Source organism: Jaculus jaculus, chromosome 2 (assembly GCF_020740685.1).
Source record: "Jaculus jaculus isolate mJacJac1 chromosome 2, mJacJac1.mat.Y.cur, whole genome shotgun sequence".
Lineage (NCBI taxonomy): Eukaryota > Metazoa > Chordata > Mammalia > Rodentia > Dipodidae > Jaculus > Jaculus jaculus.
Window position 1 is genome coordinate 105,211,027 of NC_059103.1, and position 54,843 is coordinate 105,265,869.

Sequence of the window (54,843 nt, forward strand, 5' to 3'; positions counted from 1 at the left end):
TATTGAAAGCAGTTAGAGAGAAAAATCAAGTTACCTACAAAAGCAAGCCCATCAGGATTACAGCAGATTATTCAACACAAACTTTTAAAGCCAGAAGGGCTTGGAGTGATATATTCCAAGTTCTGAAAGATAACAACTGTCAACCAAGGTTACTTTATCCTGCAAAGTTATCCATCCAAATAGATGGAGAAATAAAGACATTCCATGACAAAAGCAGGTTAAAGGAGTATCTGAAGACAAAACCAGCTCTACAGAAAATACTTGATAGAATCCTCCAGGCTGAACAAAAGGAAAAGCACACATATAAGGAACCTAGAAAAAACCAGCTATACTCAAATACCAGTTAACAGAAGAGAGCACAGGTAGAACAAGTAACACACACACACACAAATGGCAAACATAAATACACATCTTTCAATAATATCTCTTAATATCAACGGTCTCAATGCCCCAACGAAAAGACATAGATTTGCAGACTGGGTTAAAAAGCAGGATCCTACAATTTGTTGTCTCCAAGAAACTCACCTTTCTACAAAGGATAGACATTATCTTAGGGTGAAAGGTTGGAAGACGGTGTTTCAAGCAAATGGGCCTAGAAAATAAGCAGGGGTTGCTATCCTAATATCAGACAGGGTAGACTTTAGTCCGACTTTAGTCAAAAAAGATAAGGAAGGTCACTTTATATTGATTAAGGGCACACTCCAACAGGAGGACATTACCATCCTAAACATATATGCACCTAACATGGGGGCTCCCAAATTCGTCAAACAAACACTATTAGAACTAAGGTCACAGATAACACCAAACACAGTGGTGGTGGGTGACTTTAACACCCCACTCTCATCAATTGACAGGTCATCCAGGGAAAGAATAAACAGAGAGGCATCTGGACTAAATGAGGTCATAGAAGGAATGGACCTAACAGATATATACAGGACATTTCATCCAAAGGCTGCAGAATATACATTCTTTTCAGCAGCACATGGAACATTCTCTAAAATAGACCATATATTAGGACACAAAGCAAATCTTAACAAATTCAAGAAAATTGAAATAATTCCTTGCATTCTATCTGACCACAATAGAATTAAACTACAAATCAGTAGCAAGAAAGGCTATAGAGCATACACAAAATCATGGAAACTAAACAATACACTACTAAATGATGAGTGGGTCAATGAAGAAATCAAAAAGGAAATCAAAAAATTTATAGAGTCAAATGATAATGAGAACACAACATACCAAAATCTCTAGGACACAATGAAGGCAGTTCTAAGAGGTAAATTTATAGCCTTAAGTGCCTATATTAAGAAATTAGAAAGGTCGCAAGTAAACGACCTAATGCTTCGCCTTAAAGCCTTGGAAAAAGAAGAACAAGGCAAACCAAAAAGTAGTAGACAGGAAGAAACAATAAAGATTAGGGCAGAAATTAATGAAATAGAAACAAAAAGAACAATCCAAAGAATTAATGAAACAAAGAGTTGGTTCTTTGAAAGGATAAACAAGATTGATAAACCCTTAGCAAATCTGACCAAAAGAAAGAGAGAAGAGACACAAATTAATAAAATCAGAGATGAACAAGGTAACATCACAACAGATTCCAGAGAAATTCAAAAAATTATAGGGACATACTATAAAAGCATATACTCCACAAAGTATGAAAATCTGAGAGAAATGGATGATTTCCTTGAACTATATGACCTACCTAAATTAAATCAAAATGAGATTAATCACTTAAATAGACCTATAACAAACATGGAGATCCGAGCAGTTATCAATAATCTCCCAACTAAAAAAAGCCCAGGCCCGGATGGATTCACTGCTGAATTTTACCAGACTTTTAAGGAAGAGCTAACACCATTGCTTCTCAAGCTTTTCCAGGAAATAGAAAAAGAAGGAATTCTACCAAACTCCTTCTATGAGGCTAGCATCACCCTGATACCAAAACCAGGCAAAGATAGAACAAAAAAAGAAAATTACAGACCAATCTCCCTCATGAACATAGATGCAAAAATTCTCAACAAAATATTGGCAAACAGAATACAAGAGTATATCAAAAAGATGATTCACCCGGACCAAGTAGGCTTTATCCCAGAGATGCAGGGATGGTTCAACATACGCAAATCTATAAATGTAATACATTACATAAATGGGTTGAAGGACAAAAATCACATGATCATCTCATTAGATGCAGAGAAAGCATTTGACAAAATCCAACATCCCTTCATGATAAAAGTCCTACAGAGACTGGGAATAGAAGAACATATCTCAATATAATAAAGGCTATTTATGACAAGCCTACAGCCAACATATTACTAAATGGGGAAAAACTGGAAGCTTTTCCACTAAAATCAGGAACAAGACAAGGGTGTCCACTGTCTCCACTTCTATTTAATATAGTTTTGGAAGTCTTAGCCATAGCAATAAGGCAAGAGACACACATAAAAGGGATACAAATTGGAAAGGAAGAAATCAAGTTATCATTATTTGCAGATGACATGATTCTATACATAAAGGACCCTAAAGACTCTACTAGCAAGCTGTTAGAGCTGATCAAAACCTACAGCAATGTAGCAGGATACAAAATAAATACACAGAAATCAGTAGCCTTCGTATATGCTAACAACAAACACACAGAGGATGAAATCAGAGAATCACTCCCATTCACAATTGCATCAAAAAAAATAAAATACCTTGGAATAAACCTAACCAAGGAAGTAAAGAATCTATACAAAGAGAACTTTAAAACACTCAAGCGAGAAATTGCAGAAGACACTAGAAAGTGGAGAAACATCCCTTGTTCCTGGCTTGGAAGAATCAATATCGTGAAAATGGCAATCTTACCAAAAGCAATCTACACATTTAATGCAATCCCTATCAAAATTCCAAAGGCTTTCTTCATGGAAATAGAAAAAACAATCCAAAAATTCATTTGGAATCACAAAAAACCTCGAATATCTAAAATAATACTGAGCAACAAAAAAGAGGTTGGTGGTATCACCATACCTGATTTTAACCTATACTACAGAGCCATAGTAACAAAAACAGCATGGTACTGGCACAAAAACAGACATGTAGATCAGTGGAACAGAATAGAGGACCCAGATGTAAGCCCAAGTAGCTATAGCCACCTGATATTCGATAAAAATGCCAAAAATACTCATTGGAGAAGAGACAGCCTCTTCAGCAAATGGTGTTTTGAAAACTGGATAAATATCTGCAGAAGGATGAAAATAGATTCTTCTCTCTCGCCATGCACAAGAATTAAGTCCAAATGGATTAAAGACCTTAACATCAGACCGGAAACTTTGAAACTGCTAGAGGAAAAAGTAGGGGAAACCCTTCAACATATTGGTCTTGGCAAAGACTTTCTGAATACAACCCCAATTGCTCAGGCAATAAAACCACAGATTAACCACTGGGACCTAATGAAATTACAAAGATTTTGCACCGCAAAGGACACAGTGAAAAAAGCAAAGAGACAACCTACAGAATGGGAAAAAATCTTCGCCAGCTATATATCTGATAGAGGATTAATATCTAGGATATACAAAGAACTCAAAAAGTTAAATAATAAGGAATCAAACAAGCCAATCAAAAAATGGGCTAAGGAGCTAAATAGAGAGTTCTCAAAGGAAGAAAAACCAATGGTATATAAGCACCTAAAAAAATGTTCTACGTCACTAGTCATCAGGGAAATGCAGATTAAAACTACATTGAGATTCCATCTCACTCCTGTCAGATTGGCCACCATCATGAAAACAAATGATCATAAATGTTGGCGGGGATGTGGAAAAAAAGGAACCCTTCTGCACTGCTGGTGGGAATGCAATCTGGTCCAGCCATTGTGGAAAACAGTGTGGAGGTTCCTAAAGCAGCTAGAGATTGATCTACCATATGACCCAGCTATAGCACTCCTAGGCATATATCCAAAGGACTCATCTCATTTCCTTAGAAGTACATGCTCAACCATGTTTATTGCTGCTCAATTTATAATAGCTGGGAAATGGAACCAGCCTAGATGTCCCTCAACAGATGAGTGGATAATGAAGATGTGGTACATTTATACAATGGAGTTCTACTCAGCGGTAAAGAAAAATGAAGTTATGAAATTTGCAGAAAAATGGATGGACCTGGAAAGTATTATACTAAGTCAGGTAACCCAGGCCCAGAAAGCCAAGCGCCACATGTTCTCTCTCATATGGGGATCCTAGCTGCAGATGACTGGGCTTCTGCGTGAGAATGAAAATACTTAGTAGCAGAGGCCAGTAAGTTGAAAAGGAGACATAAAGGGTGGAGAAAGGAAGGGAGGAGGATACTTAATAGGTTGATATTGTATATATGTAATTACAATGTTTGTAATGGGGAGGTAATATGATTGAGAATGGAATTTCAAACGGGAAAGTGTGGGGGTGGGGAGGGAGGGAATTACCATGGGATATATTTTATAATCATGGAAAATGTTAATAAAAATTTAAAAAAAAAAAAAAAGTTTGCTTAAAGAACTTGATGTAATCCCAATTCCTTGTGCTTTTAAAATATCTTTTAGGGCTGGAGAGATGGCTTAGCGGTTAAGCGCTTGCCTGTGAAGCCTAAGGACCCCGGTTCGAGGCTTGGTTCCCCAGGTCCCACGTTAGCCAGATGCACAAGGGGGGGCGCACGCGTCTGGAGTTCGTTTGCAGAGGCTGGAAGCCCTGGCGCGCCCATTCTCTCTCTCTCCCTCTATCTGTCTTTCTCTCTGTGTCTGTAGCTCTCAAATAAATAAATAAATAATGAACAAAAAAAAAATTAAAAAAAAAATCTTTTACTACAGCAATTAGCTCCTTTTTACTCTTTGCTTGTCCCATAACTGTGCCAACTTACCTTATTCCAGAAGACTGAATGGGTGACCACAGTCCTCTTTTAAATTTCACTTTCTTCCGTGGTTCCTGAGTTGATGTTGGTGTTCCTCACTGAAGTCCCTCATATTCAGGTCCCTGTTCAGGTACCACGATGTGCCAGCCTGCAGCACGAGAGTTGAACAGACCCCGAAGGAGGGAGTGGGAATGAATCTGAGACAAGAACACAAGGAATGGAGCCAAGACAAGTTCTGATCAAGGCTCAGGTTTATTCAGGCAGACACAAGCTTATATACAGAAGATAGAACTTTCTCGACAGTGCCTAAGTGCCTAAGGTCAGCTTCACCAGGGCCATGTGGTAACACCCCTCTATCAGGCACCTATGCCTTATGTTAAATAATGCCTTTGTAACTGGTGTATTCTCACCTGGGCTGCTTTCTCACCTAGGCTGTAGGATAAGGCCTTTGAGTTAAAGAGATTAAAGATCACCTGTAGCTCCCAAAGTCAAAGAGCAGCTGCAGCTCCCCTGCAGCTCCCAACATCTGTTAATCTCTCCTAGTATTATTTTAGAATCCTCTACTCTAAGTAATAGAGTACAGAATCCTATGAAGATATATGACAGCCAGGTGTGGTGGGCCCTGCCTTTAATCCCAGCAGTCAGGAGGCATCAGTAGTAGGATCACTGTGAGTTCAAGGCCAGCCTGAGACTACATAGTAAGTTCCAGGTCAGCCCAATCTAGAGCAAGAGCAAGACCCTACCTCAAAAACCAAGCCAAACAAATATATAGAGAGAGAGAGTTAGGTCTGGATGGGCTCCGAAGATGGAGCCCAAGGACAGAAGAATGGTGACAGAGGCAAGGAAGTGGATTATCCACATTCCTCAAGAAACCACCCAGCCATTACATCTTCCTTGCCTAACAATGCTCCCAGGTCATGGCTTCCTGGTCTCTATTTTCATAACTCACCTGGTCACTATTTTTGTCTCACACCCCAACTATCTTAGATCTCCCCTAAAGGAACCTGTTTTATTGAACTTAACAAACAAATTATTTTCCCTTGCTCACCTTTTCCCAACTAAAAAAGCCCTATAAATCCCACTACCTGAAAACTCAGGTTGGCTGTGCTCCACTCTTGTGAGTCAGTCCTGGCAGCTTGTGTTTTCCCTGAATAAAAGCTTTCATCTTTGCCTCAGAGTGGTTTGCGTGGTCTTGGTCACTCCCAAACCTTACATCTGGTGCCCTGACTCAGATAGGAGGCTTTTGATTGCTCTCTTGGGAGGTCAGGCCTCCTTTCCCCTAACCAGACCACCAAGCTGCCACTGACCCTTTTAAGGCTTCAGACCATCTCTGCCTGATACTGGCTTTCACACCCACCATAATTTGGCCTCACTCTTCTTCCCCTCTTCATCTCCTCCCTCCTCAGTAAGTATCCCTGTGGGGTTGGCCTGCTCTTGGGTTTAATCCCTCCTCATGGAAGCCATACCAGCATGCCAGACTACACCCCTCACCCACTTTTGGGCCCCAATCCCAAGTCTCAAGAAAGACGCACTCTCAACACCTTGGGTCTCTTCATCTGGTATACTGTACCTAAGGGGTGCCTTCTGGTTCAGTTGTACCATCTCGAGACACTCTCCCCATTCCTCCTCTCTCCTGAGTTATCATCTTTCACTGCCAGCCATTTATGCCATTGGGAACACAGTTGCCTGCTTTGCCCACTAACAGGCTACAAAGCCAACAGTTGCAAACTAGATAGCCTTTGCCCAAGTGGGAGGTGCAGGCCCCATTCATCCTAATGGGCCAGGGGGTCATATTGGTAAACCCAGCTTAAACCCTGGTTTCTTTCTCCCACCCTTGTCTTGCTCTTTCTCTGTCTCCTCTCACTAGCCCTTTTATTATACTCTCATACTCCCATGGGAAATAAAACCTCCAAACCGATTTCTACTCCCCCACACACACACCCACCAGGTAGTAGAGAAAGACCTCATCAGGCCCCTGCTGATGAGGCCTCTATGACTCTTGGACGACATCAAACCTCATCATCTGATTTTTCTCTTCAACTCTGCCTGGCCACAATATAAGCTGGGCAATGGGTCCAAATGGCCTGAACATGGTACTTTTGATTTCTAAATTCTCACTGATTTAGAAAATTCTGCTAACATATAGGCAAGTGGTCTCTCTGCATGTATGGCCTGATCTACCTGCTCTTTTCACTGGGTCCTTCTAGCCAAGGTCTCAGGAATGTACTCTAATTCAACCCCTCCCCCACACTCATCCTCACCCTCTGCTTTTGACCTGGACGCCATAGATGCCCTGGCCCCAACAGCTCGTCCAGCTCTCAACTTTACCTGATGCCCACAGCCCTCCTCCCTCCCTTCATCTGCCTCTTATTCCATCCCCATGCCCCCACCACCATCACCATCTACCATCTCCTCTCCTCCTCTTTCCCCTCATACCCAGTGTGCTCTTTCCACAGAGATGAGATGTACCCTTTACATGCAGGTGCTGAAGGAATCATTCATGTTCATGTGCCTTCATCCATGTCTGATTTATCCCAGACTGAAAAACGTCTAGGGTCTTTCTCCACTGATCCAACACACTATACCAAAGAATTTCGCTACCTCACCCAGGCCTATGACCTAATCTGACATGACCTCTTTGTAGTTCTTTCCTTCACTGTCACTCCTGATGAATGAGAACATGTCTGGGTGGCTGCTCAGGCCATGCTGATGAGGCTCACTTAACTGATAACACTTTCCCAGTGGGTCGCTTACTGCCCCCAGAGAGGACCCTGACTGAAAATGCCATGCTCCTGCTAACTCCCCCAGAAGGGTGGCCCATGATAGAATAATTCTTTGCCTCCTGTCTGGCCTCCAAAAGGCATCCCATAAATTTGTCAGTTTTGACAAACCCTAGACACTTATCCAGAGACCTAATGAAAATCCAGCTGAGTTTATGGGATGCCTAACTGAGGCACTCACCCAATACACTTGCCTCGGCCCCTCTTCCCAAGAGGACATGATAGCTCTCAATACCCATTTCCTGTCCCAATCTTCCCCTGACATCAGGAAAAAACTTAAATGCTTAGAAAAGGGCCCTCAAATCCCTCAGGGAGATCTGCTTGACCTGACATTTAAAGGTTGGGTTTTTTGGTTTTTTTGTTTGTTTGTTTGTTTTTTGTTTGAGTCTGTCTTTATTAATTCCTTTTTTTTCTTAATTTTTATAAACATTTTCCATGATTATAAAAAATATCCCATGGTAATACCCTCCCTCCCCCCCCACTTTCCCCTTTGAAATTCTATTCTCCATCATATCCCCTCCCCATCTCAATCATTCTACTTACATATATATAATACCAACCTATTAAGTACCCTCCTCCCTTCCTTTCTCTCCCCTTTATATCTCCTTTTTAACTTACTGGCCTCTGCTACTGAGTTTTTTCCTTCTCACGCAGAAGCCCAATCATCTGCAGCTAGGATCCACATCTGACATTTAAAGTTTTTAATAACAGAGAGAACAAAGAACAGACTGGGAGAGTGGCCAGAAACAGACAGCAGTTCCAGTTCCTAGCTGCAGCCTGAGTACCCCTCCAAAGAAAACAATGGGGCCTCAACGCTCACCACCAGAACCCTGCTTTAAGTGTGGCCACACTGGCCACTGGTAAAAAGCCTGCCGCAACCCACGCCCACTGCCAGGACCCTGTCCTTACTGCAGACTTGCTGGATACTGGAAGGTCGACTGTCCTTCTTTGCCTGGACAAGGTAGACCAGCCCCTTCCCCTCTTCCCCCATGAGAGCCAATTGCTGATCTTCTGGTCCAGGTGGTCAAAGATTGATGGTGCCCTGGGACCTCGGCCCCCACTAACACTCTCCATATCACAACGGAGGAGCCCAGGGTCACAGTCTAGCTGGCAGGAAGGCTTGTCTCATTTGCATTCAAATGGGAGCCAGTTGGTCAGTCCTGCCATCCTACTCTGGTAAGACTTCTCCTTCGCAGATCTCTGTGTTCATGGCTTATCCCACTCCCCATGCATCACCCTCCCCCCACCTTACCCTGTGTAGTCTGGGATACTCCCCTCTCCCATTCATTTCTTATAATATCCTCTTGTTTTGTTTCTCTCCTGGCTTGAGATCTGATTTACTGCTCACACCCTGTCTTCCTCCTCACACCAGCCCCCTCCCTTACAAAGAATCCAGGTTTCCCCCTCCCTGTCTCTGAAGTTAATCCCAGGGTGTGGGACACTTCCTCACTGGCATTAGCCTTTTATCACACACCTGTCCTCATCAGGCTCAAAGACCCCATGTCCTTTCCCTGCCATCCTCAATACCCACTCTCACTTAAACATTGCCAAGGATTCAAATCTATTATTTCTTGCTTGCTCCAAGCTGGCCTTCTTCACCCCACTCATTCCTCTTGCAATACTCCAATCTTGCCTGTTATCAAACCTGACGGGACCTACCACTTAGTCCAAGACTTGTGCCTAGTCAATGCTGATGTTACGCCCATTCATCCAGTAGTCCCCAACCACCATACTTTCCTCTCTCACATCCCTTCCTCCTCTACTCAGTTTTCAGTTCTTGACCTCAAAAATGCCTTCTTATCCATCCCCCTCCACCCCAATTCCTATAATCTCTTTGCTTTCATCTGGAAGGAGCCCGATATTCATACTGCCTCTCAACTTACCTGCACTGCCCTTCCCCAGGCTTTTACAGATGGCCCCCACCTATTTGGTCAAGCTCTTTCCACTGACCTTTTTTTTGTCTCTGGATCTGTTGCCAAGCACAGTTTTACAATATGTAGATGATCTTTTGCTCTGCTCTTTCTCTATCCAAACTACATACCAACAAACTTCTTAACTTTCTTGGATCTAAGGGATATTGAGTTCCCCCAAAAAGCTCAACCTTCTTTAACCCAAGTTAGATACCTGCACTTTCTCTTTACCCCACCTCATGACAACTCACCCTAGACCACAAACATCATCTTCGCTCTCTCTCCCTGCCTAACTCTAAGGAAGAAATCCTCTCTTTTCTTGGCTTTGCTGGGTTCCTTAGAATGTGAATTCCAAACTTTGCCCTCCTGGCAAAGCCCCTTTACAACAAGGCTAAAGGAATCCCTCATGAAACCTTAGACCCTAAGTCAGAGACAGATGCTGCTCCTCTGGCCCACAAGGCACATAAATTCACTATTGGGCAACACACTCACTGTCTTCTTCCCCCACAGGCTTAAAGATCTACTCTCCAGCTCTTGCCTGTCTACTCTGACACCATCTAAAATTCAACTCTTTCACAGCACTTGCCTTGATAACTTTGACATCACACTTAACTCTTGTCCTCCACTTAACCCCCCCTACCCTCCTACCTCTACCCAAACAACTTACACACTCCTGCTTAGAGACCCTAGAGGAACTCACCTATCATATCCTAGAATCTATCTTCTCTCCCCAACCATGATTACACCTGGCATATAGATGGCAGCTCTTCTACTAATGGGGATGAAAAGGTCTAAGTGAGGTCAGAGGAAGAGATTGAGTACAGGTGGAAGAAGGGCTAAACAAAATCTAAGAGGATATAAATAAGTCATATTGAACCTACTTTTTAAGACAATGGAATACTCAGAAGCCGTAGATTGTTACTAGAAAATTTTCAGTGCCAGGGATGGGATACCTTTCAGTGAGTTGTTGGCCAGAGAGGTCACTGATACCCCCAAAACATTACATGTCATTTGTGAGGGTCTTGGTTTCCCACCAGGAATAGATGGTAAGACACTATTGCTGAAGACTCCACATTTGGGGCTGCAAGGTCACTGAGAAATCCTGCTGGAACTGAGCTGATAACCTCCTCCATGTAGACCAGCTGACAGAAAGCTGGAAAAAGCCACACTGCATGCAGCTCAATGGGAGAGAGAGAAATCACCAGTGAAGATACTCCACAGTGGACACTGCAAACCTTATATTTGGCCAGCCAGGCCAAATGAGCCAATGGGTGCAATAGTGGCATGTCTGTTTGGGGAAAACCAACCACTCTCTAATTGGACTGGAGGCCCACTCTATGGGAGGGAATACATCCCTGATACTGAAAGCCTAAAACAGGGTTAGTCATGAGCCCTAGGGGTGTAACATCTGCTAGTGTCTGGCTAAATGTGTATGCTATACTCGCCAAACTTCCCAGTAAGCACTGTGCTTAATGTTCATACCCATATATTAATGCTACTGTCATTTTTGGTTAGAGAAGCCTCACTTTTCAGATGGCAGTGACCTTGGGATGACTCAGAAGGCATCATGGTGCGAAGAAGAGGAGTGCCCAGCACTTAAATATCTCTGTCACATCTTCGAAGGCTCAGGGACCATTGCAGAAGAGGTGGCAGAAAGAATGTAAGAGCCAAAGGAAGGGTAGAAATCCTTACAACATGCTCCTCTAGACACAAAAAGGCCTGGATATCCATGACCTCACAGTGCCTGACACTAACTGCAGAAGACCATTATAATAGGACAAAAAGATCATGACATCAAAGTAAAGGAGAGACTGATTGAGAGGGGGAGGGGATATGATGGAGAGTGGAGTTTCAAAGGGGAAAGTGGGAGAAGAGAGGGAATTACCATGGGTTATTTTCTACAATTATGGAAGTTGTCAATAAAAATATATAAATTACCAAAAAAAAAGAATTTCTCCAGAATCACATAATTCTCTCTCTTCCAAAGTTCTAGTCCAAACAGTAAAACCTTTGTAAGGCACATATGCCATGGCCTTCTCCAGAATATCAGATTATTAAGTTTTTAGGAAAAAAAAAAAGTATATTCTCCAACATAATCATAGAAGAGAGACAGAATTTTCAACTGCTGTGAACAAACGCCAGATACGTGCGCCCCCTTGTGCACAAGTGCAACATTGCATGCTTCTGTCACTGGCTTTGTAGGATCTAGAGAGTCTAACAAGCATTCTTAGTCTTTGCAAGGCAAGTCTTGACTGCTAAGCCATCTCTCCAACCCTACATATCTATTTTTAATGCAGGTGTGTGTGTGTGTGTGTGTGTGTGTGTGTGTGTGTGTGTGTGTGTGTACATTCACGTGGAGGCCAGAGGTCAACGTCAGGTGTCATCTTCAAGAAGATAGTTGACGGGGCTGGAGAGATGGCTTAGTGGTTAAGCACTTGCCTGTGAAGCCTAAGGACCCCGGTTTGAAGCTCGAGTCCCCAGGACCCACGTTAGCCAGACGCACAAGGGGGAGCACGCATCTGGAGTTCGTTTGCAGTGGCTGGAGGCCCTGGTGCACCCATTCTGTCTCTCTCACTCTCTGCCTCTTTCTCTCTCTGGCACTGCCAAACAAATAAATAAAAATAAACAAAAAATAAGAAGATAGTCTACGTCCTTTGGTCTGAGGCTCACCAATTAGGCTAGAGTGGTTAGCTCCCAAGCTTCAGGGCTTCTCTCATCTCCATCTCCTCAGCAATGGGATTTCAAGTGTGTGCCATCTTACATTAAGTAATGGGGCTTAAACTCTGGTTCTCATGCTTGTATGGCAAGTCCTTTATTGACTGAGGTATCTCTTCATGTCCCCAGCCTATTAAAAAACATTGTTTGCGGGTCCAAAACTATTACAAACATTTTCAGAAGGCAATAAAACACAGTATTGTATAATCTGAGAAGAACAAAAGGTTTTAAGATCCAACCACCATTCCTTTGCCTTGTTTTCAGTTTTCAACATGCTACTACAGCGCCCTCTGGTGGTCCTCTTCATTTATCCATCTTCTAGATGCTATTTCAGTGAAAAGAAATTTGGGAACATAGAATATCAACTTTTATTTACATCATAACTGTTACTTTAAAAAGCACTTTCATCTGTACATCTTGTTATTCTCAAATGTTTTCCACTATACCATAATCTGCTTGAGGGCAAGGCCATCTTCCTTTCCTTTGAGTACCTTATAAGTAGCAGGTCTTCCATTCACCCTGTGAAGTAGGCAAGGCCAAATTTATTGACTTCATTGAGTGAATCTGTGTTACAATGAACACACTATTTGCTCAACTTGCTATGAGAATCATGGTATCTACAAATTAAATATTTTCTTAAATATTGATTGGGAAACATAGAGAATGTTTTCCTTTTGGAATATTTTCATTTGTTAGCAAGCAAAGAGAGAGGAGAGAGAGAATGAATGGCACACCAGAGTCTCTTGCCACTGTAAGTGGACTCCAGGTACATGAGCCACTTTGTGCATCTGGCGTTACATAAGTTATGAGAATCTGAACTAAGGTCACAGGCTTTGTGAGCAAGTGTCTTGAACTGCTGAGCCATCTTCCCAGCACAGGAATGTTCTTAAGAGAAAGTTACAAAAGATGTTATAGATGATTTCATGAGGTTTACAGTTTCCTCTCAAATGGCTCATTAGAGAGAAAAAGAAAGAAAGAGAAGTGACAAAAATATTAATGATACACTTAGGTGATGGACATTTTCTTTTTTAAATTTTTAAATTTGAAAATAAAAGATTGGTGGAGAACATTCAAAATAAAAAGTTGGGGGCTGGAGAGATGGCTTAGTGGTTAAGCGCTTGGCCTGTGAAGCCTAAGGACCCTGGTTCAAGGCTCGACTCCCCAGGACCCACATTAGCCAGATGCACAAGGGGACACATGTGTCGAGTTCATTTGCAGTGGCTGGAGGCCCTGGCGTGCCCATTCTCTCTCTCTCTCTGCCTCTTTCTCTCTAGGCCTGTCTCTCTCAAATAAATAAATAAACAAAAAAAAAATTTTTTAAGTAAAATAAAAAGTTGGGCTGAGCATAATGGCATGTACCTTTAATCTCAGCACTCAGAAGGCAGAGATAGGAGAATCACTGTGAGTTAATGGCCAGCCTGGGACTACACAGTAAGTTCCAGTTCAGCCTGGGCTAGAGTGAGAACATACCTTGAAAAGAAAGCAAAATAAGGGCTAGAGAGATGGCTTAGCTATTAAAGCACTTGCCTGCAATGCCTAAGGATCCAGGTTTGATTCACCAGGTTCCACATAAACCAGATTTACAAGGTGGCACATGCATCTGGAGTTCATTTGCAGTGGCTAGAGGCTCTGGCTCGTGTTCTCTCTCTCTCTCTCTCTCTCTCTCTCAATCTCTCATAAATAAATATAAATAAATAGTTTAAAAACAAATAAATAATGAAAAATTAGGTTACAATCAGGATACGATAAAAAATTACTTTTTAAAATATGCCTGGCCAAGTGGTAAGATGACCTTGAGTTAAATATCTTTACAAGCCAATTTCTTCTTCATAGCTAAAGCTAACATCTGCTGCCCGAACATCATTCAGGAAGTCTCTCTGCTAGTGAAGACAGCTGGGAAACCTTCTCTCCTGTACCACCACATCCTCATTATTCCTAATCACACAACTCTCAGACCCAATATTCCATTATGCACTCTGAAGACTTTACCTTTTCAGAACAATACAATAGTGAATGCTGTCTGTGCTTATGCATTAACTTGTAGCTCTCTCCCATTGTCGACATATATTGAGCTCTGTAGAATCTTCAGTATGTCCTTTATAAAGTGCTATTAAACCAGATAGCTTTTACAGCTTTAAAACCAAGGTTAGATCATTTTTTTCTCTGAAGTCTCAAGGTCTTTTTGGAAGTAAACTGTAAACAAGACATTTAACAAAATAGAAAGGAAATTGTATTTCCTTATTGTATTGCTTTTAAATTAATACCGTATTCCTGCTGTGGTGCAGCTTTTTCCTCAGGGCATAACCTGACCATTACTATTCATACAACAGAGATTGCTTTGGCCCCATAGTCATAGCAACAAGAAAAGCAAGATAATACCACGTGTTGCAGTTACCTTCACATTGCTGGCACAAAGCACCTGACCAAAAGCAGCTCATGGGAGAAAAGGGTTTGTTTTGGCTTATAGACTTTAAGAAAACTCCATTATGGCAAGGAAAAATGTTGCATGAACGGAGGCTGTACATCCCCTGCTGGCCAGCATCAGGTAGACAGCTGCAGCAGTAGAGTTTGCCAAACACTGTCAAGATGAAGCTGACTACAACATCTATTACCTGCCCGCAATAACATACCTCCTCCAGCAAGGCTCCAATTCCCAAATTGCCACCAGCTGGGATCTAGCATTCAGAACACATGAATTTATGGGGGACACCTGACTCAAACCATGACCTTTCACCCCAGTCCAAATAAACTGATGACCATCCATGATGTGAAATGCACTGTATTCAGTTAAACTTTAAAAGTCCCCATAGGGAATTTCAAACGGGAAAGTGTGGGGGTGGGGAGGGAGGGAATTACCATGGGATATATTTTATAATCATGGAAAATGTTAATAAAAATTAAAAAAAAAAAAAATAAAAATAAAAAAAAAAAATACCTCAATTTCTCTTAAATGAGCTTTATGAACTATTCTCCACATATTTGTGACTTTATTACAGTCTTTCCATAAAAAAAACTTCCATTTCTGGGCTGGAGAGACGGCTTAGCATTAAGGTCTTTGCCTACAAAGCCAAAGGATCCCAGTTTGATTCTCCAGGACCCACGTAAGCCAGATGTACAAGGGATCACATGCATCTAGAGTTCTTTTGCAATGGCTGGAGGCCCTGGCATGCACATTCTCATTCCCTCCCCTCCCCCTTTCTCTCTCAAATAAATAAAATATAATTTTAAAACTTCAAAAAAAAAAAAAAAAAAAAAGTCCCCATAGTTCTTTTCAATTTCAGTAGTATTCAAACATCCTCATAGTCCAGGGCCTCTTAACTGAGTTGTAAAACATATATATGTGTATGTGTGTGTGTGTGTGTGTGTGTATATATATACATATATATATATATATATATACACACACACATATATATACATATATATATACTTATATATATATACACACACATATATATATATATACATACACACACACACACACACACACACACACATATATATATATATGCACAAAAACATTCACACTGCAAAAGATGGTATTGGGTATAACAAGGAAAGATTGAACCAAACAAGATGTTAAATAAACAGGGAAAGTAATCAAGTTCATAGCTCCAAGTCTGACATCTCTAACCAGTGACAAGGTATGGATTTCCAATTCCACCCTTACAGCTGGGCTACTCACAGAGGAATAATCCATCCTGTGCCAACAGCTCCCCTTGACAGCCATCACACAGTCCTGGTAGCTCCACTAAAATCCACAGTTTCTTGTGGCTCCACTGGACCTCCACACAGGAACTTTCCACAAACCTACTTCACATTGCTCATAACCATCTCCCCCGCCCCCAAAAAATGCAAATCCAATGACCCTCTCTTTCCTACATTCATTATACTCCATAATACCACGTGGGCTACTAGATTGGTTAATCTGGGGGGGGCGGAGTAAAGCTGACTTCGAAAAGGAAACTCCTTCAGCATTCAGGCCTCTATCTTCAACAGTCCTACTTTCAAATGGAAAACCAAATTTTTCCTACTGTCCCAATGCAAAACAGCTGGTCCAGTCATAATGGTTGTAATCTCTCAAACAACTGCAGCTGAACAGGTGCTGTATCAGTCCAAAATTTTCATTTCTTTCTGTGTCATATCCATCCACTCACACCAGTCCATTTCTATGCAATACAACTTTGCACAACTTCTCAGGACACAGGCAAAAAGAAACAAGCCTCTCAAACAAACTACTTCAAGTCCAATCCAAACAAAACTCTAAATTCCTCTCATAAGCCAAACCACACAGTTCATAGTTCTTTCTGCATTCAGGTCTTTCAACCAAAAAACAAGAATAGTCCATTAAACTTTGCCTTCAGCACTGCAAGGCATCTCCTAGGCCAAGGTTTCAAATCCTTCCACATTCCTCCTGCAAATCAGTTCCAAAAGTCCAAAAGCCACAGTCAGGTTTCTAGCACCAACAACTCCACTTCTCAACACTGATTTTATTGTTGCAGTTAGCTTTCCATTGTTGGCCGAGCACCCAACCAAAATCTGCTTGTTGGAGGAAAGGGATTATTTTAGCCTACAGACTCAATGGGAAGCTCCATGGGGGCAGTGGAAAGTATGGCATGAGTATAGGTTGTATATGTTTGCTCCTGAAAATGTCAGGTGGACACCAGCACCAGGACAGTGTGCCTAACCCTGGCAAGAGGAAGCTACTAACTACACCCATAAGCCTACCCCTACACACTCCCTCCAGCAAGGTTCTAATTCCCAAATTGCCATCAGCTGGGGCCCTACCACTCAAACAACATGAGTGCATTAAGGGACACCTGACTCAAACCATCATACCATGATAACAAGGGCTGTGGTAATGGTGAAGAAGGTTGAGAGAGTATCACTAGACCCTCACCTGAGATTCCCACCCTCACTTCCTCCTGTCTCCCAACTACATGCAGTCTTAGGAGGTGTTAGAGTATACAGAAATTGGAACATTGACTGAGAGTGGGATTTCACTGATACAGTTTTTGTGAGGGCATCACACATGCTGAGGTGGGACACTTCCATGATACAGCTGCCTTTGAGTCACCCAGGTGCCTATAAGTAACCCCAATAAATATAATGGTTCACTAGGGTTGATGCCTTCCTTGGATGTCAAAGCCCTATCTGTGTTTAAAGTTATCTATCTTTTTATATCTCCTCAGAAAAAAAATCTTACAACATGCCCTTTCTCCATGTCTGATAATTACTTATACTGTAGCTAACAAAACTTCAGAGCCTAGCCTTAAAAGTTGAGAATGTAGCCAGGTGTGGTAGCACATGCCTTTAATCCCAGTACTTGGGAGGCAGAGGTAGGAAGATTGCCATGAGTTCAAGGCCACCCTAAGACTACATAGTGAATTTCAGGTCAGCCTGAGCTAGAATGAGACCCTACCTCAAAAAAAAAAAAAAAATCAAAGAATTTATGATTAAAATAAAGAGACCTGAAAAATGAATGAAGGAAACATTTCCTTTTAGGGCAGCTATGAAAAAAGAAATATATTTATATCAGCATAAGCTACTTCAAAAATCCTTACTTGATATTAAAGTTACCAAGCAAGGTGTGGTGGCACATGCACTTGGGAGGCAGAGGTAGGAAGATCACCATGAGTTTGAGGCCACCCTGAGACTACATAGTGAATTCCAGGTCAGCCTGGGCTACAGCAAAACCCTACCTTGAAAAGAAAAGAAAAGGGGAAAAAAAGGAAGGGAAAAGCTACCAAGAATATCAATATGGAGATGTGATTATTTATAACTGTGAATAGAAAATCACCTTTGTTTAAAAAATTCATCCTGAGCCAGGTGTGGTGGCACATGCCTTTAATCCCAGCACTTGGGGGGCAGAGGTAGGAGGATCACCATGAGTTCAAGACCACCCTGATACTACATAGTGAATTCCAGGTCAGCCTGAGCTAGAGTGAGACCCTACCTCAAAAAACTAAACAAATAAATAAAAATTCATTGTGTTAAAGTAAATGTTTTTTGAACCAAGAGGACTATAAGGCTACAAAAATTTTATCCTTTGAAAACAAGAAATAGTCTTAGTGAAAAGTTCGACATTTTTAAGTAGTATTTAATTTCTTTTAAAGCAAAAGGAAATTATTAGTATTTTCCTTCTTTCCTCATGGATAACAAAATAGTTAAAAGCTTAATCCTTTATCACATTTACTTTTTTAAATGTAGCCTGGGATTTATATAATAAACATATGGCTGATGGTAAAGGAGAAACATGAAGGTGCAAGACAGCATTCTATTCCCAGTGTCTGCCTCTTCCATGAAGAAAGGGATCCATTGTAAACACCCTGTCTCAGAGCAGCATCTAAGTCTCCTTGAGACACTGTATTTTACTCACCCCCAGTGGTTGGCAGTGTTGTTCATCTATCTGAGCATTCTGGGGGGCTGTAGCTATACAGTCTTAGTAGGAGAATATCTGCATGGTTGGTCCCACAGTTAGCCCACTGAGGATGTACTTAGATTGCCTGTACAGCATCCTCAAGGTGTATCATCTTGTTCACCTTATTACTGAAAATGTGCTCCAAAATCAGATCTTTGGGTTGGAGTCACATGAGACATAAATTTTCTCACATTTAGTGACCATATGAAAGGTCCATCCACATATCTCTTCTCTAGATTTCCTCATTACCAATCTTACAGGCCTGTTCCTTCAGGGTCCCTGATAATCTGGAAAAATCATGAATTATTGCCTATTGATCAATGAAGCTCCTTACTTCAGGCAATTTCATTCCTATCTAAGAAGACTCATGGACATACAACCCTTGAAGTTCCACATCAGGGCAGGATTTCTCAGGCCTACCACTACCAAGTGTCACAATACTGTGCAATGCATTTGTAAACCAAGCTAAAATGCCCTTCCTTCTCTATGAACTGCTCATAGAAAGTCTCCCCCATGGGATTGGACAGATTGCTTAGCAGTTAAAGTGTTTGCCTGCACAGCCAAAGAAATCAGATTCAATTCCCCAGGACACATGTAAACCAGATACACAGGGTAACACATGCATTTGGAGGTTGTTTGCAGTGGCTGGATGCTCTGGTGCTCTCGTTCTCTCCCTCTCTCTCTCTCTCTCTCTCCCTCTCTCTCTCTCTCTCTCTCTCTCTCTCTCTCTCTCTCTCTCTCTCTCTTTCAAATAATAAATAAATAAAATGTTTTTTAAAAAGAAAAGAAAGTCTCCCCATGGGGTGAAAAAGGAGGACTAAATGCTAATAACTCAGGCAATATTCTGTGCCTTCAGGCTCTGCCTGAATTCTGCCCTGTGCAATGCTATCCACTTAGACATGTCCAGCCTCTTAATTCTGTGGAAAAAATAATCCACACCGGGTGTGGTAGCACATGCTTTTAATCCCAGAAGAGATAGGAGGATTGCTGTGAGTTTGAGGCCACCCCGAGACTACATAGTGAATTCCAGGTCAGCCTGAGTTAGAGCAAGACACTACCTCAAAAAAACGAAAAAAAAAAAAAAGATAATCCACAGTTCATGGTGAGAAACTCAGCACTATCTAGCAGGCATGTCAAACCTATAGCCTATAGGCAGCATTCACACCAGAATAGCTATGATAAAGCCCAAAACAAAATCATAAACTTACTTAAAATATTATGAGAATTTTTTTGTAACTTGATTGTGCTATTCTCAAGAGTGAACTTTATAGATGATGATGTTGTGTCACAATGTCAAAAAGCTAGACATGCATGAGAGTGTCACACAGTCAGGTGTCTAATAACAAGGTTGAACAGAGCATAACTTTGCACTGAAACTCTAGTTTCTCCAACATGATTCTACCATTAGAGCTTACCACAGGCTCCATTTAATATTTTGCCATAGGTACTTAAACATTCAGTCCCAATGGGAACAACACTGTCATGGCAGATGGACCAACTGGAAACACTTCTCATGCTCTAAGCTCTTCTCAAAGTTTACAAGCCTTTAAATACACTGAAAATAGCTGAGGTCTTCCAATTGATGATCATGCTGCCCATACTGGCAACTCTTCACTGGCATTCCTCACTTCTCTCTTAGAAACAAAGCCCTAGTCAGTTCAAGCAACAAGCACTATTGACCTCAGGGAAGGCAAAACTCTCCCGTCACTCTAGGAGATAGTCCATGATTGTTCTAATTCCAATTCTCCTTTGTAAGTGACTGATTTGTGGTGGACATATGAGTTATTTTATTATACTTTATTTTAATTTATTGACAACTTCCATAACATAGACAAGAAACCATGATAATTCACTCACCACTTCACTTTCCCTTCACACCTCCACTCTTCTTCATATCCTCTCTCTCTCTCAATTAGTCTCTTTTATTTTGATGTTATTACCTTTTCCTCCTATTATGAAAGACTTGTGTAGGTAGTTCTAGGCACTGAGAGGTAATGGATATCCTGGCAATTTTGTGTCTGGAAGTGTGCTTTGTAAGCATTCCTGCTCTTCCTTTGGCTCTTACATTCTTTCTGCCACCTCTTTCACAATGGACCCTGAGCCTTGGAACGTGTGATAGAGATGTTTCACTGCTGAGCACTCCTCTGTCACTTCACAACACTATTGTGCCTTCTAAGTCATCCCAGAGGTCACCACCATCTGAAAAGAGAAGCTTCTTTAACCAAAAGTGAGAGAAACATTAATATATGAGTATGAGTATGATCATTAATAGAAGTACTTACTGGGCAGTTTGGTGAACATAATAAATGGATTTAGCCAGACGCCAGCAGATGTTACACACCTAGGGCTCATGACTTCCCCAGTCATAGGTTTACAATACCAAGCATGTATTCCCTCCTGCGGAGTAAGCCTCCAGTCCAATTAGAGAGTGGTTAGTTTCCCCCATAACAGACATGCTACTATTGCACCCATTGGTTCATTTGGCCTGGCTGGCCAAACTTAAGGCTTGCAGTGTCCACTGTTGTTTATCTCCATTGATGGCTTCCCTCTCTCTGATAGAACTGTGTAGCTTTTTCCAGCTTTCTGTCAGCCAGTCTATAGGGAGGAGATTTTCAGCTCAGCTGCAGCAAGATTTCTCAGTAACATTGCAGCCCAAGCATGTGGAGTCTTCCCTGATGGCTAAGTACATAGAACATTTTTAAGATGTTTATAGGCAATCTGCATTTCTTCTTTTGAGAAATCTCTATTTAGTTCCATAGCCCATTTTTTAACTTGGTTGTTTGATTCCTTATTATTTAGTTTTGGAGTTCTTTGTATATCCTGGATATTAATCCTCTGTCAGATGAATAGCCTGCAAAGATTTTCTACCATTCTTTAGGTTGCCTCTTTGCTCTATTCACAGTGTCCTTTGCCGTAAAAACATCTTTGTAATTTCATGAGGTCTCAATGATTGATTAATGGTTTTATTTCTTGAGCAACTGTGATTATATTCAGAAAGCCATTGCCTATGCCACTATGTTGAAGGGTTTCCCCTAATTTATCCTCTATCAGTCTCAGAGTTTCAGGTCTGATATTAAGGTCTTTGATCCACTTGGACTTAATTCTTATGCATGGAGAGACATAAGTATCTATTTTCATCCTTCTACAGATTCATATCCAGTTTTCCCAGCACCATTTGTTGAAGAGGCTGTCTTTTCTCCAATGAGTATTTTTGGCATTTTTGTGTAACATCAGGTGGCTGTAGCTACCCAGACTTACATTTGAGTCCTCTCTTCTGTTCCATTGATCTATGTGTCTACTTTGGTAGCAGTACCATGCTGTTTTTGTTACTATGGCTCTGTAGTATAGACTAACATCAGGTATGGTGATATCACCAGCCTTATTTTTGTTGCTTAAAATTGTTTTAGATACACATGGTATATCTTTTTCCACCTCCCCTGATTATGGTAGATCAGACAGTATATGACAAATTTATCCTTCCACTTATCAGAGTGGTTGTACCTGTCTTGATTCTCTTACCAAACCACTCCCTAGGACCTGGTACCCTGCTTAAACTCAGGAAGCCAATGTCTACTATAGCATTCCTACCAACCTGCCAGGGTAAATGAACAGCATTTCCCAATAGATCTCCCAATACCTTGGTGAAATTTTTACTTTGGGGCCTCCTCAAGGAGCATAGTAAATAGGTTAGGTAAACAGATAGCACATGATAATATGTCTCTAATATTCCTCACTCTTGTATTCCTTCCTTTACATTCTCTAAGGAAATGTTTGGCCCTTCAACCTCATTTAACATGGATCATGTTTTGTTTGTTTGTTTGGTGGATTTTTTTTTTTTTTTGAGGTAGGGTCTCAGCCTAGCCCAGGCTGACCTAGAACTCACTATGTAGTCTCAGACTGGCTTCAAACTCACAGCAATTCTCCTACCTCTGCCTCCTGAGTGCTAGGATTAAAGGTGCATACCACCATACCTGGCCAATACAGATCGTTTTTGATGTTGGATTTTTATCAATAAATAGAAAACAAGATTTTAACCATCCTTGCCCATTATAGCTCAAACAGAGACATAAGGAATTCTTAGAAAGGGCACCTATAGTGTTAAATTTAGCCAGATCTAAAATTATGTTCTTCATTGTTGTAAGTCAGATTTTTTTGTCAATCAGAGTATAATACTAATGATTTTGGTGTTTAAACCTCCTGTTATATATCACTTGGTAAATGGTCCTTATCGCTTAATGTGACTATAGTTAAGACAACGAGGGACAGTGGTGATAGATTATGAGGACACTGGCTTTCTCTTATTAAGGTTGTTGCACAGACAAGGTCTTTATTTGACAAGGAATAAGAAGTTAGGAGTAAAACAGCCCCCACTTAACAGGCAGCTAGTCAGGGTTACCGGTCCAAAGGCCATAAAAACAGATGATCTGTTTGTCCTGACAGTTGATGAACACAGAGGCTTAAAGAGAACACAGGTCAGGAACTGAAGTCCAAAAAGCCCTGAATCATGACACATCAGGAGGCCAGCTGGCCCATACAAAGTAACTGATCCTTTGTCTAACTCAAACTATCAAGAGCCCCATATACATTCAAAGTAACCAAACCAATCCACCTAGACTTGACTTGATATTTAATTTACTTCTCCAAGGATATGAACAACACTCCACCCTGTCCAAGACACAATGTGACTACAGGCTGCCGGCTTGGGATGGCTCCCAGCTCCAGTGCTTTTCTGCCTTACTTTCCCTTACTGCTTTCCTTTCGCTTTCTTTCCTAATAAGCCCTTGTTTGATTTGCCCTTCTGCCATGTCTGTACTCATCATTCTTTATGCATTGCAAAACAATAAACTCAAAACTCTCTGGTTTCAGGAGTTTTAGTGATTGTTGAGTATCTGGCACTCCAACCTCTAAGATAAACCTTTCGAGAGCCAAGAAATGTTCCATCAATCTTGAAAGACACAACAATATGGCCTTTAAATCAGAAGCATCTTTGAAACATATTATTTTCCAATGAGTGACGTAGTTTTCATATAGATTTCGTGTCCTTGTGAATTTAGCCAATACTATAATTGAAAACCTATAGAATGGGCTGGGAAGATAGCTCAGTGGGCAAAAGTGCTTGCTGCACAAGCAAACTGATCTGAGTTCAAATCCCCAAAACATGCATAAAGCCAGACACAGTAGCACCCATCTATAATCCCAATGCAGCTACAGCAATGGGAGGCAGAGTCAGGAGAGAGTCCCCAGAAGCTTGTGGGCCAGCTAGCCTGGTACATATTGCTGAGGACAGTAAGAGACCCTGCCTCAAACAAGGAAGGTAGTCTCTCGGGCCTCCTCATGCCCTCACGCTTGCATGCAAAATGTTCTTAACCACTTAGAAATCTCTCCAGCCCATTTTTGCCTTTTCTTATATAAATGGGAGACAAAAGATGGGCTAATGCTGACAGAGGCAATTTGTCTATCATTAGGATGTCCTACATAAGGTGGCCAGCAGCACATGGCTTTACAATTAAGCACCCTGCATTAATTGACCTGTGGTTCTTTTTAGCTTCCTATTTTGTTCAATCATAAAATTATACATTATGAATCTGCATGGTGGCAATCTCCATAGTGTCAGAGTAAGGTATATTTAGGTTGCTGACAATAACGGATAACTTACAGTGATCACTGCCTACAGAAATGTAAGAGAATATTACTGCTTAGGAATCAAGAGCCTCCCCAAGGAGCCTCTAGTGTTCTTATTCTATGAAGAATCTTGTCTTACAAAGAAACAAGGAATATCTCACTATCATATTCTCATCTGCAGCTGCAAGTAGATGCCCTTCCTCTTTTTCTGTGTCCCATCCCCCCAAAAGAGTTTAATATATCATTTTGGTGCCTCTCAAATATTGTGCAGTGAATTGTCACCTATCCTGGGGAGGGTTTTTCAGCAATGCAAGCTGCCTTTGTATTACTCATAGTTCTTTTTTTGTTTTGTTTTGTTTTTTAACAAAAATATGGAACGCTTCACGAATTTGCGTGTCATCCTTGTGCAGGGGCCATGCTAATCTTCTCTGTATTGTTCCAATTTTAGTATATGTGCTGTTGAATTGAGCACTTACTCATAGTTCTATATGTAACCCCTCTCCTGTACTTTATAAGCAACCCAATAAACTCAGTGGCTCACCAAGTTGGATTTTTATGCAATTGTTACTTTGATCTGTTATCTGTGGCTTACCCAAAGTGAACGTACATCTGTTAACAGTTTCTCTTGGAAAGTATCATGCAACTGGGACTATGGCAATGGCTGTGTGTGTGTATGTTGATGAAATTTGAACCCAGAGCCTTGCACATGCTAGGCAAGTGCCCTATCACTGAACTATATAGCCCCAGGCATATTTCTTTGATCTTGCTGTATATTCTGAGTCTGTAAAAATGTATAATGACATGCATCCATCATTATAATATCATAGATAATAGTTTCATTGCCATAAACATCTCTGTGCTCTGACTACTAATTCTGTCCTCCCCTCTAAACTCTGGCAGCCATTGATGTCTTAATTCTTTTTAAAGTGTTGCCTTTTCAAGAATCTCATATAGTTAGAATTGAAGAGTAAGTAATCTTTCCAGGTTGGCCTCTTGTATTTGTTTCCTCCATATTGTTTCATGGTTTGATAGCTCAGGTTATTTTCTTATTTTTAACTATCTAGTAACATCCCATTGTCTAGTTGTACCATAGCTTATCCATTTACCTAGAGCAGGTCATCTTGATTGCTTCCAAGTTGTAGTAATTAGGAGTAAAGGTACTAGAAACATTGGTATACAGTTTACTGTTTCAGTTGGGCAACTACAAGACAGTACATCTGCTAGTTCACAGAATAGAATATGGCTAGCTTTGAAAAGAACTGCCAATCTGTTTTTCAAAGCAGCTCTACCATTGTGCCTTTCCTAGAGTACTAAATGATTTCCTACTGCTCTACATCCTCAGCAACAGTTGGTGGTGTCACTATTTTGGACATTGGCTCATTGTTGCTTTAATTTGCAATTAACTAATGCTATATAATGTTGAACATATTTTTTTAATTTTTTTTATTTTTTGAGGTAGGGTTTCACTCTAGCCCTGGCTGACCTGGAATTCACTACATAGTCTCAGGGTGGCCTTGAACTCACGATGATGCTCCTACCTCTGCCTCCCAAGTGCTGGGATTAAAGGCGTGCTCCACCACGGCCCATGTTAAACTTCTTTCATATGCTTACTTACCCTCTGTATTTCTTCTTAGTGAGAAATAGTTTCCTTGGGGTTGCATTTTCAAAAGTCGTTTTGGATAACAGTCCATTATCAAAATGTTTTTTGATAGTATTTTCTCCTAATCTATGGCTTGTCTTTTCACTTAATGTTATATCTTGCAGAATAGAAAATTCTACTTTGCATTATCCATTTGTTCTTGTATGTTGCCTATGGTTTCCACTAAAATCCTAAGAATAGTACTAATAGTTGTTTTGTATGCATCCTCTGCATCAGGTTCTGATGTCCATATTGAACTGTGTCTTGCCTTTTAGTGTGCTTTATAATTTTTATTAAAATGCAGACATGATATACTGAGTAAGAATGACTGCAGTAAATAGGACCTAGTAAGTGTAAGGCATAGAAAGGGAAGCATTCCTAATTTTCTGATTTGATCTGAGTCTTTCAGTGAGTCTAAGGTCTGTGAACCTTGGAACTGTTTTTCCTGTTTAGCTCCCCCACCTCCCAAGGTACAGGGCAGCCAGAGGAACTGAAATTGAACATTTCCTTTCTTTCCCTTTGATTAAGCAATGATAAAATTAATAAATTAGGCATTGGTTAAATAACTTTTCTTGAAGAAAAGCCTTATTAAAGACAGAGTGTCCTGGCATATTTCAAAATGTTTGATTGTTTAAACAAACAGTAGGGAAAACAGTAAGGAATTTTTCTTCCATTCATTGAGAGCTAATGGTGGTAAAATTTACCCAGTATGACAGTACTCCTCTCACCCCACATGACTGGGTGCCCCCAGAGTTTCTAAATGTTCAGACTAAACCACATGATACTCCAGCATTCATAAGCACAATTCAGATTCTCCTGCCCCGGTGCTAGTTCCTACAGTGATGGATTTCTGTTCTGGCAAATTGTGATTCTCTGTATTCATCCTCATCATTCATTCTTCCCCCTCTCCTCTCTCCCCCTCAGTTGAGGACAGCAGTTTTCCTATGACCTAACTTCTCTTACAGATGTAAAATGAATTGTTAATTCCTCAATTTGTTCAGCTTTTTACTGAAGTGATCCTTCTACTCTCATTACATGTCAAACCAGAAATCAGAAGCTTTGTTGTTAAATAATGCCCAACAAAAATGCAAAGGTCAGGCCAGGTGTGGTGATGCACTCCTTTAATCCCAGCACTCAGAAAGAAGAGGTAGGAGGATCACCATGAATTTGAGGTCAGCCTGAGACTACATAGTGATTTCCAGGTCAGCTGGGCTACAGTGAGACCCTACCTTGGGGAAAAAAAAAAAAATGCAAAGGTCAGGCTGGAGAAATGGCTTAAGGTGCTTGTCTGTGACCCAGGTTTGATTCCCCAGAACCCATGACACCAGATGCACCAGAAAGACAGATGCACAAGATGGCACATGTGTTTGGAGTTCATTTGTAGTGGCTAGAGGCCGCCCATTCATTCTCTCCTCTCAAATAAATAAATAAATATTTTAAAAAATGCAAAGGTCTCATCCAAGAGGTTAAATAATATATCTTCCACAAGAAAAAAAAAAAAAAGAAAACTCTTTGACCTGACTAAAGTTTGGATGTTACCCATGTTTTAGCCCTTAAAGATTTTTAGAGTAATGACACTAGTTTGTATATAATCCTACTCACTCAAAAAGGAAAAAAAAAAATCTAAGCGTCAGAAAGGAAATGTATCAATTTATGTCCTAGAGTGGTCACGAAGAGTGAGTTATTAATTTAAACAGTTTCTGGATGGGACACGTAGGTTGATTAGATTCAGCAGTTTGGCATTATGGAAATTAAATGGGAAGTATTCCCAACCCTGTTAGAAGTAAGAGCCTGAACCAAAGCAGCAGCCATGAAGGGAGGGAAGGACTTTGGACAGAACTGCTGAGATCATCAATTCCGTAAGGTGTACACAATGGAATATACAATGCAAATGAGCCTTGAAAGTAAAAGAAAGTTACTCATGTGTCTTGTCATTTTAATAAAACTATGCACTATGCACAAGAAGCATTTGAGGGTAAACTTGGAAGTGCCCACAAAGCTGGCCACAAGAAGTGGGGCATGGCTGCAAAGGACACAGTGAAAAAAGCAAAGAGGCAACCTACAGAATGGGAAAAAAATCTTCACCAGCTATATATCTGATAGAGGGTTAATATCTAGGATATACAAAGAACTCAAAAAGTTAAATAATAAGGAAGCAAACAAGCCAATCAAAAAATGGGTTATGGAGCTAAATAAAGCATTCTCAAAGGAAGAAATACAAATGGCATATAAGCATCTAAAAAAATGTTCAACATCACTAGTCATCAGGGAAATGCAGATTAAAATTACATTGAGATTCTATCTCACTCCTGTCAAGACTGTCCACCATCATGAAAACAAATGATCATAAATGTTGGCGGGGATGTGGAAAAAGAGGAACCCTTCTACACTGCTGGTGGGAATGAAATCTGGTCCAGCCATTGTGGAAATCAGTGTGGAGGTTCCTAAAACAGCTAAAGATTGATCTACCATATGACCCAGCTATAGCACTCCTAGGCATATATCTGAAGGAATTATCTCATTTGCTTAGAAGTATGTGCTCAGCCATGTTTATTGCTGCTCAATTTATTAATAGCTGGGAAATGGAACCAGCCTACATGTCAATCAACTGATGAATGGATAATGAATATGTCGCACATTTATACAATGGAGTTCTACTCAGCGGTAAAGAAAAATGAAGTTATGAAACTTGCAGAAAAATGGATGGATCTGGAAAGGATTATACTAAGTGAGGTAACCCAGGCCCAGAAAGCCAAGCACCAGTTCTCCCTCATATGTGGATCCTAGCTACAGATGATTGGGCTTCTGCGTGAGATGGAAAATACTTAGTAGCAGAGGCCAGTAAATTAAAAAGGAGATATAAAGGGAAGAGAAAGGAAGGGAGGCGGGTACTTAATAGGTTGGTATTATACATGTGTAACTATAATGATTGAGATGGGGAGGTAATATGATGGAGAATGGAATTTCAAAGGGGAAAGTGTGGGGGGGAGGGAGGGTATTACCATGGAATTTTTTTTTTTTATAATCATGGAAAATGTTAATAAAAATTTTAAAAAAAAAAGTGGTGCATGGTTCTGAAGTTGGTTTGCAGTGGCCTGTCCAGTGGTGGCGTGCCCAAACCCCTCTGGCACAAACACACACCAACACACACACGCAAATAAATAAAATAATATTAAAGCTACACGGGCCCAGCGTGGTGGCACACGCCTTTAATCCCAGCACTCAGGAGGCAGAGGGAGGAGGATCGCTGTGAGTTCGAGGCCAGCCTGAGACTCCATAGTGAATTCTAGGTCAGCCTGAGTAAGAGTGAGACCCGACCTCGAAAAAACAAACAAACAAAAAACCAACAGAGCAGATGCTCTGCCCCACAAGCATGCTTTACAGCTAGCTAGTCGTCCCTCTCCAGCCGCAGCAAAGCGCCCTCTGCGCGCCAGGCCCCGCCCGCCCCGCCCCGCCCCGCCCGCCCCACGCGGCCCCGCCCCGCCCGCCCCGCCCCGCCCCGCCCCGCCCCACGCGGCCCCGCCCCGCCCGCCCCGCCCGCCCCGCCCCGCCCCGCCCCGCCCCACGCGGCCACGCTCCCACGCAGCCCCGCCCCGCCCCACGCGGCCACGCTCCCACGCAGCCCCGCCCCGCGCGCGCCCCGCCCACAGCCCGCTTCCCCTTAGCGGCGTCCCGGAGGTGCGCGGCGCGAGCTGGAACTTGCGATCATGGCGAACCAGGTAGCGCGGGGCGCGCGGGGCCCCGGCCCGAGGAAGGGTGAGCACGGGCGGCAGGCATCCCCGGGCGCCGACTGGGCCCGGGACGGGGTTCCGATACCGAGGCCGGAGCAGCGCCTGCCGCGAGCCCAGCGGGGAGGAGGAAGAAGCTGGCTGTTGGCCGCCGCTTGGAAAGCAGCTTTCTCTCTGCCCCAGAGCGGCGGGAGCGGGACGGGGCCGCGGGGAGCCTCGGAGTGGGGCGGAGCGCGCACGACGGAGGCCTAGGAGCGGCCATTGTCCTCCACGAGCCATGAAGGTGGCAAAGCTGGGTCCCGAACCGTGCTCTGGACCCCTCCGGTGCTTGTGTTTCTTAGCTGCAATTGATAAGTTTGCCTACGCTTCATCACTGTGCCACCAAGGAGTGCATTTCTTGAAGTCTTAGCACCGACACTTACATTCTCCTCTAATTCTGACGGAACACCCTTGCCAGGTGTTATCCCAGTAAACAGGCCGAACTTGCAGCTTAAAAAGTTGTGTGTACCCAGTGATCAATCCCACCAACATTGTGATTTAGTACGGACTCAGTTATGTTACTGTGTTTCAAGATCCTGAGATGCAAATAACAAAGGCAGAAATACGTAAAAAATAAATTTTAATGTGTTGCAGATTTTAGGCATTTTCTAGAAATATTCAATATTTTTTAATATATTGAGAATTTTTTTTTTACCCTTAGTGTCTCTCCCCCTGCCTTATGTGTTGACTTTGAAGAGTTAAACTCTAAACGATCTTTTAGTCAACCCTTCCTTATTCGCGACAGTTCTCAGACAAGGTGCAAACTTGTAACTCCTTTGGTAGCTCATAGCTGAAGTAAGGCCGTGTCCCTGGATTTAGAGTGGGGCTTTGTTTTTTAAAGGGGAAGTCATCTATCTGACTTAGACTCTGAATGAATTTTTCTTATAGTATTACTTTGGATCCCTAGATACATGACTCGGATTTTACTATTATAATTTCGATCCTGTGGTATTTCGTTTTGCAAACTGGTACATTGAGGTGGAAAAAAAAAAAGCTAGTATGTCTGAACTGTCTATGATTTCAGATTTGATATCTACATCAGCCTCAGTATTTACCCAAGTCTTAAATCTGCATGTAGCCCAACGCTCCTTTTCCTAAACTTGTTCCACAGATAAGTACTAACATTTGCAAAGCTGCACTGTGACAGAAACTGTGTTAGGTACTTCATGTTTATTTTTATTCACTCCTCATAACCACCCTGTTTGAGGGTGTTTAATCACTTTTCTTCCTCATCCTTCAGTGCACAGGTTAAAAGTGATGCTTTCCCAAATCCACCAAATGAAATTACACTCTTCCTTCACTGTTCACATTCTGTTTCTTTAAATCACTGTTCACTTTGTGCCTGTTTCTTTAAATCACACTGCAATTATTGACTGTTAAGTCTGACTGATGTAAGCCCACTGGGCTTGCAATCTTTATTCTGTCAACACATTTCATAACCATTAATGTGAGTTCATCAAAACCTAACCTTTCTTCTTGCTTCTCTGAAAATGAAGAGCTAACCTGACTCTACAGTTTATGCTGAAGACACATGATATAAGTCCTATACACCATTTTAAATGTTCCAGTATCCAAATGAAAGAGAACAGGTGAGCCTGGTGTAGTGGCACACACCTTTAATCCCAGCATTTGGGAGGCAGAGGTAGGAGGATTGCCATGAGTTCAAGGCCACCCTGAGATTATATAGTGAATTCCAGGTCACCCTGGGCTAGAGTAAGACCATACCTCAAAAAGAAGAAGAAAACCAGGTAAATCTTAATATGTATATAATCTAATATATTCAAGATCTATTTCAACATGTAATCAATATTTTTTAATATATTGAGAATTTTTTTTTTACCCTTAGTGTCTCTCCCCCTGCCTTTTTTTTTTTTTTTTCTTTCTGTTTTTTGTGTTTCGAGGTAGGGTCTCTAGCCCCAGACTGACCTGGAATTCACTATGTAGTCTCAAGGTGACCCCAAACTCACAGTGATCCTCCTACCTCTGCCTCCCAAGTGCTGGAATTAAAGTCATGCACCACCATAGCCAGTTTATACTGTCTTAAAAGTCCAGAGATAGTTTTACATTTATAGCCTGTCTCGGTTCAAACTGACCATGTTTCTAATGTTCAGTAGCCACATACGGCAAATGGCTAATGTATTGGCATAGTTATAATGCATAGTTACGCTGTTCTTATGTATCCCTCATTTCTTAGCATCCTTTCTACTGTGCAGTCTTGTACTAAATTGGTGCTATTTAAGCTATCTTGAGCAAAAGAGTTTAGTAGGGCATATTATTAAATATCCTACTGATAAGACCTGAGTGAGTTTGGTTTGATTTACTTTTTTATCTGCTGAGAATTGAACTCAGGGCCTTGTATAAGCTTGCTAGGCAAGAGCTCTACAGACTGAGCTAGATCCCACAGCCTGAGACATATGTTCTTCACCTGTTTATGCATTGTAGGAGGCTATTTAATAAAGCTTTTTAGCCAAAAGAAGCTTTTCTAGCTAATCAGGTAGTCGTCAATTTTAAGTGATTTTAAAGTCCGTTGTTTATATGAAATCTAAAAAAAATTCTATCACTTGGAGGGAAATGTTTTTCTATGAATCTGTGATATACTTCTAAGATTAGCTTTCATAGATACCTGAGTTGACCATGAAGTCATTTACTAATTTTGGAGAACAAATAGTTTACTTCTTTCTTTTCCCTGCTTTAGGTTATCAAGTGCAAGGCTGCGGTTGCCTGGGAGGCTGGTAAGCCTCTCTCCATCGAAGAGATAGAGGTAGCACCTCCACGGGCGCATGAAGTTCGGATTAAGGTAAGCATGCTGTCTAAGGCACCATGGGACAAAGCTTAGAATGAGTCTCTGGGTAGCTGAGATCTGAGGTCTACAGAGGATAAACCCCAAAAGGCAGTATCTAGGAGAAGGCACTGGAAGCCATCCACCCTCAGAATCACAGCATGCTCTCATGTGCTCTTCCTTGCAGCAGTCCTCTCCATCTTTCTGAATTTCCTCTGGTACTGAGCATCCAAACCCATAGATTAGTGGATTGCCACAATATAACTTTACTGTTTGCTTTGAAGGAACCTTTATAGGATCCTCTCCTTTTTGCTGTTTCCATAATTTACAATGTTTGGTGTCATAGTAGAATCAGTAAGAAAGAATGATGCCAGGTGTGGTGGTGCACACCCTTAATCCCAGCACTTGGGAGGCAGAGGTAGGAGGATCACTGTGAGTTCAAGGCCATTCTGGGACTCCATAGTGAATTCCAGGTCAGCCTGAGCTAGAGTGAGACCCTACCTTGAAAAACCAAAACAAAAAGCCTTCTGTTTTGTTAGAGAGGACTTCAAATAAAAAAATTGGCAAGAGGGCTGGAGAAATGGCTTAAGTCCTTTTAAAAAAAAATGGACGCTGGAGAGATGGTTTAGCGATTAACATGCTTGCCCACAAAGCCTAAGGACCCATGTTCGACTCTTCAGATCCCACATTAGTCAGACACACAGAGGTGAAGCAAAGTGCAAGGTCACACCTGCCTACTAGGTGGCACAAGTGTCTGACATTCTGTTGCAGTGGCTGAGACTTTGGTGTTCCAATTTTCTCCCTCCCACCCTCTCTAAAAATAAAAACATTGGTATGAGGTTACAAATTGACTAGAGCAATGAGCTAATGAAGTCCCTTTGCTAAGAGAGCTTTTCAGTATACCTAGCAAGTAAGGCCAGGGTTCAGCGCATTTATTAGTCTGGTGCTGCTCAACCTTCATTGAACTGAGAAAGGAACTTATCCCAAGAAAGAAGCATATTGCAAAAGAACCCAGCAGGAGAGATCTTGACGCTTATAAAACTTTGTTTTTAGCATTCTACTCTGGGTTTTCTTTGGGGGTTTATTTAGTTATTTCATTTTTAAAAATATTTGTGTTTAACATGGTAGTGCATGCCTTTAATCCCAGTACTCTCTTTTGAGACCAGCTTGAGAGTACATAATGAATTCTAGGTCACCTTGGGCTAGAGCAAGACTTTACCTCAAAAAAAAAAAAAAAAACCCAAAATGGGCTGGAGAGATGGCTTAGCAGTTAAGCACTTGCCTGTGAAGCCTAAGGACCCCGGTTCAAGGTTTGATTCTCCAGGTCCCACGTTAGCCAGATGCACAAGGGGCGCATGCATCTGGATTTCGTTTGCAGTGGCTGGAGGCCCTGGCGTTCCCATTATCTATCTATCTATCTATCTATCTATCTATCTATCTCTCTATCTCTATCTGCCTCTTTCTCTATCACTCAAATAAATAAATAAAAATGAACAAAAAAATTTAAAAACAACAAAATACATATTTATTTGTGTGTATGCTGCCAAGAATAAATGCTAGGACACAGGGGTTATAAACACTTGCTGATTTTGGAGGAGTTAAAATATAAAGAAATACATCTGAGAATCAACACAGTATTGCTAAAGAAAAATGTCTTTCATTTGACTTGTATCATGAAGTGCAAACACACACAACTTCTGTGCTTTTTATTTAATGTCCTGGTAGATCATTGCTACTGCAGTTTGCCACACTGATGCCTACACCCTGAGTGGAGCTGACCCTGAGGGGTGTTTCCCAGTGATCTTGGGACACGAAGGTGCTGGGATTGTGGAAAGTGTTGGTGAAGGAGTTACGAAGCTAAAGGCAGGTAATGAAAATATTTAAACCACTTAATTTAATTGCCATGACTTAATTCTATATGAATTTACTTTTCTGATAAGCTATACAACAGTTTATGAAGAAAGTTGGCCAGATTGATTACATTTCTCATCTGGGAAGCACAGATATTTGGACTTCTTTTTCCTGTCAGATTTTGCAAGCTACTCTTCATTTGAACCTATTTGAAGTGTGTTCCCAAAGCCAATTTTGGCAAATTAAGAACGTTAGAGATGTATCAGTTAGTCCGTATATTGAAACACACTGTGGCAAGACTATAGTCAGTATCAGAATGATGTTCAGGTAAAGTTTTAAACCTTGGAGTACTTTGCAGAGCAACATTAGCTGACAGGAATAAGAATTAGCAGAGGCTGCTGTATAATTGAGAACCAGATGTCAGCCCTTCAAGGATAATTACTTTGCATTTGTTTCCCAGGTGACACTGTCATCCCACTTTACATTCCTCAGTGTGGAGAATGCAAATTTTGTCTAAACCCTAAAACAAACCTTTGCCAGAAAATAAGGTTAGTATTTTTTGGTTTGGTTTGGTTTTTCGAAGTAGTGTCTCACTCTAGCCCAGGCTGACCGGGAATTCAGGGCTTAGTATCTTTTATTGTATTCTTAAAACAAAAGCTTATAGTAATAATAAGTGACCGTGTGGCAATCCATTGAGCACTTCTCACATGTATTTTTCATTATCTCTTTAAAGCAACCTTGCTGTTATGGTTACTAATATACCTGTTTTCTTTTTATTTTTTTTTTTTGGGGGGGGTTCAAGGTAGGGGCTCATTCTAGCTCAGGCTGACCTGGAATTCACTAAGTAGTCTCAGGTGGCCTTGAACTCTCAGCAGTCCTATCTCTGCCTCCCTAGTCCTGGGATTAAAGGCATGTACCACCAAGCCCAGCTATATCCTTGTTTTCAAGAATGAGAAAATCAAGACTCAGAAATTAAGGTTTCATAGATAGTACTTCTTGCCACCTTTGTCAAAGAAACTTCCTTTTTTTTTTCCTTGAGGTAGAGTCACACACCAGCCCAGGCTGACCTGGAATTCACTATTCTCAGGGTGGCCTCGAACTCTTGGTGATCCACCTATCTCTGCCTCCCAAGTGCTGGGATTAAAGTTGTATGCCACCATACCTGGCTTTCAAAGAAACTTCTTTTTGCAGCAGGAGGTGGTTAATACAAAGACAACTAGTCACAGTGCTGAGAACAAGGACTGTTGAGTGCTCGGCCTTAAATGGGACATATATACCAACCCTTCCAAGGCTCAGGAAACATCAGGGAAGAGAAGATGATAAGAGTATAAGAGCTGGAGGGTGGAGAGGAGTGCTGTGGTAAGAAACACTGTCTTCTGGAGATTACAGGACCACTGCAATCATAAACACACCGCACTTGGGTTATCTGCTCAAAATTGAGCCCATCAGCATTCCATAATGGATGGGAGAGTTCATGAGGCCCCACCACACTCTGAGAGCTAATGACAGTTAACAGTTGGCCAGTGAGGGAGGAGTTATTTTATTCAGTGGCCCAGCTACTAACAACTAATAAGTTGTCTGTGCTCTAATAAATAACCCCCACCTATGCACGTGCAAGATAACCAAATGAAATCCAGTCACCAGAAATATGGAGGGAGGGAGTAATGAAAGAGGGCTGGAGAAGCCGGGCATGGTGGTGTACACCTTTAATCCCCTCACTTGGGAGGCAGAGGTAGGTGGATCACCATGAGATCGAGGCCACCCCGACACTTCCAGGTCAGCCTGGGCCAGAGACCCTACCTCGAAAAACCAAAAACAAGAAAGGAAGAAGGGAAGAAAGGACGGAGGGAGGGAGGGAGGGGAAGGAAGAAAAAATAAGTAAATAAAGTGCCAGGGGTGGTGGTGCACACCTTTAATCCCACTTGGGAGGCAGAGGTGGGAGGATCACTGTGAGTTCAAGGCCATCCTGAGACTACATAGTGAATTCCAGGTCAGCCTGAGCTAACATGAAACCCTACCTCAAAGAAAAAGAAAACAAACAAAAAATATATACGTATTGTAGCAGACAGCTTCAGGTTCACTGAGATAAACTTTCAGACCAGACACAGTTATGGAGGAAGGGATTTATTGAAGCTTACAGATCCAGGGGAAGTTCCATAAATGGCAGAAGAAGCTGGCCTGCCTTCACAGGACCAAACAGAGAGAGAGAAGCACAAGGCAAAAGCCAAAATGCCACACAGCACAGCACACTTAAGCAACTCCAGCTAGGTACACTTTGCATATCTTTAGATTGAAATCAGAAACCCACCACCATACCTTAAGATCACCCAGTGACATTGCCTCCAGCAGGTGGCTACAGATGCAAACTACAAACAAATAACTGAATATATTGGGGGCCACCTATTCTATTCAAACCACCACACATATATATAAAATAAATAAAAAAGAAAGAGGGCTGGAGAGATGGCTTAGTGGTGACACTTGCCTGCAAAGCCAAAGGACCCAGGTTCAGTTCTCCAGGACCCAGGTAAAGCCAGATACACATGGTGGCACATGCATCTGTAGTCCATTTGCAGTGGCTGGAGGCTCTGGTGCACCCATTCTTTCCTGTCCCTCTCTCTCTCATCTGCCCCTCTTTCTCTATATAAAAATAAATATTTTTTTAAAGTCATGAAAGAGTGGGATTCATTGGGAAAGTAAAAAGGAGGTCAGCAGGAATGGGAGGGAGTAAGAGAGAGTAACTTGGGGATGAATATGATCAAAATACATTATATATATGTGTATGAAATTATAAAATGCATTTTTTAAGAAGGATTTGCCTAGTATCACTAGTCATTAAGATATAAAACGGGGCAGAAGGGATGGCTGAGCAGTTAAGGTGTTTGTCTGCAAAGCCAAAGGATCCGTGTTCGATTCCCCAGGACCCACATAAGCCAGATGCACAAGAGGGTGCACATGTCTGGAATTCATTTGCGATGGCTGGAGGCCCTGGCATGCCCCCTTTTTTTTTTTTTTTTTTTTTTGTCTCACCCTATTTCTCTGTCAAATAAGTAAATAAATATAAAGAAAGTATTTTTTTTTTAAGATATAAAACAAAGCTAAGCATGGTGGTGCACGCCTTTAATCCCAGCACTTGGGAGACAGAGGTAAGAGGATCGCTGTGAGTTCAAGGCCACCCTGAGATTACATAGTGAATTCCAGGTCAGCCCAGGCTAGAGTGAAACCCTACCTAAAAATGATATAAAACAGATCTTGTAGCTAGGACCTGTAATCCCAGTACTTGGGAGGATCAAGAGTTTGAAGCTAGCCTGAGCTACCTAGCCAAGTCCAGGCCTCGCCTAGTATACAAAGTGAAAGAAAGAAAAGCCAATAAAGGGGGAGGGGGGAGAAAAGTTTTCTGAATCTATTCTCTTTCCATAACAACTGGCTAAATATTCAAGGAAGGATGTGTTTGTGTGATAAATGAAAGTCATTTTACAATCCATTTTACAGTCTATTAAAGCAATAAAAAGTTACCACATAACGTTAGTGGGAAGCTTAGACAAGATAACATAGCACCTTGACACAGAAAAGGTAATTCTATTGTAAGCTATGTGATAAGGCTACTTAAAGAACTTTGAGCCAATTTACATCCTGTAGTTAACCTCTGCTCTAAATTGAAGGGGAATATACATCCAAAACAGTACTTCTGGCATGCACATAGTAATTGCACAGCCCAGTGAATGTTTGCGTTGTGTATGTGCCTGATGGTTAAATCCTTCATTCAGATAGGATAGAGATCCCTACCAGCACTGCTCTGTGTCCCTGGCCAGTCAGTTCCTGATTCTCACAGAGATTACCACTATCCAGGTAGCTTTCCCAGTATAACTTCATATAGATAGAATTGAGCATGTGCTCTGTCAAGCTTCTCCATTCATGATGTCTGTGGGTGATGTCTAAGTGGCTGTGTGCATCTTTACTTTTTGTGCCTCTGTCATATTCTGTTCTAAATATACTGTTCGAATTGTTCCCAGTTTGGAGCTATGATGATTGATACTGTTTGAGACATTCTTAGACATGTTTTGTGATGGACATATGCAGAACATTCTCTGGAGGGTTTTCCTGTGATTAAAGTGGCTAGGTTGTTGGAAACACGTCAACACCTCCCCAGTGTGAATATAAGAGTTTATATTCCCACCAGCATTGTATGGACAAGCTGCATGTTTTCTCCTTGTCTGTATATTTATTCATACAAATATTTTACAGTAATTTTTCTGAGTGTACTCAAATTATAGTGTTGATTTTATTTAAAATGACAAATGTGGACTGGAGAGATGGCTTAGCCATTAGGGCGCTTGCCTGCAAAGACAAAGGACCCAGGTTTGATTCACTAGGACTCACATAAGCCAGATGCACAAGGTGATGCATACGTTTGGAGTTTGTTTGTAGTGGCTGGAGGCCCTAGTGTGCCCATTCTCACTCACCCCCTCCCTCTGCTGTTTCCTCTCTTGCTTTCAAATAAATAAATGAAAATGTTCAAAATGACAAATGTTCAGTAGATCATACTCTGTTCAGTGCTGTTGCTTGACATAGCATCTCATTAGATTTTTTTGGTTTAATTTTATTTTTTTGAGAATCATTTTTTATTATTGGGCACATACTTTGTATGGATACATCATGTGTTGGTGCCATCTTTCCTTCTTCCCTGCCCCCATTCCACTTATGGGTTATGAATTGTGGGAGTAGCAGTCAGTTATTGACAGGAGGCAGTATCTCTGGGCATGACGTCCTAGCCTGTGACTCTTACAATCTTTCTGCCCCTGTTCCGCAAAATTTCCTTAGCCTTGGTGGGTATGTTTTAAGTCTGCTTCGGTGGTGAGCTCAATGGATTTTTATAGCAGTCTGTAAGGAAGGTTGCTAGTTCTTTGCTCTTTCTGGTAAGACAACAGCCTAATTAACTCAGATTTTGAACCTAGTGATCTTTCTTGGTCAGTGCTCTAAAGCAAATCCTTCTCCTCTGTTCTAAGATATCACAAGTAATTTTATTATTTATTTTATTGGTTGCCTTCTCGAGTTACAAATTCTGTTTGGAGTTTATTTGCTTATTTGTTTTTTCTTGGTTTATAACCAAATGCACAATCAAAGGGAAGAAAAACATGCAAAGCTTTGGTAATTGTTACACTTGAAAAAGGACTTCTAGGGCTGGAAAGATGGCTTAGTGGTTAAGGTGCTTGCCTGCAAAAAGCCTAAGGACACAGGTTTGATTTATGTAAGCCAGATGCACAAGGTGGCGCATGCATCTGGAGTTCGTTTGCAGTGGGCTAGAGGCCCTGGCCTGCCTGTTCCCTCTCTTACAAATAAATAAATAAACAAATAAACAAATAAAACATTTTTTGAAATATATTTTTAATGTATAATTTTTTGGTTATATACTTACAGACAGTAAACCATGATAATTCCCTCCCCTCCCTCATTTTCTCCTTCACATATTTTTATTTGAGAGAGAGAATGGGCACACCAGGGCCTCTAACCACTGCAAATGAACTCCAGATGCATGTACCACCTTGTGCATCTGGCTTACATGGGACCTGGCAAATCAAGCCTGGGTCCTTAGGCTTTGCAGGCAAGTGTCTTAACTACTGCGCCAACTCTCCAGCCCTAAAATGTTTAAAGAAAAAAGAAAAATGCTTTCTGATAGGTCATTTGTTTTCATCAGCTGGATTGGGTAGTTGATTGTAATTTCCTCTTATGTAAATTCTGGTTTTGGCTTTATCTGTTTTGTTTATTTTTTTTTTGTTTTAAGTTAGGGCCTCCTCACTCTAGCTCAGGCTGACCTGGAATTTGCTATGTAGTCTCCGGCTGGCCCCAACTCATGGTGATTCTCCAACCTTGGCCTCCCCAGTACTGGGATTAAAGGTGTGCACCACCATATCTGTTTTTAAAATATTTTATTTATTTATTTTACTTATTTTGAGAGAATAGTTGGTTTCTCCCATAACAGACATGCCACAATTGCACCAGTTAATACATTTGGCCTTGTTGGCCACCCTTAAAGCTTGCAGGGTCCACTGCTGGTTAGGACTGTTGAGGACTTTTCTTCTCCCAAAAGCCACTTGCTGCATTGCTCTTTCCAGTATCATAACAGCTAGTCAACAGGGAGGAGGCTTCCAGCTCAGCTTCAGCTTGATTTCTCAGTCACCTGCAGCTGCAGCATGTGGAATCTTCAGCAATAGGGTCTTCCCATCTAGTTCTAGTAGGCAACCAAGAACCTTGGCAATAAGAGCCTGCAGTGTTTTGAGGTCATCAGGGACTTCCCTGGCCAGCAACTTAGCAGAAGATATCTCACCCCTGGCACTGAAATTTTCTTAATAACAATCTGTTTGCTTCTGGGCACAACATTATCTACCTCCACAGGATACTTCTACCCAAACTCTCATTTAATATACATATTATTAGCTACCAAAGAAGTAGGCATCCATATTACTTACACAAGATACCTTTAATTTTGATTAACCCACCTCCCACCCCCTGACCCAACCATAAACCATTCTGCCCCCAGTATTCTACCCTGTACTTGCATATCTACTGTCCCCTCCCTTTAAGTCCGCCCCTCTCCTGCCTCCCTCATTGCCCTTTCTAGCTTCCTGGCCTCTACAACTGACTTTATTCCAACTCTTATAGAAAAATCTAAACATGTGATGGCTTCATCTTTTTGGTTTTTTGAGGTAGGGTCTTTCTCTGGTCCAGGCTGACCTGGAATTCACTCTGTAGTCTCAGGCTGACCTTGAACTCACAGTAATCCCCCTACCTCTGCCTCCCAAGTGCTGGGATTAAAGGTGTTTGCCACCACGCCTAGCTCTGGCTTCATCTGTCATGAAATTATACTTGTTCACAAATTCTTATGGAGTGCTTCTTAAATAATATATCTGATCCTATTCAAGTGAGCTCAGTAATCTAATAGCAGGTTCAGAAGGTACTGAAAGCTGGGTAAGAATAAAAGCCTTTGTGAACTTACCTAAGAAAGTATTGTTGAAATGTGATAAATGATTGAGTATGTTAGTAGTTAGACTTTTGATCTTAATACAATTTTCTGAGTATTTACTGACCATTTTTAAAAACTGATTTCCTGTAGATTTTATGAAATGTGAACTACCCTACCAATTATCCTTTTCTTCTTTAGAGTCACTCAGGGGAAAGGATTAATGCCAGATGGTACTAGCAGATTTACTTGCAAAGGGAAAACAATTTTGCATTACATGGGGACCAGCACATTTTCTGAGTACACAGTTGTGGCTGACATCTCTGTTGCTAAAATCGATCCTTCAGCGCCTTTGGATAAAGTCTGCCTTCTTGGTTGTGGCATTTCTACTGGCTACGGTGCTGCTGTGAACACTGCGAAGGTAAGACACTGGCCTGGGTTTTACTTCCACCTTGTAATTCAATTCAGCAAGGGTTGCTTGAAAGGTGAGGTTGCCTGGTCTGTGGTGTGTTGAGTATGTCCCTTATAGCCTTTCTTTCATGTTAGGTGGAGCCTGGCTCCACTTGCGCTGTCTTTGGCCTGGGTGGAGTTGGATTGGCCGTTATCATGGGCTGTAAAGTGGCTGGTGCATCCCGGATCATTGGTGTGGACATTAATAAAGATAAATTTGCAAGAGCCAAAGAATTTGGAGCCTCTGAATGCATCAATCCCCAAGACTTCAGTAAACCCATCCAGGAAGTGCTCATTGAAATGACTGACGGAGGAGTGGACTATTCCTTTGAGTGCATTGGTAATGTGAAGGTCATGGTGAGTACACTTGGCTCTGTTGCCTTTTTTATAGAATTTTGTTTGAAGTACAATTTCTTTAAGATTAAAAGTTCTTTTGGAAAGGGGAGGGGATATGAAGGAGACTGGAGTTTCAGAGGGGAAAGGGGGGGAGGGAGGGAATTACTCTAGGATATTGTTTACAATTATGGAAATTGTCAGTAAAAAAAAATAGATAAATAAGCCGGACATGGTGGTGGTGGTGCACACCTTTAATCCCAGCACTAGGGAGGCAGAGATAGGTGGATCACCATGAGTTCGAAGCCACCCAGAGACTACATAGTGAATTCCAGGTCAGCCTGGACTAGAGTGAGACCCTACCTTGAATGACCAAAATAAGTAAGTAAGTAAGTAAGTAAATAAATAAATAAATAAATAAATAAATAAATAAAATTATTTGGGGCCAGGTTCAGTGGCACATGCCTTTAATGCTAGCACTCAGGAGGCTGGGATAGGATCACTATAAGTTCCATGCCAGCCTGGTACTAGAGTGAGTTCCAGGTTAGCCTAAACTAGAGTGAGACCCTACCTTTGGTTTTTACAAAGAAAAAGGAAAGCCTTAATAAGAATTAATTTTAAGGCTTAGCAGTTGAGGTGCTTGCCTGTGAAACCTGAGCACCCAAGTTTGACTCCTCAGAATCCACGTAAGCCAGATGCACATGGTGGTGCAGACATCTGAACTTTGTTTGCAGTGGCTGGAGGCCCTGGCACACCAATATTTGTTCTATCTCTCTCTCTAATTAATACATTCATATTTTTTAATTTTCAGCATCCATACTTACAATAAACCATGATAATTCCCTCCCCTCCCCACTTCCTCCTTCACAAATCTACACCTCATCATATCCCCTCCCTCTCTCCATTAGTTTCTTTTATTTTGATACCATCTTTTTTCCTCCTATTATGAGGGTCTTGTGAAGGTGGTTCTAGGCACTACAAGTTCAAAGGTATCTAGGCCAATTTCTCTCTGGACAGTTGCATTGTAAGCAGTCCTTCCCTTCCTTTGGCTCTTACATTCTTTGCGCCAGCAATTCCACAATGGACCCTGAGCCAGGGAAAGTGTGATAGAGATATTTCAGTGTTGAGCACTCCTCAGTCACTTCTCAGCACTGTGTTACATTTTGGGTCATCATAGTGGTCACCGCCATCTGAAAAGGAAAGCTTCTCTAACCAAAAGTGAGAGTAGCATTAATATATGGGTATGACAGGGACCACATAAGCCAGATGACAAGGTGGTGCAGGCATCTGGAGTTCATTTGCAGTGGCTAGAGGCCCTGATGTGCCCATTCTCTCCCTCTTTCTCCCTGTGTGTGTGTGTCTCTCTCTCTCTTTGTGTTTCTCTCTCTCTCTCTCTGTATCTCTCTTTCCCTGTGTGCGTCTCTCTCTCTCTTTGTGTCTCTCTCCCTCCTTCCCTCCCTCTCCCTCTCCCTCTGCATCATTCTCTCTCACAAATAAATAAATAAATGTAAATAAATGTTTTAAAAAATAAATGAGTATGAACATTAAGTAGATTGCTTACAGGACAGTTTGGTGAGCATAATATATGCATTTAGCCAGATAAGAGCAGGTGGTACACCCCTAGGGCTCCTGACCTCCCCACCATAGGCTTTTGATTACATTTTCAATACCAGGCATGTATATATTCCCTCCCATGGAGCGGGCCTCCAGTCCAATTAGAAAACAGTTGTTCCCTCCCATAACAGACAGGCTACTATTGCACCTGTTCGGTCATTTGGCCTGGCTAACCAAACTTCAGATTTGCAATGCCCACTGTTTTCACTAAATACATAAGTAATATTTTAAAAAAATAATTAATTCTAATTAAACAAGAGGAAAGTAACTATATAAACTACACATATTTTATTTTAGAGATGGGGTCTCATGTTGCCCAGACTAGCCTCAAACTGGATCCTCCAACCTCTGCCTCCTGATTGCTGAGATTACAGGTGTGTGCCACCATGCCTGGTATATATGGTGCTGGTGATCAAATCCAGGATATAGTACATGCTAGGCAAGCACTCTGTCATTTGGGCCATATTTCATTGAGTGTTAAAGGTCTGTCTCATTAAATGAAAGTTAACATAAGGAAATGAGGATGTACTTTGGAATTGGATATGCACATACTTCATAACTCAGTGACCTTGAGCAAAGGACTAACTTTTCTAAACTTTGGTTTCTCATCTGTAAAATACAGATAATAAAAACACCTTGATGGTACTAAATAAACACTCAAGAAGAGTATTACTGTTGGGGCTGGAAAGGTGGTTTAGCGGTTAAGGTGTTTGCCTGCAAAGCCAAAGAATCCCGGTTCAACTCTCCAGGACCAACATAAGCAAGATGCACATGGAGGCACATGCATCTGGAGTTGGTTGCAATGGCTGGAGGCCCTGACGTGCCCATTCTTTCTCTCTTTCTCTCTTTCTCTGCCTCTTTCCCTCTCTCAAATTAAAAAAAAAAAAATTTTTTTTTAAGTATTACTGCCAGGCATGGTGGCACACACCTTTAATCCCAGCATTTGGGAGGCAGAAGTAGGAGTATTGCCGTGAGTTGGAGGCCACCCTGAGACTCCATAGTAAATTCCAGGTCAGCCTGGGCTAGAGTGATACCCTACCTTGTAAAACCAAAATAAATAAATAAATAAATATTACTGTTACTTCTGTAAGCTTTCTTCATGTGTCCCTTGTACATATACCCAGTAGTATGTATTTATGTGTACACTTTTTTCAGGAATTTTCAAATAGATTTCCATAATGACTGTAGCAATTTATATTTCCACATAGTGTGCCCCTATTCCATGTCCTCACAAACACTTACCTTTAGCTTTTTTAAAAAAATTATTTTAATATTTTACTTACTAGAGAGAGAATAGGCATGCCAGGGCCTCTAGCCACTGTGAACAAATTTTAGATACATGTATCACTTTGTACATCTGGCTTATATGAGTACTGGAGAATCAAACCTGGGTTCGCAGGCAAGTGCTTTAACTACTAAGCCATCTCTCCAGCCCCTCCTTAGCTAATTTTTTTAATAGCCATTCTTACTGGGATAATTTTTTTATTGCTTTTGATTTTCATTGACATGATGATTAGTGATGTTAAGCATTTTTTACGTATATATTGGCAACTTCTAAGCAAAGTGCCTATTCATGTCTATTGCCCATTTGTAGCCAGGTATTTAGAATTTTGTTTTATTTTTGAGTGCCCTGCAAATTTTGGGTATCAGCCCCTTATTAGATACGTAATTTAAATATTCTCAGTGATGTTGTCCCTGCACTGTTTTCTTTGCTGGGCATACGCCTTTTAGTTTTTTGTAATCACATTTGTTAGTTTTTGGTCTCATTTCCTATAGTTTTTGGAGACTTGTCCAAAAAAAATCCTGTCCATTCCAACAATGTTTAGAAGTATTTTCCATTCTAAAAAATATATTTTTATTTATTTTCAAGAGGAGAGAGTATGAGGACCTCCAGCCACTGCAAACAAACTCCAGATGCATACGCCACTTGGTGTATCTGGCTTTATAAGGGTACTAGGGAGTGGAACCCAGGTTGTTAGGCTTTGCAGGCAATCACCTTAACCATTGAGCCATCTCTCCATCCCATTCATAGTTTTTTTTGTTTTGTTTTGCTTTATTGGAGAGAGAATGAAGACACTGTGTTATCCTGCCATTGCAAATGAATTCCAGATGCATAAGCTATTTTGTGCATCTGACTTTGCTTGGGTACTGGGAATCGAACCCAGGTTGTCAGCCTTCGCAAGCAAGCCAACTGCTGAGCCATCATTCCAGCTATGTAATTAATTGTAACTGGTAAAAGAGAGTGGTATAGATTCGTTCTTCTCCATTGTGGGTATTGGGTATGTGTGCTTTTAAAATACTAAGCAGGGGAGCTGGAGAAAAGTGTTTGACTGTGAGCCTAAGGACCCAAGTTTGATTCCCCAATGCCCACATAAGTCATATGCACACTTGTCTGAAGTTCTTCTGCAATGGTTGGAGCCCCTGGCACACCATTCTCTCTCTGTCTCTCTGCCTCTTTCTCTCTCAAATAAGTAAATTTTAAAAAAATAGTAAGCAGACAAAAGCTTTAAATTTGTTCAGATTTTGCCTATTAAATATGATTATTCAATAAAAATAAAGTTAGTGGGCTGGGGAAATGGCTTAGCAGTTAAGGCATTTGCCTGAGAAGCCTAAGGACCCTGGTTCAACTCCCCAGGATCCACGTAAGCCAGATACACAAGGGGGCGCACACGTCTGGAGTTCGTTTGCAATGGCTGGAGGCCCTGGCACACCCATTCTCTCTCTCTCTCTCTCTCTCTCTCTCTCTCTCTACTTGCCTATTTCTGTATCTCAAATAAATAAAATGTTTAAAAATAAATAAATAAATAAAGTTAGTGACCAGTAAATTTGGACATTTGCTGCCACTTACTTATTTATTTATTTATTTTAAGGTAGGGTCTCACCCTAGCCCCGGCTGACCTGAAATTCACTATGTAGTCCCAGGGTGGCCTTGAATTCACAGTGATCCTCCTACCTCTCTGCCTCCTGTGTGCTGGGATTAAAGGTGTACGTCACCATGCCCGGCAGGCACTTATTTTTTTTTTTAAGTTCAGTGTCACCCTTTCCCATGAGTGGTTTCTAGGGAAGTGGGCATTGTCATCACAGTGTGTTGACTCCTATGATTTAGCCTGATCTCTCTACTTACAGAGAGCAGCACTTGAGGCGTGCCACAAAGGCTGGGGTGTCAGTGTGGTGGTTGGAGTAGCTGCTTCGGGAGAAGAAATTGCTACTCGTCCATTCCAGCTGGTGACGGGTCGCACGTGGAAAGGCACTGCCTTTGGAGGTAATTCAATGAATGAAATAAGTACATTTTCTCTTATCATGTTCCCACTGGCATATTTTAAATCCCACGCTAATTTTCTTCTATTTGTAAGATTCTTATGAGCCATCTTCTCATCATAATTTGTATGCAAGGTTATTTAAATAGAAGGCTTTCAAATTCAATCAGCATTTATTCCTGAAGCCATGGCCCTCTGTTACTTACTTTTAAAAATAAAGTCTGTTAATTGACCAGAAGTTTTGGGCAGAACAAACGGGAGAAACTGGCATCAGGCTAAGTAAACAGTGTCAGCCACACTGCCTAATGTTTGGACTTAGTAGGTGTCACATTTTTACTTACTTTTCTAGAGAATGCAGTTATCACTTGGTATGACCAGACTTCTTTCAGAATAGTACTGGTATTACTCATAACCAATACTGAGACTTAACACTGAAAATATGCCAGGTGTGATGGTGCATACTTCTAATCCCAGCACTCGGGAGACAGAGGTAGGAGGACCACTGTGAGTTCAAAGTCACCCTAAGACTACATAGTGAATGCCAAGTAGCTTGGGCTAAAGTGAAACCCTACCTCGAAAAACCAAATAAAGAATTTAAACTGAAAGTACTAGACAAAACCTAGTGACAAAGTGATCCTTTTCCCCTAAGAAGGGAAGGGTTACCTAACTACCAGCAGAATGCTGGGAAACAGTTTTCATCTTTTCTGGGGTGCTTGGCTAGGGAACAGAAAATACATCCACTTCTGTGAATGAATTAAATCCATAATTACAAAAAAAAAAAACAAAAAACTAGGGAGCTGTAGAGATGTCTTAGTGGTTAAGGTGCTTGCCTGCAAAACCTAAAGACCCATGTTCTACTCTCCAGATCCCACATTAGCCAGACGCACAAAGGTGAGGCAAAGCCGGGTGGGTGTGGTGGTGCATGCCTTTAATCCCAGCACTCCGGGGGCAGAGGTAGGAGGATAGGAGGATCACCGTGAGTTTGAGGCCACCCTGAGACTACACAGTGAATTCCAGGTCAGCTTGAGCTAGAGTGAGACCCTACCTCCCGGTTGGGGGGGGGGGAGCAAGCACAAGGTTCCACATGCCCATTAGATGGCACAAGCATATGGTGTTCAATTGCATTGGCTAAGGCCCTGGCATGCCAATTCTCCCCTTCCCCCCCCAAAAAAAACGGGGAAGTTGTGGGGGGGGGAAATCACATGGTGTTTGAATTATTAACAAAATGCTAAGATCCTGTGCCACATATTATGCCATTGTTTTTGAAAGCTACTACAAAAAAAAAAAAAAAAAGCTCTTGAAAGTAGGCTAAAATGAGAGAGTGGCCAAAACTTTTCTTGTTTAAGCTACAGTATTTATTTACCTTAGAAAATGACAGTCTGAGCCAGGCATGGTGACGAATGCCTTTAATCCCAGAGATAGGAGGACTACCATGAGTTCAAGGCCACCCTGAGAATACAGAGTGAATTCCAGGTCAGCTTGGACCACAGAGACTCTACCTTGAAAAACCAAAAAAGAAAGAAAGAAAGGAAGGAAGGAAATGTCAGTCTGGCTGGGCATGGTGGCACACTCCTTTAATCCCAGCACTTGGGAAGCAGAGACAGGAGGATCACTATGAGTTTGAGCACAGCCTGAGACTACATAGTGAATTCCAGGTCAGCCCAGGCTAAAGTGAGACCCTACCTTGAAAAGCAAAAAAAAAAAAGAAAGAGAAAGAAAAAGTCTGACAGGTATACCCCTCTTTTCCAGCCTCCTAGAACTGACCACTGACTGTTTAAGGCACACATGCTCTCCAGGGGCACTATCTTAACCACCGCTAGATTTGAAAGCACCTTTAAAGCCTAGGTGCCTAAGCAGGGGTTCTTGGAGCCTCATGCTGCCATGTGTAAAGAGAAATTCACCACAATAGTACAGACCTTTGTAATGCCAAAGTATGACCCAGAGGTGTAAATAGAAGATTTGGTCTAGAGATTAGGGGTGGCTATAATCATCTATTATCAGGTCTAAGGGAAAAATGTAAAATTCTGACATGGGGGGAATAATTGGTGGAGGATGTAAAGAACATTTAGAAAACGCTCAAAAGAGGTTTGAAGACTGGTCCAAAATGTCCTTAAAGTATGAGATGGCATCTTTGTTCATTTAATTGCTGCTTTGGCTACAACTAAGAAACTGGAACATCTTTGTTTAAAATTTTATTGCATAACTGCAGATATCCTACTCCTGTTTTTCACTTTCATTGTTCTGAAATACTAATCCTCTGTTTCATTGTTGAATTTAAAACCCAGGAAGTAAATTCCTGTATTGCATTAGGTTATTTTTATTCCTTAAATCTCATAATTACAAAAATATTTGCTTTTGTGGACCTAAATAAACTTGTTAAGACTTCCAGAATTCTGTCTTGCATAGTTTTAAAGTCTCAGTTGGACCAGGAATGGTCATACCTGTAACACCACTGGGGAAGCCGAGGCAGGGAGGGGGTTGCAAGCTTGAGGTTAGGCTGGGCTACTTAGAAAACTATATCTTTAGAAAAGTTAGTTGGGCCGGGCATGGTAGTGCCTGCCTTTAATCCCAGCACTTGGAGGCGGAGGTAGCAGGATCACCTTGAGTTTGAGGCCACCCTGAGACTACATAGTGAATTCCAGGTCAGGCTGGGCTAGAATGAGACCTTAGTTGGAAAAACAAAACAAAACAAAAAAAGATTAGTTGGCCCAAACCTAAATAATTATTTAAATAGAGATTTACTTTAGTAACTCTTCCCTCTAGTACTAGGGATTAAACCTGTGCCTTTGTACATGCTTGGCAAGTGCTCTACAGCTGAACTTTTATCTCTAGTGCTTTTTTTTTTTTTTAAAGAGAGAATGGGCACATCAGGGCCTCTAGCCACTGCAGATGAACTCCAGACACATGTGCCACCCTGTACATCTGGCTCTACATGGGTACAGGGCAATCGAACCTGGACCCTTAGGCTTTTTAAGCAAGCGGCTTAACTACCAAACCATCTCTTCAGTCCAGACCCTATTTTTATTTATTTATTTATTTATTTATTTATTTATTTTATTTATTTTATTTATTTGAGAGCGACAGACACAGAGAGAAAGACAGATAGAGGGAGAGAGAAAGAATGGGCGCGCCAGGGCTTCCAGCCTCTGCAAACGAACTCCAGATGCGTGCGCCCCCTTGTGCATCTGGCTAACGTGGGACCTGGGGAACCGAGCCTCGAACCGGGGTCCTTAGGCTTCACAGGCAGGCGCTTAACCGCTAAGCCATCTCTCCAGCCCCCTATTTTTTTTTATAGTCACTTTTTGTATTTTATATAACAGGTTATACCTTTTATCTCCTCCCCATTGCTCCCATTACCGTGGGGACCTCGTCAGTGGGGTTTAATAGTCACTATGTGGTCAATGAAGGCCTCAGTCAGTCCCTGTGGGATAGTAGGGGGACTGTGCCTCAGGGATATTCCTACCTACTCTGTGGCTCTTATTCTTCCTGCCCCTCTGTTCCCTGAGCCATGGCAGGCCTCTTGGCAGTCTGATTTAGTGTAGAGTTCTCTGTAGCCTCTAGTTTTGTGCTTGGATGGGTTTTGATTGATCACCATGTCTGTCACTATTGCCCTGGAGCTGATAATCAGGCTTGTAGTGAGGGCAGTATGCATGTCGCCACTTCCTCTGCAATTTCTCCTATAGCCCTTTATTGTTATTTTGAGAGAGTCTCTCTAAGTTGTCCAGGCTAGCCTTGAAAATCAGGCTTGGCTTGAACTTGCGGTCCCTTATTGCCTCACCCCAAAGTAGCTGGAATTGTAGTCCTGTGCAACCAAGACCAGCTTTTAGTAACCTTTTTTGTCGGTGTAGGCCCTCACTCTAAGCCAGACTGACCAGGAACTCACTCTAGTTCCAAGCTGGCCTCAAACTCACAGTGATCCTCCTACCTCTGCCTCCCGATTGCTGGGTTGCACCACCACTCCTGACTCTTAGTAACTCTTAATACAGCAAAATGACAATAACTCAAATCATAACTAAAGATATGACAATTTCTTTACTTCATACCAATTTTGAAATATTTAATTTCCCTGTAATGCAACTTATTTTCTTAAATGTCTTCATGTCACCTGCCAAGTAAATTCTCTTAAACATTCTGTAGAAATTGTTGCACCAATTAATCCATAGGTACATGATTTCTTTTAGGGTGGAAGAGTGTAGAAAGCGTCCCAAAACTAGTGTCTGAATATATGTCCAAAAAGATAAAAGTGGATGAGTTTGTGACTGGCAATGTGTCCTTCAACCAAATTAATGAAGCCTTTGAATTGATGCACTCGGGGAAGAGGTAAGCTTCTTTAGCTGTCTGCTACAGAACACTGATGTAAAATGCACACACAAATGTAATTTTATGTTTGTTTATAGTAAGCAGCATGGCTACAATTAGGACAGGGTTTACAATGGAGGATCAAAGTTATCGTAATATTATTTTTTAAAGTACATCATCTGAAATCTATGCTTACTGTGTCTCCTTTTCTTACAGCATCCGAACTGTTGTAAAGATTTAAATTCAGAAAACCATCCATAGGATACCTTCTCCAGTGATCTGATAGCAGCAGCCTGACAGGCAGAAGATTTTGCAAATTCACAGCCTCTTAGACCTTTGGTAACTAATAGAGGGAATGTGTGTAGCACTATAATCTAAAACAAGGCTAATATAGTCACAAGTCTGTTTTCTGAATAAGGTAACTAATAGAGGGAATGTGTGCAACACTATAATCAAGAACAAGGCTAATACAGTCACAAGTCTGTTTTCTGAACTAGCTACATAAATAACTACTGATATTTTAGCATAATAAAAATAATTTCTGGGGGCTGGAGAGATGACTTAGCGGTTAAGGCACTTGCCTACAAAGCCAATTTCAATTCCTTAGTATCCAGGTAAGCCAGATGCACAAGATGGCGCATGCATCTGGTGTTTGTTTGAAGTGGCTGAAGGCCCTGGTGTACCCCTCTCCCTCTCTCTCTCTCTCTCTCTGTCTCTCTAATGAAATAAATTTTTAAAAAAATATGTATTTGTGTGTAAGCTTACTTTTTTTTTTCTGTGTTCATTCTCATAGTTTCTCTCCCATTGTTTTCACTATGTAAAGTGCAGGCAGAATTTGAGAGTCCATCTTACTACTGCATAGTCCAGGATGGCCTCTTGCCTCCACCTGCCCAGAGCTGGGATTACTGTGGAGTACTGACACACCCAATTAGAAATGCTTATTTTTTAAAAGAAAAAGGTTTTCCTTTGCTTTTCTTCTCAGATTATACAAATGTAAACAGTTTTAGGATATTAAAATAGTGTTACTGGGGGCTAGAGAGATGACTGTGTTGGTTAAGTGCTTACCACACACATATAAGGACCTGAGTTCTAATCCCCAGCACCCAAGTAAAAGCTGGGCACAATGGCCTATGCCTGTAATCCAAGCACTGGGGAAGTAGAGACAGGAGGATCCCTAGGTCTTGCTTGCTAGCTAGTCTAATCCTATCTCAATGGGGAGGGGGTATGATGGAGAATGGAGTTTCAAAGGGGAAAGTGGGGGGGCATTATCATGGGGTATTTTTTATAATCATGGAAGTTGTTAATAAAAACTTGGAAGAAAAATAAATAATAAAATGCTAAAAAAAAAAAAAAAAAAAGACCCTATCTCATAAAAACAAGGTGGGGGCTGGAGAGATGGTTTAGCGGTTGAAGCACTTGTGAGCAAAGCCAAAGGACCTAGGTTCAGTTCCCCAGCACCCACATGAAGCCAGATGCACAAAGTGGTACATGCATCTGGAATTCATTTGAAGTGGCTAGAGGTCCCATCATGCCCATTCTGTGTCTGTCTGTCTCTCTCTCTCTCTGCTTACAATTATATATATATATAATTTTTTTTAATAAGGCAGATAGGGCATAGTGGTGTATGCCTTTAATCCCAGCACTTGGGAGGCCGAGGTAGGAGGATCGCTTAGAATTTGAGGCCACCCTGAAACTACATGGCAAATTCCAGGTCATCTTGGACTAGAGTGAGACCCTACCTCAAAAGAAACAAAACCAGCCAGGTGTGGTGGAACACGGCTTTAATCCCAGCACTCAGGAGGCATGGGTAAGAGGATCACCATGTGTTCAAGGCCACCCTGAGACTACATAGTGAATTCCAGGTCAGCCTGAGCTAGAGTGAGATCCTACCTCCAAAAACCAAAAAAACTTTTTAAAAGTTACTCCAATCTTTAGAGCTAGCCAATTTAGTTTATGTTTAATTTATCATAATTTCAGTTTATCACACTTATATATAAGTATTGACATTCCTAGCTGAAAGCACTGTCATGTCTTAAAAATCCAGTAAAAAAAAAAAATCAAGTTTACAAGATCTGGGGCTGCAATGGCTCAGTATTAAAGGTGCTTTCCTGCAAAGCCTGCCAGTTCAGGTTCAATTCCCAACAACTCATGTTCCCAGCACCCATGCAAGCATGTGGCATTCATCTTTACGAGCAAGAGATCCTGGCAGATATGTGCGCACACACTATAAATCAATGCTTTTAAAACTTTACAAGATCATGGGCTGGGCGTGGTGGCGCACGCCTTTAATCCCAGCACCTGGGAGGCAAAGGTAGAAGAATTGCCAAGAGTTCGAGGCCACCCTGAGACTACATAATGAGTTCCAGGTCAGCCTGAGCCAGTAAGACCCTATCACAAAAAAACAAAAAAGAGTTTAAAAGATCATACTGTACAGACACCTGGATCCTAAGAGTCAATGAGAGATAAAAGTTTTGGTTTTTAATTTTTTTTTATTAACAACTTCCATGATTATAAAAAATACCCCATGGTGATACCCTCCATCCCCCCACTTTCCCCTTTGAAACTCCACTCTCCATCATACACCCTCCCCATCTCAATCAGTCTCTTTTACTTTTGATGTCTTGATCTTTTCCTCCTCTTATGGTGGTCTTATGCAGGTAGTATCAGGAATTGTGAGGCCATGGATATCCAGGCCATTTTGTGTCTGGAGGGAGCGTGTTGTATGCAGTCCTGCCCTTCTTCGGCTCTTACATTCTTTCTGCCACCTCTTCCACATTAGACCCTGAGCTTTGGAAGGTGAGATAACAGATATTGCACTACTGAGCACTGCAGTCCTTTCTTTCCATCACCACGATACCTTCTGAGTTGTCCCAAGGTCACTGCCATCTGAAAAGAGAAGATCCTCAACCAAAAGTGAGAGTAGCATTAATATAAGGGTGTGAACATTAACAGAAGTGCTTACTGGGCAGTTTGTTACCATAGTATATACATTTGGCCAGACAACAGCAGATGTTACACCCCTAAGGCTTATAACTACCCCCATTTTAAGTTTTGAGTATCAGGTATGTATTCCCTTCCCATGGAGCAGGCCTCCAGTCCAATTAGAGGGCAGTTGGTTTCCTCCATAACAGACGTGCCACTGTTGCACCCATTGGCTCATTTGGCCTGGATGGCCAATTATAAGGCTTGCAGTGTCCACTGATGAGTATCTTCACTGGTGATTTCTCTTTCTCCCATTGAATTGCATGCAGAATGGCTTCTTCCAGCTTTCTGTCAGCTGGTCTGCATGGAGGTTATCAGCTCAGTTCCAGCATGATTTCTCAGTGGCCTTGCAGCCCAAGTATATAGAGTCTTCAGCAATAGGGTCTTACCATCTATTTCTGGTGGGAAACCAAGGGCCTCAGCAATGGCCTATAATGTTTTGGGGGCATCATAGATCTCCCTGGCCAACAACTCACTGGAAATTATCCCATCCCTGGAACTGAAAATTTTCTAGCAACAATCTACAGCTCCTGAGGGTTCCATTGTCCAAAAAAGTAGGATTCCATGTTTTATTTATATCCTCTTCGATTTTGATTAGCTGTCCCTCCACTT

General features: G+C 41.5%; 1 protein-coding gene and 1 non-coding gene across 2 annotated transcripts; one reads left to right on the forward strand and one right to left on the reverse strand.

The window, feature by feature from the left end:
* Positions 1-24,667: 24,667 nt before the first annotated feature.
* On the reverse strand, positions 24,668-24,774 carry LOC123458930. The gene has a single exon (XR_006635865.1). It is a non-coding gene; the product is annotated as a U6 spliceosomal RNA (small nuclear RNA).
* Positions 24,775-29,585: 4,811 nt separating this feature from the next.
* LOC101616334 (alcohol dehydrogenase class-3) lies at positions 29,586-51,897 on the forward strand. Its single transcript, XM_004661637.3, has 9 exons — positions 29,586-29,660; positions 32,404-32,505; positions 34,213-34,354; positions 34,799-34,886; positions 41,498-41,717; positions 41,843-42,103; positions 46,820-46,955; positions 51,132-51,270; positions 51,466-51,897. The coding sequence occupies exons 1-9, from the start codon at positions 29,649-29,651 to the stop codon at positions 51,488-51,490; spliced, it is 1,125 nt and encodes a 374-aa protein (XP_004661694.1). The 5' UTR covers positions 29,586-29,648; the 3' UTR covers positions 51,491-51,897.
* Positions 51,898-54,843: the final 2,946 nt, after the last annotated feature.

Bases quoted from the DNA above. Each gene is read 5' to 3' on its own strand.
- LOC101616334 (XM_004661637.3), top strand. The intron at 41,718-41,842 runs GTAAGACACTGG...CTTTCATGTTAG, and splicing joins CTGCTGTGAACACTGCGAAG to GTGGAGCCTGGCTCCACTTG. The intron at 51,271-51,465 runs GTAAGCTTCTTT...CTTTTCTTACAG, and splicing joins TTGATGCACTCGGGGAAGAG to CATCCGAACTGTTGTAAAGA.